The sequence below is a fragment of the Saccostrea echinata genome, unplaced genomic scaffold (assembly GCF_033153115.1).
Source record: "Saccostrea echinata isolate AGI-Se365-2 ecotype Australia unplaced genomic scaffold, CSIRO_AGI_Sech_v1 ptg000006l, whole genome shotgun sequence".
Classification (NCBI taxonomy): domain Eukaryota; kingdom Metazoa; phylum Mollusca; class Bivalvia; order Ostreida; family Ostreidae; genus Saccostrea; species Saccostrea echinata.
The window spans coordinates 8543379-8615467 of record NW_026889755.1 but is presented as its reverse complement, the minus strand read 5'-3'; the positions used below and the strand labels follow the sequence as shown (position 1 = coordinate 8615467).

General features: G+C 34.2%; 1 protein-coding gene, 1 long non-coding RNA gene and 1 pseudogene across 2 annotated transcripts; 2 read left to right on the top strand and 1 right to left on the bottom strand.

Moving 5' to 3' along the window:
* The first annotated feature begins 15048 nt into the window (after positions 1–15048).
* On the top strand, positions 15049–19488 carry LOC133180333 (uncharacterized; annotated as a pseudogene).
* A 3594-nt stretch (positions 19489–23082) lies between these two features.
* LOC133180332 (uncharacterized) lies at positions 23083–43661 on the top strand. Its single transcript, XM_061314879.1, has 5 exons — positions 23083–23167; positions 38498–38628; positions 40626–40688; positions 41015–41071; positions 42496–43661. Exons 1-5 carry the CDS (start codon positions 23083–23085, stop codon positions 43630–43632), a joined length of 1473 nt encoding a protein of 490 aa, XP_061170863.1. The 3' UTR covers positions 43633–43661.
* Positions 43662–69775: 26114 nt separating this feature from the next.
* LOC133180500 (uncharacterized) lies at positions 69776–71431 on the bottom strand. Its single transcript, XR_009720339.1, has 3 exons — positions 71027–71431; positions 70237–70345; positions 69776–69992 (listed from the first exon to the last, which is right to left on the bottom strand). It is a non-coding gene; the product is annotated as an uncharacterized LOC133180500 (long non-coding RNA).
* Positions 71432–72089: the final 658 nt, after the last annotated feature.

Genomic DNA, 72089 nt, shown 5'->3' with positions numbered 1-72089 from the left:
TTCTTCTAACAGTTTAAAACTGTATCGTATGATAACGAAACAAATACGGTTAACTTAATGTTCACCGTAAGGTTAAAATATGGTTTATTCCATACGTAGTTAATTCGTACCAACTGAGTACGTTTGATTGTGTTAGGATTTTCCTAAAACAGGTTATTTCGCTTTCCCCAGACTCTCGCTCTCTGAGCCTTGGCACGAGCGAGAGTCTGGTCCGATTCCTATTTTTTTTTCTAACGAGTAGAGGTCGCAAAACACGAGAGAATTTGCTTTTCAAACAAAGATTTATGCGTTTTTTGTTCGTTAAAAACAGAGAACTATATACTATCTTATATATACTTAATATATAGGTCCCTGGTTAAAAAGCAAACAGAGACATTTTGTAAAATCGGCCCAGCTTTTGATTTAGCCGTGCACTTCTATCAGAAATATATTAGCATCGAAGAGAAAAGGAACCTTCGACTGCATATCCTGTTATAAAATGCTGTAGATGATTAAAGATACTGATCATTCATGGAAACCAAGCACCTAGGACACCAAAATAAGGATTTTGTGTATCACATGCAACAATGAATGCAGAGTTAATCATAGCTAAAGCACAGAATGAGAATCTTATGAAGACTTATCAGAGCAGTTTGAAAGACTTTATAGCACGTAACAGGACCAGCTATGTTGAAGTGATTGAAGCCGAACATACATATGCAACTGTTAGTGTTGAAAAGATATCTGCAAGTAGAATACTGTGTACAATGCAGAACCTCAGAGAGACGATGCACCTCTAGGTTACAATAGGCCATGTTGCTCTACCACCAGGGACACCAGGAAGTTAAATACCGCCTCGAAGGTTTTCTATTTCTTGCTGGGGTAAATGTCTTACTAATTCCTAGACAAAGACACCAAGTCTTCAGCAACAGATTTATCAATCTACAGAGTGGGAAAGGCCACAACATAAAAGGTGATTATGTAATGGAACTTTTGAATCGCCATGCTAAATCTCGAATAAAGTTACTAGCCTCAGGGCAAAATCACACCGAGTCCTGTGCCGAGTGTAGAGGCAAAACAATGACGTTTTGTCATGATATACATGACAAACCGGAAAAGCAAATTAATGTTGTATCTTTATCCATGGAACATACTCCTCAAAGTTTACAACGTGACAGAAATTCCGTCATTCAGCAGTTGCCCATCTCGCGTGTTTTTCAAGTCATTCCAAGCAGATCACATGAAATTTTCACAATGGAAAATGTTGAACATCTTAAGCAGTGTAGATGTACACAAATTGCATAAAAAGATAAATGAAAAGAAAAGAGAGTATTCATTTGGAAAATATGCTTTTTAATGTAAGAAAAATGTGTACAAAATCTTTAGATATACTTTATTAAGTACACACTAGTTTAGGAGACTTAACACAGAATTAAAACTACATTTGAGTGTAAAGAAAGATCCACACAAAATCGGAAATCCGTACCTGAAGATTCCCAAAACAACAAGAAAGACCTTTTTTTATAAATAGAGGTACGGAGAGCACTGACCTCACAAAATGATATCCAAGCTCTCATATGAGTATAATGGCAAAGTGCATTTCTTGGCAGTATGTAAACGAGATTCTGTAAGGTTTAATAAGCTCTGAACATAATAAAACTAGACATATGTCCACTAAACATGAATGTCCTGCCCAGGGTTCATTAGTAATGGAACATGAAAAGAAATGTACCTTAATTCACTCTTTGTTTAAGATTAGGGTATTGAGGAATAGTAAGGTCAAGGTCACAGGGAAGGTTAAAATTTGAAACACAGTTGAATAGCTCTCACCAATTTGTATTACATGTAGTACAAAGTTTGATGAATATACATGTACATTGAATAGTTTTTTTGAAGCTGAGTTTTATACACGATAAATAGTAAAGTCAAAGGTTATAGGGAAGGTCAAAGTAAAAAAAAAAAGAGGTGCATGGACCACAATGCTCACCTGTTCTTCATCAACAGATTTTCCCTTCTACATGTATATTCATATGTACACTTTGATCGTCCATTGTGGGCCCTCCCTATCCCCGGGGGCCATTTGTACAAACTACACTACCCGACGATGCTTCCATGTCAATATGACTAATCATGACTTTACTGTTCTTGAGAAGATTTTAAAATATGTTCCCTATTTATTTTTATGTAAAACTTTAATTGTCCATCGTGGCTCCTCCCTCCCCCTGGGGGTCATGGTTTTAACAAACTTGAACCTACACTACCTGAGGATACTTCTATATAAATCACTAAACATGCCTTTGCTGTTCTAGGAGGATTTTGAAAGATTTTTTCCAATATATTCCTAAGTCAAAATTTGATTTTTCATTGTGACCCCTCCCTAGTAGCAGGGGTTATGATTTGAACAAACTTGAATCTACACTAAGAAAGCTTTCACCCAAGTTTCAGCTTTTCTGACCCAGTGGTTCTTGAAAAGAAAATTATTAAATTACCCCACCCAATTGTCACTATTTCTTATTTATCTCCCCTTGGAAGAAGGTTTGGCCATTCATTTGAACAATATGAATCCCCTTTACCCAAGGATGCTTTGTGGCAAGTTTGGTTGAAATTGGCCTCATGATTCTTGACAAGAAGTCTAATTGTGAAAAGTTCACAGACGGACAAGGGACAAAATGCTCATTCGAGCTTTCAGTTCAGTTGAGCTAAAAAGCTCAATTAAACCTCTGGCTCAGATTAACTAAAACAATCTCTTATCTTAAATAAAAGTCAACATCTCTTACTCTCAATTTTCTTCAGGAATCTGTCTAGGTTGTAAACAACTCTTTCTTATAGACCCCTTTTAACATGATCTGATGAATACCGAGATGAATAAAATTTCATCAGATCCTCAACTAATGGGAGATCTGAGAGGACCAAAAAAGAAACAGCTTCATCGAGTACTAAAGGTTTCAAAAAGACCTTGTGAGTGGAGACCTGAAAAAAATATATTATTGTAAAACGAAATCTATCAAACATAACCAAAATATCATCATGGCATTTTGTTTATACCTACTAATTTTAATTGTCATTCTATCTTTACCCACACTCAAAAAACACAAGCAAATTATTCCATTTTCAACACTAAGGATAAAAACTAGAGCTTTCCTAATGTGACAGCATGCATCAGTCAATGCATCCATAGATGAACCATATGTTCTCGACTGGTTTGGATATCATTTGGGATTTATAGCCGAACAGAGACATGAATGCTGACCTAAAGAGGTCAAATGGAAAGTCTAAGTTGTTAAGATGCAACATCCCGTACATGTATCACATTATCAGGTGATGTGTGTCATGTATCACGCGTATCAAAAAATTGGCATAGGTGCACCATATCTTCAAGCTTGGTTTAGATACCCCTTGAGATAAGCCAGAAAAAATGACCTTAATACTGAGCTTATCTTTAATCTTATCTTATACATCACGCGTAGCTTCACAAGTTCTGCAGGGTGTAACAACACCCTCTTTGAACACCCCCCCCCCCAAAAAAAAAATTGCTGCAGGAGTCTCACCCATAGCGTAGTACAACACACCACAGTATCTTTTCTGTTGGCCCATGATAATAAAATCTTTTCCATTGAAAAGTTCTGTTAAACTTTCAATGAAATTCTCCGAAAGTTTGTCTATACCAAAACTTTCTGACGTGTTTTGATGAATGCAACGGCAAGGAGTTGTGTAGCTTGAAGTTTGAAACAGGTTTCTGGAGGAAGATTGAGCAAATTCCAGTAAATGATTGAGGAATAACTACTTCGAACAGGGTTGGGGTCAATTACTTTGAAATGTAATTAAATACTTTCAAATACATTAATAATTTTGTCAGTTACTTGCAATTACAATTACATTGATTTTTTTCAAATGCAATTAATTACTATTACTTTCAATTTACTTTGACAAATGTAATTAACTACATTTCAGTTTTATTTTCAACTATCTTGAAGAACATACATGTATAAACAGGCATTATATGTACTGAAATGTTTCTACAGTTTTGAGTTCATTTTAATCATCATTAAATTTTCAAACACAGCATCACTCAAACAACATCTTTCAGGTCTGAAGATTTTTAAATTCATCTAGTACCCTTAAATTCATTTTTGGTTCTGAACAAGATTTTTTCTATAGTGAACTTTTATTCAGTATTTGTTTCTGGGTATGGGAAGGGTTCACACCTGAACAAAATTAGACCTTTACCGATTGCTCTGGGCAGCGTATCATGCTGTATAAACAAATTAAATATTATTAGACATTTAATTTTTGCACTATCAAAAGCCCATGCCAACAAGGTATGCAAACTATGCATCATAAAAAGACACCTTTTTAAACCTTTAACTTGAAAAAAATAATTGAAATGTAATTGAAAAGTAATTTAAAATACATGACCTTTTTGGAATGTATTTAAATACATTCAATTACTTGTATTTGAAAGCAGACTCAATTACAAATTATTTCCGATTACTTTGAAAAAAGTAATTAATTACACTCAATTACAATTACTTTTTTCAATTACCCCATTCCTGACTTCTAAATCATCGACAAGTAAAACATCTTGATGGGTTTGAATGTATTCTTTCTGAAAATAAATACCATCAAATACATCATTAAATTCAAGTACCCATTTCTTTGATTTTGAAAGTAAAGCTATTCTTGGGACTTTTTAGTAATTCATTCAACTGATCAAAAGAGTAATTAAATAAAGGTTTAACTAGCTCATTCACACTATGTAGCTAAAACTAATGATTCTACCGGACCTGTAAATATGTATCATGTACTTATTAGTAGTGGAGGTTATAGTTTTGAGTACTCGTAATTACCTTTAATACGTTGCAGTCGCCCGTGTGGCGCAGTGGTAGAGCGTCTTCTCTAGAGTCGCGGAGTATGGAGTTAACCTTTACGTCGCGGGTTCGAATCCCACTGTGGGACGTGGGGTCCAGTCCTTCGGATGAGACCGTATAAACCGAGGTCCCGTGTCGCAGTAGATGCTGGCACGAAAAAGATCCCTCACTGCTCAATGGCCCTGAGTGCCGAGTATAGGTCAAAATTTACAGCTCTCCACCGACAAGTGTGGCGTCTCCATATGAGTGAAAAATTCAAGAAAGGGACGTTAAGCAAACAAATCAATACTTTGCTACTTTCCTCGCTGATACCATTTGATAATAGCTATTTATGGACGTCTTCAACAGAACTGCGTTCAGTTATCTCCATTATATGCTATTAAAAGGTGTGAAGAAGATGTTTCAATACATAATTATACATTTTAAAGTTCGTCGTTTTTAACATATAATTTCGAAAACCCGGAACCCGAATTTATACAATTTTAAGAAATGTCCTCGTGTAGCACTGGTAAAAATTCTTTCAAACCTGTCATCAATACTGATGGACCGTTCACTTGTACACTTCTCTCAATATATAGCATACTGTTCACGGTCGCTCTGCCGGTAGAGCGCTCGCTCCGTGATCGGGAGGTCGTAAGTTCGAAACTCGGCCGCGACTGACCCAAGTCTATAAAAAAAAATGGGTAGCAACTGTCCCATCGCCACGCACTCTGCACTTTTAAGTGAAAGTTGCGGGTTCTTCGGATGAGACCTTAAAAACCGAAGCCCCGTGTCGCGGTAGGTTCCCTCATTGCTCAATGGCCCTGAGTGCCGAGTGAATAAAGGTCAAAATTTGAAGTCCTTCACCGGTATATGGTGACGTCTCTATATAAGTGAAAAATTCTCCAATGGGACGTAAAACAACATACAATCAATCAATCAATCCATCATGATAATTTTAAACACAGATATACCGATGAAATTCAGTATACAAATATGAGGATCTACTAATGTATATTTTCCATATTTAAATGGGGAACATATATTAATATATCTTAGAGAGAGAGAGAGACTTTGATTATTATGTTCCCCAAACGAAGTTTGGGAACATATTGTTTTTACTCGGTTTCTTCTTCTTCTTCTTATTATTATTAAGGTCTTCCGTTTCCAACGGAAGACCTTCCACTGATTCTGATGGTTAAGATTATTATTCTTTTTTTTTCTTCTTTTTCCTAGACGCCAACTTTGAGACCTCATATCTCGCTCATTTCTCAACGGATTTTGCTCAAATTTGCAGAGTTTATAGACGTTACCAAACTCTATCAGAATGCTGTCAAACAGTTCAAAAAGTCACGTCCGCTTTTGAGTTATTGCCCTTTAAATGAAAATTTATTAGGCTTCATTTCCAGACAAAGGCTCCGAGACTGCAAAAGCTGGAGCAGAAATTCTACCGAATTTAGATAATAGAAGGATTGAAGTTGTGCACATCGGTTTTTGTTTTTCGATTTCTGTATTCAAAATGGCGCTAATTAGGGGTCAAAATTTAGAACGCCTAAAAGAGCGAAAATTTAGACATATTTTCCTTTGTATCTTTAAAACTAAAAATATTTTGATAAGACATGTAGAATAAAAGTTGTGCACAATTTCAAGGCCTTTCATTTGACACCACTAAAATGGGGCTGGCCCCTCAAATTAGGGATCTGGAGCCCTTTAAAGTTTTTGCTTTATAACTCAAAAACGGTAAATTTTTCGAAATGGCTGTCGTTAAAAAACTTGTTCTTTAACATCTTATTGATTTCATGAAAATATTATTTTGTTCGAATCTTGTGTTTTAAATGCGCCAGAAGCTTGACCCATTTACAGGTAACTGTTTTCATTCAGCAAGTAAACGAGAGCTCTTCATGCGTGTAACTAAAATAAACTTACTATAAATAATAAATCTGGCTACATTAGATGCTAATATTCTTTAGAATAAGGTTCTTGAAGTGTTTTGTGCTTTATTTCCAAGTTATTTTTTGACAACTTTTCGTTTTATTTCATTTTTTTCAAAGTCGAATAAACCAGTCTAATAAAAAAAGGGGAAAAAAGATAACCTTTTCTTCTTATCATATAAAAACAAACAATATACTGAGAAAATAAAACATAACTTTGAAGCATAGACTATTTACAGCCATTAAGTGCACGACTTTTACATTCACCTTGTGTGTTTGCAATTATGTAACACCTCCCTCGATAGCGCGTAGCAAAGGAGGTCACCGGGGATCGATCGGCGTGTGTGATCCAGCGACCTAGTCATACAAAAAACAAATCATAGAATGGCCATTCCAAATTCATTTTGTAAACTAAGTCATGAGTGGATAAATATGTTGAATTTTTCAGATTATTTCATAATATCTTTGATAAAATCGCTAATGTATTTTATTTAATATTTTATTCGCTGAATTACAGGAAAGTTGCATAGTTATTTTTATAAACAATTTATTTCTCGATATCGAGTTAATTGTCTGTTTTATTCATAATAAAATTCAAAATATGTAACCTTAATTAATTCCTACTAGTAATGGAACTTTTGAAACTTAAATGTACATGTATGTAATCTAATATACGTTCTTTTGTCGACGCCCTTAAAATGTACAACTGTATATATACAAAGCGCCCCAAATATATGCATATCGAGCGTATGGAAATACAAAATCCCACATTCACACGCGCCTCCAAAATATGTAGAATGAGACATACATGTGTAACTGTATTTGAATATTACAAATTTATTAGACACCTAACCTTGGACAAATTATTTTTTTCTACTAAACTTGTTATTGTATGCGAACAAAATGAAAAACATGTAATTATTTATAGGTTCCCATTATTTTTTCTGAAAATCAGAACACATTTATCAGCTCTCTTAGGTTTTACGGATACATACAATGTACACGCATGCAAGTACAGAACATGCACGTTTTATAAGTGCATATGCAAGAGCGCCCCAAATATATGCATATCGAGCGTTTGAAATTCAGAAAAATTCTAAATCCCAAGTCTTTTTTTCCCATTATCTTTGCAATAAAATATCAGTTAAACTGAAATGATTTTATTGATTTACAGCATATATTAAAGTCAATTATAGGTCCGCTGAGTTGATCATGAGTTGTTTTCATAACGGGTAGTCCTTCTGGCCAGTCATCGTCACGGTTTGTAACATCGTAATTACACAGGTAAATACTAAGATGTTCCATAAGAAATGAATTACCGGGAGATGTCTCGTTTTCTCTGATCATATATTAATTGACAGCGTTTATGAACAGCTGTTAAATCACAGGCCTTTGTAAACCGGTAAATCACAAAAAAGAAAAATCCGAGACAAAAAACAGAAAATATAAATGTCTCTGGAAATAACATTGCCTTTAGATAACTAAAATAAATTAATGTCCGCCGATTTTTGAATTAATCTGAACATTCATTGATGTGTACCTGTACAAGCAGTGTGTATATTTTTATGAAGCCTTCGTCCAAACGAACAATATCATAAATCTTGAATGAATTAACTAACCCCTCAGTACACACACATTCGCCTACACCTGAAATCTAATCAAAATCGGATCTTTTTTACGGCCCGAAATTCTGATAGTCGCTGTATTTCTAATCTGATTGACTATACATGTACGTACAACGCGGATCCCGTATTTCCTGCGCCCCGTCGCGGTATAAACACAACGCTGGATTTGGCCAGGTGAGACTGGTAAACCGCGTTCCCTCCGCGGGAAATTCATCACCTACCTGTCCCCGCCGCGGTTAAATCATCGATCAACTAGTATCGTAAACAAACGGGAGTTATCTCCCCGAACAGGAATTTTGCGAAATTCCCTCTTTAAAAAAAAAACAAAATAAAATCCCGCAGTGTATGTATATTTATGAAAGTATTTTCTTGTATTTCGAAAAAGGTGAAAATAATGAATGAACCCAAAAAAAAAAATGTAAAGCAGAATATATTTAATCGTTTTTTTTTTTTTTAAATTTTATTTATTATTATTAATTTTGTTAAGTTATATATCAATACTAAAGCGACATCTTTTTTAAAATAGTATCAAGAAAACTATTTATAAGCTGAGTCATTTGAGAGTTTAACGTGACAAATTTTAATGTCGGAAATATAAGTTCTAATAACTTCTCTTTTCAAATTATATGCGAACTGCAATGTTACATACACGTGCTAAACAATAGTCAGTGCGAGTTCCGATTAACAGTTTTTTTCAGCATTCCTATGAGGAAGAAAATATATCTATATACTGTTCATGTTTTTTTTTTACCAAATTTAGAACAATATAATTCATTTAAATAATTTCACTTAACTGTATTAATGTGCAAGCATTTCCCTGAAATTGTCGAATGACCGGAAAGCTGTAATATTCGATGGTGAGCGTTTGCATTGAGTAGGCGCGTGAACGTTATAAAAGATATCAATAAAATATAACAATTTTTTCCCTCGATATTTACTTCTTTTGTAAACAGTGGTTTTTAATTTAAACATTTCTCCAATTACAGAAGATGGAATGTGCATGGTGATGAACTTCACAAAACAATTAAAACGGGGGGGGGGGGGGGATATCACTAAAACTTATTATTCTCAATAATACTCAAGAAAAAAATCAATGCCAAGTTTACTTGAATATATTCTGTTTCTTTGTGTATTAAGTATTAGTCGCGATCATTTCCTGTGTATAGGGATTAGCAGAGCAAGAGCAGGAAACGGCATGCCCTAGGGGTTTCACACCTGTCCTAGAGTACCTGTGGTAAATTTCTCTGCATGTGCAAGGCGTTGTCTAGCCATACAACACACCAGTCCCTTCAACGTTTCATTATTTCATTATTTCTTCATTTTCAAATGTAACTACAACCATGAAAGTTACGCGAGTCAATATATACTTTTTTTCTTTACCCTGAGTGTATGTTAAAAGGAAAAAGATCAATCATACTTTTAAAACAAATTAATAGAGTTTAAATGAAATAAAATAGATCAAATCAAATTATGTTTTATTACTTTTTTTTAAATGCCGACGGGCTTGGTATTTATGTTTCTGTTTAATATATATGTACATGTACATGTGCATATATTATGCAAGTAGAGTGTAAAATAAAAAAAAAACGTACAGAATGTTACGGCACGTGCAACGTTTTTCCTTCGGTCAGTTTATTGATTTATCGAGTCCATCGATTAAAACAAAATATTCATGATAGAATTTCAATGAAATGAATTGCTTCTGGATTATTTTTTTCAAGTTTCAATATGTCGTTTCTGTGAACAGATAATATACTGTAGCCGATTTATCAGTTTATTGTCCAGTTGTGGACTTTGACTAATTCTACGATCAAGTTTCTGAAAAACACCGAAATAGTGACAGCTACAGACACTATTTAAGGTCTTCCGTATAAATAGCACGATTAAAGACAAAAAATATCTACCGAAACAAGATCATCGTCGCAAGCCACGGGTTTTGTGTCCATTCTATTTCCACAAAATTGTGGAAATAGAATGGACACAAAACCCGTGGCTTGCGACGATGAAACAAGATATAATAACATATTTTGGTGACATGTGGTAGGTACATGTATATGATATTTTAGGCCTGATATCCAAGAGGGGTCCAGTGTTAACAAATGGAAGTGACTTACCTTCTCTATTTCATAATACCGCGGGTATGGTTTTTGTAATAAAACGTTAATTCTACGTTATTTTTATGGATTTTTCATATGGAGTACATTGTAAATGTGTACTAGAAGATTAATTTATGGAAAAAGACGAATAAAAATATTCTTGGACCCCGGGGTGTATATGGGGGGGGGGGGGGTCCTGTCCACAAGCACCTGTGTAGCATTCAAGCTTAAAAGACCATTCAAACAATACAAATCAGGAACAGTGCAAATCTTTTGAAATCAGAGGTAGAATCAAGTGCCATGGATCTGTTATGTTGTAAATTTTGAACTTACCGGTTGTCAGTGTTTACTGCCACCCGGTAAATTCAAAATTTATAGCATGAGAGATCCTTTTCACGCTAGCACTTACCCCGACACGAGACCTTATACGGTCTCATCCAAAGGACCGATCTCCACGTTTTACTACTTATCCAAACTGGGCATAAAACATTCTCAATGAATTTTTTAATCATTATGTTGAACCTAACAAATTATTCCGACTCGCTGTATGATCTGAAAAAACATGGCTGAACTTATCCATTCAGAAACTCACAGACTAAGATTGCTTTTAACCAGTGTGTGTTATGGCCTTGATGCAAGGTCATTTGGTCGAGTCAATGTCACTGACAGAGAAACTGTAATTTCGCTACCGTATTTGTACTAGTGAAACATTGCTGGTATCATGCAGAGTGTGACATGGCCTTGACTCAAGTTCAAGGTCACTAAGGATAAGATGTTTTGACTGTATGTATGGACTAAAAGAACATGACGTGTCACTGTGAACTTTTCAAGTCGGTAACACACAGATTGGGTTTTATGACGAGAGTGTGTCATGGTTTGACACAAGGCATTTGGAATGTTCAAGGTCACGTACATTCCTTTACAGTTTTTCCTAGCGAAATATTGTAAGTTGCTTCCCCTTACAAGATTGCTTACATGTATAACTTTAGAATGTGGCATGACCTTGACTCAAGGTCACTTCTTCCTTCCGCAGCTCCAACGGAAGACCTATTCGTTGCTTTGCAACGAGCTCGCTCTAGTTATTATTCTTTTTTATTCTTATTTCTTCTCCGGTACTTTTTTGTCCGCAAGTGTTCTCGGAAACTGCACATCCAATTGAGTTAAAACCTTTTTAGGGTTACTAGGTATGTTATGTAGATTTGCGGAACGAAGGTCATTTTGCGCGCACGTGCACGCACGTGCATGCGCGTGCAATGCGTAAAATGACCAATATACTTGATATAGCTGTAACTTTTATATTTTTTGATGAAATGCTTTGATACTCAGAATATAAGGATATATTAAAAGTGTAGACAAGATGACATGGTCAACATGCACGCACGTGCGTGCACGCGCAAATCGTAAAATGACCAATTTACTTGATATAGTCGTAACTTTTATATTTTTTGACGAAATGATTTGATACTCAAAATATTTATATATATTAAAAGTGTAGACAAGATGACATGGTCATCATGCACATGCATGTATATGCATGCACGTGCGCGCGCGTGCAATGTGTTAAATGACCAATATATTTAATATAGTCGTAATTTTTATATTTTTTAATGAAAAGCTTTGATATTAAGAATATACAGATATATTAAAAGTGTAGACAAGATGATGTGGACATTATGCACATGCATGCACATGCGCGCGCGTGCAATGTGTTAAATGACCAATATACTTAATATAGCCGTAACTTTTATATCTTTTGATGAAAAGCTTTGATACTAAGAATAAACAGACATATTATAAGTGTAGACAAGATGGCATGGTCTTTATGAACATGCATGCAGGTGCGCGTGCGCGCAATGCTAAGATGACCAGTATACTTGTTATAGCCGGAACTTAAATATTTTTGATAAAATGTTTTGATACTGAGAATATAAAGATACATTAATAGTATAGACGGGATGACATGGTCATACTGCACATGCATGCAAGTGCGCACGCGCGAAATGCAAAAAAAGACAAATATACTTCATTGCCTTATTTAATGAAGCTTACAGGAAATAAGACACCAAAAGGGAGTTGGGGAGCGTTTGGGGAACATCTGTAACGGTCCCCGTTACAATTATAACTAGTTACAATCTTGCAATTTAATGAAGATTCAGATTGCATTCCCAAATCCTTTATATCCTGAAAAAATGACAATAATTTTTAAAAATCTATTTCATTTTTTGACATCTCAACATTCCTTCTAGGGATGTAAATTTAATCAATAATTCATATCCGAATATCGAATATATTCGAATAATCGATAAAATAAATAAAATCTGTTTTATTTTAAGTATGCATCATGTTAAGGTATACTTATATTGGAAGTAAAATTGTAAGAAGACTTTTGTAGGTGTACAATAAGAAATTTCATTTGATATTTGTCAATGTGTGAAATAAATAATTGATTTAAAAGTAGAAAAGTATAATTTTAACAAATGAAACGTGTATTTATAGTATCTCATTCAGAGGAACCAGTCGTCTTACTAAAGGCAACGGTATACTGTTCATATTTCAATACGTGTAATGAATTACAATTATCTGCCTTATAAAAGATATGTTTATAATCTTTGATACAATGTAAACAAATATTTCCATAGACAATTTTCCTAGGTAATTAACTAATTTCCCGATAATGAATAAAAAATTCAGGATTATGTACAGCCCGAGATAATCAAGTAATTTACACATTTATTCTGAAATTAAGCCCTTTACAATATTAATTACAGACTAATTCTATCGGACATCCATTCAATGATCAAATAATTTATACTCTTCACGCCATTTAGACATTCTAAGATTTCATTTTGTTGTCCTTGATTCTAGATCCGATCATGTCCAACTAAAAAAAAGTATGAAAGTACGTTTTGTATCATACCTAAAGCATTATTGTACAATTCTTTAACACCTTACACAAAACAAAATACATGTAATTTAGTAAATCTGTAAGATAAGTAGTGAAAGAAATCAGGCGATCGAAATTGATATCGCTAGTAAATTAAACAGGGATAATTCCAGCACTGTTCTAATCAAAATTTATCAATTACAGTACTTCTTTCTATGAAATCTGAAAAAAACCCCGAATATTCGAATCTTAAATTCATATTCGAATATCAATTCATCGAATGAATATTCGAATATTCGTTGCCATCCCTAATTCCTTCACTTAACTGAATGCAAAGCAGTAATTATGTACTGCACTGGATAACAAGCAACAAACACAAATTATTTATTATTTATATAGGAAATTTATAAAAGTTGATTGTCAGATTCCGGATTGTTATAGCTACTTGTTATTAATTTTCTATTTAGCTGTTTAGACTTACCTATTTATAAGCTAGTACAGTTTATTGCTTTTTAATTATAGTGATTAGTTGATCACAGGTGGTCACTGATTAATGTTATGTACTGCCTCCCCACTTAGAAGAGGTAGAGTTTTCACTCCCCACATTGTGGAGGCTAGGTATACTACATTGTATATAAGTGAGCGAATTTGATCATTTGTGTAGTTGTAGTTGAGTTGCAGTTGTGTAGTGAATTGTTGTAATACTAGTTTTAAATATCAGACAGAATGGATTTAGACAGGATTGCGGGAGTTTAGGATTTCATATATTTCACTTGGATTATTTTATTATTATTTCTAATGTGACGTGTGGACTATATGTGTAAATATTGTGTGCAGAGATGTAATAATAAATTAGTGAACTTTTATGCTGACTTCATAGTTATTCAGCACAATACTCAGGGAAGATGAGAATTAAAGTAAAAACCACTCGGACAGAAAATGTTTATAAACTCAGCAGTTTAAGCTGACTCCCCCGCAGCTCGACCTGCGCTACATATATCAGGTCCAGTACAATCTCTTTATTTAGCTATATAGCTTTAAAAAGCTATATAGCTTTATAAAGCTATTACAAATAGCTTTATTTAGCTATTTTATTAGTATAAAATTAAATAAAAATTATCAAAAACAAAAAATCGCATTCTGAGTTGTTGTCATGTTATACATGGGCATGTGAGAAATGCTCACAAACACAAATCAAAGTATAAAAGCGCGTCTCCCGTGGAGCTCAGTAAAGAGAATATCTGGAACTTGACGAGGAAGGTCTTGGAATCGTCATTGTAAACCCTATTAAAGTTGTAAAGAAGAAAAATTACCTGCATCTGCACGCCTTGTAATGGCTGTTCTTAACGCATCAACACCGGAAGTGATGTTATGCAGGTAGTTGCAGAGGAAAACCATATAACGGTAATTTATCCGTTTTCGTAGTTGATAGTATGGCGACCTACTTTTGCAAGTAATATATAATAATACGAAAGCATACAATGTGCTACACTTGTATTGTAATGCTGCCATTAAATAAAAAGAGAGTATTATGTGCATTAATTTAAACGTAAAAATATAATTTTAAAAATAATATGGAATTTGTGAAGGATGTAAATTGAAAATACATCATTTATAAAAAGGGGGGTGGTGGTTATGATTGGTTCCTAGTATGTTTGTATTCATTACTTTTTTGTTAAGTAAATCATGCCAACTTGCAGCTGCAAAGACCATCTGCAATTCAGCAATGGTAGGACATTAAAAGTGCATAGAATTTCGAATAAGAAAATAAAAACATCAATTATAAACTATATGATAGAACAGGGCCATCTTACGAAAAGTTGTGTTTTTTGTGTACTGCGTGTGCTGACTATGTATCTAACATACTAGATCAGAGTGTACCAAGTGTTGAAGATCAACTGGTAAAGCAGATTGTGGATATTATTAAAACAAATAACATTTCAGATGAAAATGTTCAAAAAATTGTTGAAGCCATTGGCACCAGAGAGAATTTGAAAGTTAAAAGTGACTATTCAGTTAATATTTGTAACCAGTACAAAGATGTCAATTTTCTTAAAAACAGTGATATTGACAAATGGGTCCTTGACAGAAACAATGTCATAACTTCATTTATTTGTTCTTTGAGCAACAAAAATTATGCGTCCATGTCACCCGCAGAAAAAACTAAGGTTCTTTTTGCTATAGAACATATGTACAATGTTATAGGAAACAACATTATTATGCCATTTTCCTTTAGCGTCAATTTATTGACATACTACGTTTGCACAAGTAGAGTTGTATGTGATCTGTACTCCAGCGCACATCCTGCTGGAAGTTATACAACATTGCAAAACTGGATTGGACAGCAAGGAGCAGCCCCTATCAGTGTTAGAAAAAATGATAATATTATCACATACTTTGATAACAATCAAGTATTGGCCAGAAATTGGAGAGTAAGATACGACGCCAAGGCAATTCTGAGCTACATTACAACAGTCGTTCATTTTTTCCCTACTCCGTTTACTCATCTACAGACAATTCCTGCTCTCTCTCCACGACATTGGTTGTTTAACATCAATATTAGTGAATTATCTTCATCTCTTTTTAATTATATTGATGAGTCAGAAGTTTTACTTAGATCTTTGCGTGAACATTTTATTGAAAAACGTTTACAGGCAATTTTTTATCAACAGCGCCCTGGACTTACAGAGGCAGAGGATGTCATCTCTACACTTTTAAAAAACCAGAAAAAAACCAAATATACTGAAAATTCTAGATGTAAGATAGACATGTATTCTTTCTTACCGCATTCTAACGATAATACCCCAGAAATAAAAATGGGCAATCCTATATCTGTGAACCCATGTTCTTTGAATGCTGTTAAGTGTGTTTTAGAAAAAATCAAAGATGAAGTAGACATTCCAAATAGCAGAAAGTGGTCAATTGTGGGGTGCGATGGATTGCCATATCTGCTATCCCTTAAGACCATTAATGAAAATCCAGAGTTACAAGACCTCTTCATCCAGCCCGGACTTGGTCATTTTGAAATAAACATGTCAAAAGGTGATACCTGTATATTGTATATTTAATACTCGAAGAATTTACGCATTTAATAATTTCTAAAAGAAAATCAACTTTTTTATTTAATTTATTCTTGATAATTATATTAATATTTCACACTAAATGGCCATTTTTATATTCTTATATATGTAATACAGCTGTGATAAAGATCATATGGGAAGTTATTGGCACGGATCTTGCCAAACTTCTGGGCTGTCGATCCCCCAAAGCAATGCAAGCTAATGACCATCATAAGGCCATGCAGTTTATAGAAATTCTGCTTTTTGGCACAGGTTAGTTTGAAATTGTATAAATTATTCACGGGCAGTTATATGCATTATTGGAATTTATGCATTCTTAATGGTGAAATTTTATTCTTCTAATTCTACCGAAATTAAGTAATAATTAAATTTCACAAATATAGGGGACGAGTTACTTCATCCGTATGTCAAGGAATGCTACGAAAGAAATTTGAAACCGTCAGCCACCGATTATTTTAAATGGTGCCAGAGTATAAAGGATCCTAATTACAAGTATATAGTTTATCATTGTGTATCAAATTATTAATAAAATTAAAAATAACAAGATGTGTCCGTGAAACACTGATGCCCCCGTATGGCAGCTTATGGCGAAGGTTAAAGTTTCTTCAAATGCAAGTCAAGATCCAGGCCCAAAGATAAAAAATGTTGATACCCAAAAAAAGGTCTTGTCTCAAGGAATACACCTGTGAAATTTGAAAGACCTAGATACAACTGTTCAAAAGTTATGGCCAAGGTTAAAGTTTTTTTAAATAAAAGTCAAACGTCAAGGTCAAGGTCAAAGTGGTTGGTATCCAAAGAAAGATCTTGTCACAAGGATTACATATGTGAAGTATGAAAGCCCTAGCACCAACCATTCAAAAGTTATGGCCAAGGTTAAAGTTTTTCAAAAGTAGGTCAAACTCCTAGGTCAAGGTCAAAAGGTCAAAGTGGTGGTTGGTATCCAAAGGAAAGTCTTGTCGCAAGGATTACATATGTGAAGTATGAAAGCCCTAGCTCAAACCATTCAAAAGTTATGGCCAAGGTTAAAGTTTTTCAAAAGTAGGTCAAACTCCTAGGTCAAGGTCTAAGGGTCAAAGTGGTTGATATCCAGAGGAAGGTCTTGTCACAAGGAATACACATGTGAAGTTTGAAACCCTAAGCACCAGCTGTTCAAAAGTTATGACCAAGGTTAAAGTTTTTCAAATGTAGGTCAAACTCCTAGGTCAAGGTCAAAAGGTCAAAGTGGTTGGTATCCAAAGGAAGGTCTTGTCACAAGGATTACATATGTGAAGTATGAAAGCCCTAGCACCAACCATTCAAAAGTTATGGCAAAGGTTAAAGTTTTTCAAAAGTAGGTCAACCTCCTAGGTCAAGGTCAAAGTGGTTGATATCCAGAGGAAGGTCTTGTCACAAGGAATACACATGTGAAGTTTGAAACCCTAAGCACCAGCTGTTCAAAAGTTATGGCCAAGGTGAAAGTTTTTCAAAAGTAGGTCAAACTCCTAGGTCAAGGTCAAAGTGGTTGGTATCCAAAGGAAGGTCTTGTCACAAGGATTACATATGTGAAGTATGAAAGCCCTAGCACCAACCATTCAAAAGTTATGGCCAAGGTTAAAGTTTTTCAAAAGGAGGTCAACCTCCTAGGTCAAGGTCAAAGGGTCAAAGTGGTTGATATACAGAGGAAGGTCTTGTCACAAGGAATACACATGTGAAGTTTGAAACCCTAAGCACCAGCTGTTCAAAAGTTATGGCCAAGGTGAAAGTTTTTCAAAAGTAGGTCAAACTCCTAGGTCAAGGTCAAAGTGGTTGGTATCCAAAGGAAGGTCTTGTCACAAGGATTACATATGTGAAGTATGAAAGCCCTAGCACCAACCATTCAAAAGTTATGGCCAAGGTTAAAGTTTTTCAAAAGGAGGTCAACCTCCTAGGTCAAGGTCAAAGGGTCAAAGTGGTTGATATACAGAGGAAGGTCTTGTCACAAGGAATACACATGTGAAGTTTGAAACCCTAAGCACCAGCTGTTCAAAAGTTATGGCCAAGGTTAAAGTTTTTCAAAAGTAGGTCAAACTCCAAGGTCAAGGTCAAAGTTGTTGGTATGCAAAGGAAGGCCTTGTCACAAAGAATACACATGTGAAGTTTGAAACCCCAAGCTCCCACTGTTCACAAGTTATGGCCAAGGTTAAAGTCTCATAAAATTTTGCAAAAGTGGGTCAAACTCAAAGGTCAAGGTCATAAAGTCAAATATGATGGTACCCAAAGAAAGGTCTTGTCACAGGGAATACACATGTGAAATATGAAAGCCAGAGCTCCAACCAATCAAAAGTTATGGGCAAGGTTAAAGTTGACAACAGACAGACAGACAAACAAACAGACAGACACGACAAAAACAATATACCCCCGGGATCTTTCGATCCGGGGGCATAAAAATATTCATGATGATACTTATGACTATTTTCACAATTATACAGGTTTCTCTTGGAAGCCTTTTTAACTTATACCCTAGCGGTGTACTTGTTCCGTGCTGGCATCAGACGGAACAACAGCGATGTTATACGAGCTTCCAGGGTGAAGTTTTCACCAATTTACTTTGGTATATCAAAAAGTAATTACCAAAAAATCGAGATAATGGACACCATAAGTAGACTGTGTGCTCCACCAGAATTAAAAAGATTACATTCAGCAGCATGAATCTTTTTCTCGTAAGGTATTATTTCATGAGCACTTTAAATAATAATAAGCACTGCACTCAGTAATTAAAATTATACATAGCATATATTTCTTTCCCATAGTATTTCTATATTTACATTTCTAAGTAATTTTTCTTAAGATTCTTTGCAAGAATATCTCCATTGTGACTCATAATACCATAAATGACTTCAAAGCTATAGTGCAAACGTTGGATGACATAAACAAATGCAAACTTATCATGAAGCGCTTTAAAAAAGACAAAGATACTACTGGAGAAATAGGTGCAGAGGAAATGGTTGAAGACGGGGGATGTAAAGATTCTGAGTTAGATTTATGCACATTCAGTCTGCTCTTTTGCAGCACACCTGTCAAAGCCTGAAATTATTTTGAACATTAACATATTTTACAATATTTGTATAATAAAGCATGTGCACCTTAACTCAATTTCATGATTTATTCATTATCAATTACCTCTTCAAAAGAAGGAGTTGAGAAAGTCGACATCTTTCCTGATGGACTTTTGATTATTATCAATAATTCACAGTTCGTGAGATCTTGCAATTCCTTTGCCTGATATTGAATAAAATATAATTTTTTTTTATTTTATTTACATGTCATTGAAAATATATATATATATATATATATATATATATATATATATATATATATATATATATATATACAAGTATAATTTATTTATTTTTATTTATTGATTTACTTAAACTATTATTTATTTATTCTTTAATTTTTTTTTGTATCAATTTATTCAGTTATTTTTTGTAGATTAAAACAAATATCAAAAAACAGCTGAACATCAAAGATGAAGCTGGTGATATATATCACACAGAGCTCCACAACGAAATTTTTCAGTGGCGAGCTGAATTAAGACAATCTGATTATCTACAGTCTCCTTTCGAGGACAGAGAACACACAAACTTAGGAAATAAAACGCTAGACAAAGACCTTATAAATTTTTCAGAAAAATGCAAGAACAACAGAACTTTTTATTTACAAGAGGCTTTAAAGAAAAATTCGCTAAATTTCCCTTCGGTTTCATTAGAACCAATATTTTTCACACCAGCTGAAAGAAGTACGTTTCACTCCATTGAAAACAAAACAAAAAGTGAAATATCTGTAAAAGTACAAGCCGTACTTGATGAATTAATGGATTTGGATTTTGAAGTTGGTAAATATGATGCAAACATTATAGTAAAATAAATAATATTCATTAATACTAAATACATTAAATAGCTTTTATATATGAAATTGAAATTACATTTTTTATTATTGTTATAATAAGGACAAGAAAAGAAAATGAAATGGAGGAAGCAAATACGGTGTGGGACTAAGTCTCTTTACATACAATTTTATAAAGAAATTGTTGAAATACCAGACACTTTACAGGACGTAAGGAATGTTGAAGGTGAATATTTACACGTTATCTTAAAAGCATGTTAAATTTATAATTACTTTCTTCAGTATCGTGTTTTTCCTCTTATATACCACATCTGCCCTTCCCTGCTCGTCTTCAATGAAAACTTGGTTAATTTTTCCACTTCTTGGTCGTCCTCTTTTTTTCTGACCTTTTGTATTTTTATCCGGGTAATACTTTTTCCATCCTATGTATTATATAAGAAATTATTATAATATACTTTTTTTAATTTCAAAACAAGAGTATTTATATAAATAATATAAAATAAATCTTAAATAAATAATACGTGTTATGTTTTATGTACTAAAGACTACGAAATGTTATTTAAAAATGTAATATAATTTTTGTATTTTTGACAAATTTGTTCCTCCGTAGATTTTGGCCTGAAAGATGACGATTCGCCTGTATCCGCATCAGATATTTAGTTTTTTACCACAACTTCCGGTAATTTTCATGGAGGGAACATCGCTAATCTTGTGCTTCAACTGGTAAGTGTTGTCATCTTATATTTCTTATTTTTTCTTTATTAATAACAGTGTAAATAATTATGTATATCATCAAAAAAAGATTTAGAAAATTCATTGTAAATCTAATATAGTATTTACAAGGGTTTGCGATTAATATCCATACATGTGCATAGACAGATTATTACATTCTTACCATGTTCCTTTAGCCTTCTTTTTTCTCTTCTTGTATCGTAATCTTCAAGTGCTCGTAAGAAATCAAAAAATTATGAAGAAACTTCTCCACGGGAGACGCGCTTTTATACTTTGATTTGTGTTTGTGAGTATTTCTCACATGCCAATGTGTAACATGACAACAAATCAGAATGCGATTTTTTGTTTTTGATTTTTAATAATTTTTATTTAATTTTATACTAATAAAATAGCTAAATAAAGCTATTTGTAATAGCTTTATAAAGCTATATAGCTTTTTAAAGCTATATAGCTAAATAAAGAGATCGGCTGGACCTGTATGTAATCTAAGGAAGAAAAGTTTAAATATAAGTATGTGTAGGAATCACGATCTTTTGTTGTGCCATTTTAAAGTTTATTATTGCAAAAGCAGTCTGTAATTAACGTAAGAAGGAACATTACTTTACTACGTATTATTAAATATATAGTCTGGGTTAAGCACTGGTTTTCTGTCCTTCCTTTCAATAGCTGCCGCTTGAATTTTCACAGCGCTTGCGCCCGACGTTAAAATACCTGTCTCAGTGGGGTTTTTTTGTTAGCTGAATAAGTCATTGAGAACCTTTATGTACAAAAGTCTATAAATTCACTGGACTATAATGTAAAGCCAAACTTGTTATAGTTCAAGACTGTATCATATGTAAACGAACCAAATACGGTTAACTTAATGATTACCGTAAGGTTAAAATATGGTTTCATCATACGTAGTAAATTCTTACCAACTAGGTGCGTGTTAGCCGTTAGGATTTTTTTAAGGAATCACTGTCTAGTTAGTAGAGTACGCCAGAGCATCAACGATAGTTGGAAAGGTGGGGTAATTTGCATAATGGGCAATTTCTTTGTGAAATAAAATTGTAAGTTAAGATTTCAAAAATGTAGACTAATAGATTTTAAATTACACGAGGCCTCGCATGTCAATTTTAATAGTCCTCGCCCACTGACGTCAAACACAAAGACAGCAGTACGAGAATTACATGCAGATTAGGCCTTCTTAGCTCCTGTCCTTTAGCTTGGCGAAATTTAGAATGATCAAGAAATCAACTCAACTAACTTTGAAAGAGTTATCACAGAGAAAACAAACAGAAATGGAAATATTTGAAAAAGGAAGTCTCGCTTTCCCCAGACTCGCGCTCTCGAGACCTTGCACGAGCGAGAGTCTGGTCTGATTCCCATTTTATTTTTTCTTGTTTGTTTGTATGTTGTTTAACGTCCCTCTCGAGAATTTTTCCCTCATATGGAGACGCCACCACTTGCCGGTGGAGAGCTGCAAATTTTGTCCTATACTCGGCACTTGCGGCCATTAAGCAGTGAGGGATCTTTTTCGTGCCAGCACCTACTGCGACACGGGACCTCGGTTTATACGGTCTCATCCGAAGGACCGGTCTCCACGTCTCACAGTGGGATTCGAACCTGCGACGTAAGAATTAACTCCTTACTTCGCGACTCTAGGGCAGACGCTCTCACCACTGCGCCACGCAGGCGACCTTTATTTATTTATTTTTTTATGTAAACAAATCGCTAAACCAAGATGGCGACTCCCGTGAAAATACACCAGAGAATTTATTTTCAAACAAAGATTTATGCGTTTTTTTTGTTCGTTAACAAGCAAACATAGATATTATATTGTGAAAACAGATAAAAGGCCCAGCAGAAAACGGGAACCTTCGCCTTCATATCCTGTTTTAAAATGCTACAGGGGATTAAAGATATTGACGTCAGGCGCACACAGTTACATGACAAATGGTCAACCTCTCAAACGTTTAAAGTCGTAAGCGTGAATAAGCGCAATATTCATGGAAACCAAGCACCTAGAACGTCAAAATTAGGATTTTGTGTATCACATGCAACAATGAATGCAAAGTTACACATAGCGAAAGCACAGAATGAGAATCTTATGAAGACTTATCAGAGCAGTCTGGAAGACTTGATAGTAGGTATGTGTTGAAGTGATTGAAGCCCAGCACACATATGCTTCTGTTAGCGTTGAAAAGATATCTGCAAGTAAAATGCAGTGTACAATGCAGAATCTCAGAGAGACAAAACACCTCTAGGTTTAGCTGCAGAACTGTAGCTCTCTGCTTGAGAAAATTCGGGCAGTAAAAGCAGAGAGTTACAGATCCAAGCGTTGTAAAAACCTTCGATTTACGCCGCCGCTTTTTTGTCGCTCGCTTCGGGTATTATTTCTTGTATCTAATGCTTTCCCCTACTTTAAAAGTGGTATCCAATAATTATCCATATATTTTACTCCTATTCCTGATACTTTATTTAATTTTCAACGGTCTCAAACAGCCCTTTATGGTTTTGAAATATCAGTTTAAAAAATTCCCATTCCGACGTCCATGTTATTGGGGGTTGTGCGAAAAGAAGTAATTCAAAGTCTGAAAGAACATATACTTGTCAAGAAAATGTTAAAAAAATTTCAGGAGGTTTAAATGTCATGTATATTGCCTATAAATATTAGAATACAACATGTATGTAAAAAAGAAATGAGATAAATAAAACTCGGGCGTGTTGTTTCAGGATGACACCAACGTCGACGTCGGAATGCATTTTTTAAACTGATATTACGGCCGTCTGAAACTGTTGAAAGGTAAATAAAAAGTTTCAGAAATAGGAGTAAAATATATGGATAATTATTGGATACCACTTTTAAAGCAGGGGAAAGCATTAAATACAAGAAATAATACCCGAAGCGAGCGACAAAAAAGCGGCGGCGTAAATCGAAGGTTTTTATAACGCTTGGATCTGTAGCTCTCTGCTTTATCTGTCCGAATTTTCTCAAGCAGAGAGCTACAGTTCTGCAGCTACTCTAGGTTATAGTTGGGCCACTGGTAATATGCCATGTTGCTCTACCACCAGGGACACAAAGTTAAATACCGCCTTGAAGGTTTTCCATTTCTTGCTGGAGTGAATGCCTTAGTACAGTACCCGCAACGTTATTCTTGACATGATACACGATAGGATAGGATACACGCACGATACGATAGGATAAACGCAAAACCTGATAAACGCAGAACACGATAAACGCAGAACCTGACAAACGCAAAACCTGATAAACGCAAAACACGATAGACCTGATAAACGCAAAACCTGATAAACGGTCTTCGCGATAAACCTGATAAACGCAAAACCTGATAAACGATCTTCACGATAAACGCATTTCCTGATAGGAATGTTAAAAATAAAGAATAAATTAAAACAAAACGATATTAAACTTATCTCATTTCAAGGTATATTTAATGCTAATTTATTATGATGTTGAAGCTACATGTATGTAACGATTAATTAAGTTTGATGGTAAATAATGTGTGCTGTAATAAAAGGACTAAATTAGCACACGGTGAAAATCATTTTTTTATATACATAATTAGCGTTTATTTTATAAATTGATTTGATTACTGTCTTAACAATGTTTTTATTGGCAAAAAAAAAAAAAAAAAAAAAAAACACTAGCTTTGAAGACAACTTCAAAAGATCTCTGAATCCATGTATGGTAAATTTGTCTTTCGTGTACAAAGTCGGTCAAAAGTAATTTTGAGCAGTTTAATTGCTGTATAATTATCGGTAAAATTAATGATCCCGACAGTACTTGATCTACAGAGAAGAATGAAATCATTTACACCACAGACTGAAGAACGAGCAACTTAACGTGGCTAATTTACGTAAGTATTCTTTTTTCCATTTTACATATAATAGTATATGTATTTACGTTTTAAGTTCTTGAACGTTTTAACAAACTTTTTTTTGAGAAACCCTTCTCTGAGAGCACACGTATTGGGGTCATGTCCGTGTGTCGGATCCAGGATATGTCGCGTGTATTTGGTGTACACCTATACAAGTATGTACCTGTTTTGACAGGTGTGGTATAGACACTTGCAAATCTCCCCTACACATTAAAAAGGGTTTCAAACGAGGTCTATCTGTATACACGCATCATTAGGTAATAAAAAATCGCATGCATATTCAGAGTTGAAAGCTGCTTCGAAGAGCATTGAAGTTGTACAGTGTAAGTAGTTTTACTGCATCACTTTAAAGTAGTTAGAGATTAAGTTAAGCATGACAGAAGAAACCACACGTAATTTGAACCTCGATTGAACAGTACATTTTCCCCTTTATTATCGTCACTTCATATATGTTGCAAGTTTTATTAAATTTGATTTATAGTGCTTTATATACCTGTTTGTGCCATACCTATTACATAAAAATACTTGGTGCGTTACGTTAAGCAAACTACAGAAATAGGATAAATATTTACAAAAAAGAAGAAAAAAAATGTGGACAGCATATCAATCTCCCTCATTCAAAATATATATATATATATATATATATATATATATATATATATATATATATATATATATATATATATATATATATATATATATAATTACATGACAATATTGAAAACTTAAATTATTTGAAAATTGAACATGAGAGGAAACAAATATTAATTATAACATTTTAGAGTTTCAAAGTTTACAATTCAAAGTTTATGTGTAAAAAAAAAAAAAAAAACAAACAAACAAACAAAAAAACCTCTATATGGTCGTAACCTGACATGCAGTCATCCAAAACTTCTTGATCATCCTAAGGACTCCTTTATAATTTCTTTGAAAATTGGAAATTTTATTGACTATCATTGTAATCACAAAATGTGTCACTGCCATAAATCAGTACTGAAGACGTATTACAGTGTATTTATAACTCACTTCAAACCTGCATGATTATTTTCATCCGTATTCATGGTATTAGGTTTCTCTTAATTGAAAGGGGGGGGGGGTGCCCAAAGTGTAAATAAAACTAATTATCGGACTGTTGCAGTGTTGTATTAATTGACGACTGCATGTAGTGTGGGATTTGCATACCCCCCCCCCCTTCCCCGATCGGTAATTTTCTTCTTTTTTGGTTGTAATCTTTTTTCCATGACTATTTTAGGTTTTGGGGTATTCCTTGCAATTCATCCTTCTTATTTTATTTTAGAATATGTATATGATTATCGCGTGAGCTATCTCAGAGAAAATTTCTTACGAAATAACAAAGTTTAGCTTGTTAAAGTTGCACACCTTTACTTTCACTTTCTCTTTTAAACTGTGTGTGTGCACAGAAGAGATTTTTTAGTCAGACATCGATTGCAAATCATTTGTGTTCTGCCCTTTTCATTACGCTGTCCATAAGTTTAGGACCCGAAAGACTGATTGCAGAATGAATAAGGAAAGAGAGACAGAGAAGAAAAGAATGAAAAATATTCAATTTAAGATGTCCCTGATGTACGTACTTCTTGTGTTTTTATGTACAGGTGCTGAAAGTAGCAGGTTACTTTTTTTTGTGATCAGAAATGTATAAAATGTCGAGTGCTTTCCTAAATTAGTGTGACATGGCTATGACTGCTGAAACTAAATTTTTCAAAATATTAACAAGGTAAAAAAAAGACAAGAGATTAAAGTCTCCCAGGCAGATATTTTACATGTTTATGATAGAACAATGTATAATTATATGATAATGAGAGCGTAACACTGGCATTATACTGCACAGATCTACATCTTGGCTCAAATGTGTAATCCTCAATGGTCACATAATGAGGGAGAAAATTTAATCAGAATTTATCTTGTACATGTATAATCCATACATGTATGTGTTTCATATATGGAGAGAACTTGGACTGTCTTACTAGTGAGATGTGATAGAGTTATAGTATATCATTGAGGGAGTCCAGTTCCCCTCGAGTAAGTTTATTTCCCTCCACTTTACCTCGGGAAATAGGCTTGCTCATGGGGAACTTGAATCTTGCTGACTCCCTAAATGATGTACTTAAACTGTTTTTTTAATAAAAATAAGACTAATTGACTCGTAAAGTTTTGCAATTCATTTTATGCACAGTTCAATTATCAGATGTGCAATGGACATATGGTCGGATTACCCAGTGTCTTAGTGTAGATAAAGTTAATGAATAAATTCAACAGAAAAGAATGAATCTGCAACATTAGTCTGTTTATTAAACCTCAATGCCTCTTAATATGTAATTTTAATTGAGCAGTGTTATGAATATTCATGATTTCTATGTTCCCTAATACATAAAGATAACATGTTCTATATTTCTCACAATTTTGTAAATCTTCAATGTTAAATCATTAACATGATTAAGTTATCATACGCAGACAGTCTTAATCTGATAATTGATTCAAAGAAGCATGGTGTTGGCCCAAGCAAATTAAATAAGGAAGGACAAACTTGCTGCTAATCCCTAAAAAATTTTTGTTTTGGCCTATAAATTTAAAAAATATTATCGTAAATATTATGCATCGTCTATTATAAATCCGTAATAATATACTAGATATATATAGGATCTCCCATGATTTGTAGTTGGATATGATTTTTATCAAACGAGTTGTGTGTTTTTTATCCCCGAGCCTTGGCGAGGGGATAAAAACACACAACGAGTTGGATAAAAGTCATATCCAACTACAAATCATGGGAGATTCTTTTTATCCCATGTTTAATACTTCACAACCAATGTTTTACACTGTTTTATATAGGACTCCACTTTGTTTTACTTCATCACGCTTACGCAAAAACCATTGTGACGTCACAACTGCACTTAACTGTGGATTATGAAAAATTTATCCAATGAGTCATATCCACGGGATAAAGGGGTAAACATGGGATAAATTGTTGTACACATGTATTATGAAACATGGCAGATGCTTTATTTTCCTGTCAATATATCCTTCAAAGGAAACGAAAAAGGTAGAAAAATTAAGTACAGGATATGATTTAAAATTATGAACTATTTACAATTAATTCTGATAGTCCCTTTACTTAGTTGACCAGATGGTTACATGTTTGTATGTACAGGGTGTAACCATGTTTAAATCAAAGTACTGAAAGTACTGAAAGCCGGGCTTTAATATGTTCGAGTGTATTATCTTATCCTAATTTAGTACATATTTGAAAATCTTTCTTTCTGACCATTGATATTTAACAGGTAGAGTTTGTATGATTATGATTAACAATAACCCATCTACCAATAATTAAAATTAACGGTCCAGAACCCAACGTTAAGACCCCAGGATAGGACTTGGTGATATTTTTAATGAAAATACATTTATACCTTTCTAATTATTAAGCTCACCATGGTTATGCATGGTAACAGTGCACTTTGAGTGGTTTTGCTGATTCATACAGGCATATAGTATCGGAGGAGCTAGGGGTGTCACCATTTTTCAAACATAAACTTTTACAATGGACAATGTACATTGAAAGGTTGATTGACTCTTCGCAATCAAATTTTGAATTGGAACTTTCAACTCACTCTTCGTAATATAAACCAGGTGTTTACCACGAGCGACGAACAGATTTACTAAAAGCAAAATGGATAGTCTAATTTTAATTAGATTGTACCCATCATTTTATTGCAGCATATTAAAATTACGGTAATTTGGTAATGAATTAATGAAATTCGAAATGTGAAAGTAAGTTGTAGCCCACCCCTACTCCTTCTCCAACGGAATAGGATTTTCGGGTTTCGACAATTCTCCTTTTTTCTCCTTTAAAAATGATACTACATGCCTGTATTAATCAGAAAAAAAATTCTTTATTTTTGGTCCTCTAGGAAACCAGCTGCACGAAAATTATAATTATCTAATCTTTATGACATGAATATGAGTCTAGTTCTAGTTCCAGGTTCGGCCAAAATGGTCATTGCCTGAGAAAATCATGATATATTCAGGTCTTTATGGCTCGTACATAGATGGCTCTTCATTCTGAACAGGACATTTTGAAGCAAAGACTAACCAACTTTTTCTGAAAAATTATAATGTGTTGTACTTAGATAAAGACTAATGAACATTTTTATATGTTGTTTTCTTTTAATTATATATTAAAGGTGCTTGGACACAGATTTGAAGTTAATATTTTCTCAAATTTTCTGTATAATTTCATGACTTATATGTTGCTATAGCATTTCATACTAAAATAAAATAAAAATCTTATTTCATCTCGAAGTTATTGAAACTTCAAATTTCTGGACGCGTTTGATTGACACATCCTTGCACTTTCACAAATTTTAATTTTATTCTTAATACTTAAGAAAAGTGGCAATTTTGTTGTGTATTAATGAAAAATATTAGAACTAGAATCCAGAAAATTCAGAGTAGAAATGTTCGAAAGCAAAACCGACTCACAATATTGTCAGTCCGTGCTCAGTGGTGTGTGCAGACTTTAACAATTGAACACACCCGGTGAATCGTATACATTAACAATAACAGAGCTCGTGCCCTGTGTACAAAAACAGTTTACGTTTCACGGGTGTATTCAATTTGTTAAACTCTGTACACAGCACTGAGCACGGGCTAACGATATTAGTGAGAGGGTTTGCTTTCGCACATTTCTACTCTGAATTTTCTGAATTATAGATGTAATGTTTTCCGTTAATACACAACAAAATCGCTTCTTTTCTTAAATATTAAGGATAAAGATAAAATTTGTGAAAGTGCAATGATGTGTTAATCAAACGCGTCTAGGAATTCGTAGTTCCAATAATTTCTAGATAACATAAGTTTTTAATTATATTTTCGTGCAAAATGCTATTGCAATATATAAGTCGTGATATTATACAGAAAATTTGAGAAAATATTAACTTCAAATCTGTGTCTAAGCACCTTTAATATAAACGATTTTTATTTCCCAGCACCCTTGAGAGCTTGCATGTATTTTAAGACTAATTTTTTTGGAATGCGCGCGCACGCTCAATATACTGTAAAGCGCTTTGGGAGCACATACGAAATGAATCCAAGGTGAGAAGTCTCGAACAAAATTTTCACATTCAAAACAGTATACCATTGACTTTTCACTAAAAATTTGATCTGAATTTGTAAACATAAAAATTTTCGACGCTAAATTGATTGTTCAATGGGTATAAATAATTTATATATTATACATAAACATATTCACATGAAATTTCTATCTTAAAGTTTACATTTTTATTTATTTATATTCCATGCTTCACAGAACATAAATCTTTATCCCAGTCATCTAAATTAAAACTATTAAATTAAAATATTAACCAAATGGAATCACATTGTTTATTTCATATTATGAAAGAAAATAAATAGTTTTGAACTTCATTTACATCACCTTTACACAAGATCTTAGTCGCCCGCGTGGCGCAGTGGTAAGAGCGTCTGCTCTAGAGTCGCGAAGTAAGGAGTTTATCCTTACGTCGCGGGTTCGAGACCGGTCCTTCCGTTGACACGTATAAACCGAGGTCCCGTGTCGCAACAGGTGCTGGCACGAAAAAGATCCCTCACTGCTCAATGGCCGTAAGTGCCGAGCTCGAGTAAAGGACAAAATTTGGAGCTCTCCACCGGCAAGTGGTAGTGTCTCCATATGAGTGAAAAATTCTGTAGAGGGACGTTAAACAACATGCAAACAAACAAACACAAGATCTTATCCATCATAAGGATTTGTTCGAAATTATTTATTAGAAAGGAGAAAGTTATTTTAATTGCATTCAGGGTTATCGAAGTAATACCGTATTTTCAAACCCTTTTCTTTAAACGCATTCAAATTTTAACTTTTTTATTTGAGTAGTAATATATTGAAAACATTTCAGCATTACCAGTATTACAAATGTAAGATTAATCTTCATGAATATTTACATACATACATCATTAGGCTAAAAAAAATTTGTTTGTTTCCGGTTATAACCGACTGACCTCCTACACATTTTTTTTTTCAGAAAATTACGAGTTTCCGAAACTGTCTCTTTGTTTTACGAATTCGTAATGGCGGCGCACTTGTTTGCTGCAAGTAGTCGGTGTTCGCTGTATTTTATGCCGTTAATATAATCATAAAATCATCCTTTTCAAATTATTTTGAAAGGAAAAATTTAATAAATTGTCTCCTGTTAAGCCGGTTTCACAAGATCAACCCTGAAAATATCAAAAGGAATTAACACGGTATCGTACCAAATTACATCTGATAAATGAAAACCGATATTTTTAAAATTCATTATTACATTAAATTTCTTGCAATTCAAGACACCTTAATGCTATACTGATCTGAAAAACACTTACAGATATCACGACATTGTCACTGAGCTTACTGTTTATACAAGCATTACGGACGTAAATAAATATAGGTCAGACTAATTATACTATAATATCAGTAAACAAACAAAAAATGTCATACAATTTTTCTTAATTCTACCAATAACATATGGCCAGTGAGGGGAATATATAAGTCATTTGTTTTATTTAATGTCACTAATTTAAACATTTAAGGTCACTAATTTTAACTTTTAAGAAAACAATTAATTTTTTTACAAAAAATATTTGTCTGTCAATTGCCAAACTTTTTTAAAAAGAATGTTGAACCATATGGTTTGCTGATTTTTCTTTAGATAGATTTGAATTAGAATTTAATTTAAAAAAATTAAATTCATATCGGTTTAATAATATAATTCATAGTTAAAGAAATGCACATATTTTGAGAGATATTCTTAAAGTTTCAAACAAACAGTACTTTTATCGCCGACTAGATACACCAGATACACCATGTACAATTGTCAGGCGACTTAATTCAGGCATAACGCACATTAATTAATTCTTTAAACTCCAATTTACTTAATCTATTTATTTGCTGAAAGACAAAACAGAGAATATAACCACTCACATAACATCGACGAAAACGATATGAAATTCTTTAACAATTCAATATAGGCAACCTGTCGAAAAACCCGCGCTTATTGAAAATAGTTCGCTTAATTACAATATGCATTCAGTAGCGTATGTGCACAAATTGTTATATCACGACTACCCTAATAAAGTAAATATCTAATTCCTCTTTTAATTTAATTCTCAAACAAAAATATTGATCAATTGACAATTCCGTAGATTGAGATGTAAAAAATATTTGTTTAAGTATCGTTCAATGTGACTGTTTTGTTTATCGGAAGCGTCTGCTTTGACGCTGTTAGGCTTTTTGTTTACTTTTCTGAACATGTGCTATTTATAGTAAGGCAGTCGATCACGATGCCTACAGCCAGGACTTTGCTTTCAGCAAAGCCCGGCTAAAAAAACATTCATCTTACATGTATGTGAAAATTTGCTTTAGACAATTTTTAACTCTTCTGAGCCAAAGGCTCAAAGAGCTAATGCTATGGCCATTTGTGTGGTGTACGTAAACTTTTTAGAATATGGGTCATAACTCAAGAACCCCTTGGCCAATTATTGTCAAATTTATCACAGGGTATCCTTGGCTCATGGGCTCCCGTTTAGTCTAAAACTAGGGTTGTGACTCTTAAACAAGGGGAGATAATTAGGAAAATAGAAACAAAAGTACTGGTTGGTAAAAAATCTTCTCAAGAACCACTGGGCAGATTATCATCAAACTTACACAAAAGGATGAGGATATGTTGTAGATTAAAATTTGCATGGGAAATCGCCCTGGGGCAAAGGACGTAGTCTCAAGGTCACTTCAAAGTTGACCAAAAATTACATTTTATTAAAGTGTCGATATTTTGTTTACTATAAGGACTAGGATCATCAAATCTTGTCAGTTGATGCATCTAAGGACCTCATATCATGTTGACTCAAAAGTAGGTCACGGAGGCCTATTATTTAAATTTTTTGGCCATTCTTTTTCAAAATGATTTAAAGGCATTTTTTGAACAATTTAAAGCCTATGATCATCAAACTTTGTCAGTTGATGTATCTTGGGTCCTCGGAGTACATTGACTAAAAAGTAGGTCATCTTAGCCTACTTTTTGAATTTTATGTCTAATCTTTCAGAAAACAATTAAGGTCATTTATAAATTTGAATACTGAGAGGTTTAGAATCATTAAATCTTGTAAGATGATGCATCTTGGGGCCATAAAACATATTTTTTAAAAAGTAGGTCACAGTGACCTACTTTTTGAACCTCGCAGGCATTTGATTTCAAAGCATTTTAGAGGAATAATTTGAACATTTTAAGGTCTATAATCATGAAACTTTGTCAGTTGATGCATCTTGGGTCCTCAAAAAATATAAACTGAAAAGTAGGTCACCGTGACCTACTTTTGAAAATTTATGGCTTTAATTAAATATTTCAGGTACTAATTGGCTTAGAATTATCAAACTTTGTCAGTTGATGCATTTTGGGTCTGCAGAGTTAGTCGACTAAAAAAAAGGTCACTGTTACCTTTTTTAAAAATTTTCTGGCTTTATTTAAATATATCAGGTAATTATTGGCTGGAATCATCAAACTTTGTCAGTTGATGCATCTTGGGTCTGCAGAGGAGGTCACTGTGACCTATTTTTGAATTTTTATGGTTTTATTTAAATATGTCAGGTAATTATTGACTTAGAATCATCAAACTTTGTCAGTTGATACATCTTGGGTCCAATAATTTGCAGTTTCCGTTCATTTTCTTTGTAAAGGTTGCATACTGAAATGAAATGTGGTATACAGATTTATCATAAGAATATCTAGGTCAAGTTCTGTTTTCATTACGATCGATCAATTTTTGACAGAGTTATGCCCCTTGGACTTACGTGTTTCACAAACATCTCTTGTTTTTGTTTTGTTTTACATCTGAAGGCAATTCCAAGTTTTTTTTCTGCTTAGCATCCACGCATCTGTCAAAAACCTACCTAACTACATGTATTTGCACAAAAAAAAACACACAAGCTAAAAAATAAAACTCCAACTTTATAGTCATAAAAATAACATCATTCAAAAGAATTGATATCATTACATGTAACCTATCTTTCTCGTAGAGAGATCTATTCTTCAGCAAATGCTAACAATAAAGTTATATGCCTTTGACATATTGTAGGCAAATATTTCAAGAAATTAACAGAATTTAAAGATTTTGACCAGTTTAATTAATTATAGGACTCATGATTTTGTTTGGGTTTTTTTGAGCCCACTTGAGCTGAAAGCTCAAGTGAGCTATTTTGATCACCTGTTGTCTGTCTAACTGTCTGTCTGTCCATCTGTTAACTTTTCACATTTTCAACTTCTTCTCAAGAACCACTGGGCCAATTTTAAGAAAAGTTGGCACAAAGCATCCTTGGGTGAAGGGGAGTTTAAATTGTAAAAATGAAGAGCCTATCCCCCTTCACAAGGAGAGATAATCTACAAAAGACAAAAATAGAGTGGGGTCATTAAAAATCTTCTTCTCAAGAACCACTGGGTCAGAAAAGCTAAAACTTATACAGAAGCATCCTGGGGTAGTGTAGATTATAAATTGTTCAAATAATGACCCCGGGGGTAGGATGGGGCCAGAATAGGGAATCCAATTTTTACATTAAAATATTTAGGAAAAAAATTTTTAAAATCTTCTCATCAAGACCCACTTGGCCAGAAAAATAGGGGTATACAAGAATCATGGCCGCAACTGACCTAAGTCAATAAAAAATAGGTAGCAACTGTTCCTTTGCCAAGCGCTAGGCACTTTGAAGTGAAAGTTGTGGTTTCTTCCCATGTCATAAAACAACATACAATCCATCATTCATTAAACCTTGACACAAGGCCAATCTGGCAAGTTCAAGATCACTGGAAGAAAAGTATAACATTCCTGTCTGGGCTAAAACTTTTAAACCTTAATCCGGGATGGGGTCAATTACATAGGAAAGTAATTAATTAAATTACAATTACTTGCCCAAAACCTTCAATTAAATTACCATTACCATTACAAGGATTTTGAAATGTTATTAATTAAATTACAATTACTTTGCAAATGTAATTAATTAAATTACAAATTACATTAAGAAAAAACATAGAAAAATAAACAATGATAAGGCCAAAATAAAAAATACTTTTGTTTCCCCTAACGCGACCGACCCAATTAAAACGCGCCGACTGGAAAGTTTTTTTCCCCTAAGATTATTCAAAAACTTTTTTTATGTTTATCAACTTCTATAAAATAAAATTCCATCAAATCTGTTTTTAATCAGATCGAATGATTTTGTTCTGTGATTTTCAAGCGTTTATTGGAAACAAAATAGCGCCTACAACATATGGTCACGGAGGGTTAGTTCGTGTTTTAAAAGAAAGGCAACGCATCAACCATATGCCTTTAGCATATTAGAATCCTGCACTCTTGAAACTTTTTGTTTATAAAATATAATATCCAATGACTAATTGAAAGTGTTTGGGTTGTACTAGCATGTCTTAAAATTAAGGTAAGTAGAGATCATGCTTAGGAACATAGGCCCTCTTCATGATACCCCTCATGAGCAGACAAGGGGCCCACCTTGTGAAAACACCAGTTTCATTGCATTTTATTTAATTTGAGTTTTGATCTTATACACAGTTCATCAATATTCCAATGTTTACTATATGGGATCATAGGAGTTGTAAATAAGTCTGCATATTTCATCCTAATGAATAGAATTCAAATGTCCTTTATTCCTGCCTTCTAATCATGGGTTAAACTTCGTAACTTTGACATTGTGTATGACATGTTATCATTTTTAGATATTGTTTGCCTCAATTAAATATTGTTAACATGCTTTTTCCAAATAGATTTGAAATTATGATACAAGCTTCCTGAGACGTCCGTGTATTTTTCTTTAATAAGGCCCTGGAAGATTGGTTGTTTCTTTGATTTGAATCTCTTTGATAATTGTTGGGACAACAACATTTATTTAAACATTTTTCTGGTGAAGGACTCCAAATTTAGACGTGTACGCGGCACTTAAGGCCATGAGCAGGGAGGATTGTTTTTTCCCGTGCCAGTATCTAATGTGTAACTGGACCTACGTTTTTACTGTGCCATTCGAAGAACTGGTCCCAACGTCCCGCATTGGGATTTGAACCTGCAACTTAGAAATACTCCTTACTTCGAGACTCTAAAACGAAATGCTCTAGAAGCACTGCACAATTCGAAGCCCTTGAAAAAGTACAAAGCAATGGAAGCTGATAGTACCTATAAAAAATACTCTGGTGTCCAGTCTTTGCGTACCCGAGAATCTTTTAAACAGATTTTTTCGATTTTTACTCTTTACTCTGGTATGAGGTGGTTCGATTGAATAATAGTTGTGAATTAATTTACCATAAATATTGAGTTTAAACTGCATTTGTATGGTATTCTAGCTGTTTACATATCACTTTCTTTTGTACTAAACTTATTTATAAAGATATCATTCCATTAAATTTTAAGAATGTATTTTCAAAGCTGCTGTCAAAAAAAAAAAATTATTAGCCTACCTACCTACCCAACTTGAGATTTTAGGGTCGGGTTAGGGGAAACAAAGATATTTTAATGATGGCCTAAGCAGTCATGAACGTTCATTTATATTCCATTGGACTAGATATTTTAAGTGTCAATTCATAAACATCTTAATTGAAATTATTAATTTTATTTAATATATTTATATACAAGGAGATAAATAATATTAGAAAGTTTTGAAGAAAATGCATTTTAAGGAGGAAACAGCAATTCACTAAATAAAGATGATATAATTTTTTAATATATTATAGAACATTTTGTCCTAAAAATCAGTTAACCTTTCATGAATAAAGTGTTCGGGATTTGAAAAAAAAAGGGGGGGGGGGCTATTTCCCATTTATTAACCACAAGTGTAATTGAATGTAATTGAAAAGTAATTGTGAATTACATGCTTTTCTCAAAAGTAATTAATTAATTAAATTACAATTTAATTGAAAATTGGGCCAATTACACATTACTTTCAATTACATCGAAATTTGTAATTAATTACTGTCAATTATCATTACACATTACCATTACCCCATCCCTGATGTACACTGTAGCCTAATTAGTTGATTGAATATCTTAATTATCTATTATAAACAGGATCAACGTAGAATACTGTAAGCCATGTTTGCACTTGTGCTTTTCGACTTGGATGGCTGCACAGCTATAATTGATGCCAAGAAATGTCAAGTCCCTGACATTAAAGCCTTAGTGAAAGGACAGCTTGTTGATGTTCAAATATCATAAGGAGACATTCAAAGTTGAAATCCTGGAGTTATCTGGTAAGATTTCAGTTATCATGATTATGTGAAAACATCACTTTATTTAGTTTGTTAGAAAATTCATTTGGTAAATGTTAATTGATTTTATTTGGAACACCAGTAAATAAATTGTGGAATTCAGGATTCTGGTGTTAGTGCAGGGCTATATCTATCATGGATTGAAAATGTATTAATTATAAATTTGTGAAAATCTTCTCTGTTCTTGTACACGTGTACTAAGTGCATGATTATGAAAAAAAACTTAAGATGACCAAGGGTGCCTCTTTTGAAATTCATTGCCCATGAGTGGGTCAGGGGTCCTGACAGGTGTACGATAGGGCAAGCTAATTAAAATTAGATGTTCTGAATCCGCTACCACTTCAGAACATCTAATTTTAATTAGATTGAGGGTAGGGCCACAAACGGCAATCAAGCCAGCATATATTTATTAAGGCTTCGCAATAATAACTATATTCCAGTATATAGCGATTAAGTTAGCAAAAAATATCTTTTGTGATGTGTTTTTATACGCCCGTCTTTAGACGGGACGTATTATGTTATGGCAAATAAACTTTGTTTAAATTTTTGAAAATATCAACTAATTCAGAGCATCATGTCTCACAAATCTGAAAGCTTGAAGGGGGGGGGGGGGTCTGCAGATGGGCATTTGTCAAGCTCTAACACAACCAGTTGAGGATCTATAATGTAATATTTGTTGTAATTAATGCCTACACCACAGGAGATGTATAAATAAATGTTATAAGGAATGGAAAAATCCTTATATCAAGGTTGACATGATTTTCTTGCACTCTAAACTGTTTGTGACAATTGAGCAATATTTGACGGGGGTATCATGCTGTGGCGGAGCACTTTATTCAGTACGGATATACTGGCAAACTGTTTGGGCTTTAGATTTCCTCAGTAAAATATGAATTCAATAGGTCAGGAACGTTTCCAATCATACCAAACAGTACCAAGTTGTAAAGTAGCTGTTGTATGGTTGCATTTTGTTCAAAAACTGTAGTGAAGTCAACAAGACCTTTTTTGTAACACACTCTGCTTGTAAATGAAGGTTAATAAAATGAGAAAAAGAGCATTATAACTGTCATTTAAAATATTGCAATACACATCGCAATACAGTTAAAAACATTACAATATATCGCAATACAACATTCCCAGCTGATACCCAGCCCTAATATTTATCATGAAGTGCAATTGTGCTATGAGAAATATGCCAGCCTGAAGTGTTCTTGTTCCTTTCTTCAAAAAAAGGAATATAAATAACTTTATTTATTTTCAGAGTCCAGAGCTGTTCTGAACCAGTATGAGGATGATTGGTCCTCCAGCCATAGGTCACTGGCCCTAGATAAAGAAAAGAAAAAGAGAAGAAACAAAAGAAATGGATATCTAGCTGTTAGGCCACATGATCAGGTAGGTTATAGTTTCATTTATTGTGGGGTCTACTGAATAGCATACACAGAGTCAATTTATCTTAGGCTGGTGGTAGGATGGGGCACTGTAGGGGATAAAAGATTTTATACATGGAAATGTATTTAACAACTGGATGTGTTTGTGAAACACTGATGCCCAGTATGGCTGCTCATGTCAAAGGATAAAATTTCTCAAATGCAAGTCAAACTCCAAGGTCAAGGTCAAAAGTGTCAAAATTATTGGTACTCAAAGCGAGTTCTTGTCACAAAGAAAAAATAACTTTAATATGAAAATCCTAGCTCCAACCATTCAAAACTTATGACTAAGGTGTAATTTTTTTCCAAAGAAGATCAAATGCAAAGGTCAAAAGGTCAAAAAATTGTGTCTGAGGCCAAAATAAAAAATACCTTTGTTTCCCCTAACGCGACCGACCCACTTAAATCGTGCCGACTGAAAAGTTTTTTTAATAAGATTATTCAAATATTTTTTTATTGTTTATCAAATTTATAAAATACAATTTCATCGAATTCCTTTTTTTATCAGAACAGCGGCTTTTGCCACAACTTGTGGCACAGAGGGTTAGTTTTTGTTATAAAACAACGGCGAGTATCAATCTTATTATATATATTTAACTTATTAGAATCATACACTCTTGAGACATTTCTTGAATTAAATGTATCATGACTAAGGAGTGTAAAGATGGTATTTACAAATTATTTACAAGAAATTCTAAAATTAATACGTGGTAAGCATGGCAAAGCCTGCCTCATGAGCAGATGAGGGGTATACATATCAATAAATTTCACTGCATTTCATTCGTTTCGATGTATTGTATGATTCTATTTTTACTATATAGGACCATAGTTGTAAATTTGTCTTTGAATAATTATTTCATCTTAATAAATATAATTCAGATGTCGTTTCTTCATTCCTTTTATCTATGGGATATTAACTTCGTGGCTATAACAATAGATATATAAAACTTCAATCATTTTAGATATGGTTTAATTAATTAAATATTGTTTATACATGTACACTATTTCCTAATAGTGTTGAAATCTTTAAAATTGGTTTATGGTATGGCTTCCTGAGACGTCCAGTGTATTTTTCTTTAGTTAGGCCCTTGAAATAGATTGTTTCTTTGATTTAAAATCCTTTAGAAATTTGTTGGGCCGGTGGAGGGCTCCTAATTTAGACTTTTACTCGGCACTTATGGCCACTGATCAGTAAGGGATCTTTTTCGTGCCAACATCTACATGTATACTGCGACACTGGACCTGCGTTTTTTATGGTCTCATTCGACTGACCAGTCTCCACATCCCTCATCGGGACCTGTGACTTAGAGTAAGCTCCTGAATTACGTCGTGACTCCAAAACGAAACATTAGAATCACTGCGCCACGCGAGGCCATTGACATTTTGTCTGTGTAAGTACCCTAAGGTGATAGTAGGTTTGAAAAATATACTCGGATGTCCAATGGTTGAGTATTTGCAAATCTTGTCTTTTTGTAAGTATTCGATTTCAAAAAATTTACGCTGGCCTGAGATATTTCACAAGTTCAAATGAATAATATTTGTAAATTAATTTACCATACATGTTGCTTCATTTGTATGATATTCGGTTTAAAAATCGGTTTCTTTTGTTCTTTCTTATTTATAAAGATATTCAATTTTTCAAAATGTATTTTCAAAACTGCTGTCAGAGAAAAAAAAATAATTTACCTACCTACCTACCCAACTTGAGATTTTAGAGTCGGGTTAGGGGAAACAAAGATATTTTTAATGATGGCCTGAGGAAATGTCTTATCATTAGGAATACACATTTAAAGTATTAAAGTCCTAGAACTAACTGTTCAAAAAATCAACAATAATGCCAAATTATTTTACCATGCATTTCTTAAACACATCAAGAAGTATTTATAAACAGAATCTTTCCAGTTAAGCAAATATATTATCTGATATACAAGCATTTATAATACCCATAACTTAATTTTGTAGGAAGACATAATTCCCTCAACATCTGACATCAACCAGAACAGGGAGGAGGAGCCTGAAGAACCAGTATGTAAATTTTATCAAGATTCTTAGGGATTCTCAGCCAAATTGTATTGCTCATCAGTTTGCTCCTAATTTGCATAAAACATTACCAATTATATTAAATGGTGAATGAAGTTTCAAGAGTTATCTCCTCACTGTGGTGTACATCTTTACCCAATTTTTGTCGTCAAGTTAGAAAACTTGATTGATAAAAAGTATAAAACAAATAAGAGTTATAAACAACCATCCATAATATCACAAAAATCTTTAAAATGACTTGGTAATCTTCATTTATGATTTGAAGTTGTTTTGATAAAAAAAACCCTTAAATCTTATTTTGATGATTGTAGAGTGAAGAAGTTAATCTGCCTAAGGAACCAGAAAGAAACAATGCCAAAGAACGAAAGGTAAGGCATAATCAACATGATCAATGCAATTTACAAAATGCAGATTCGAATTTGCTCAAACTTCCTTATTAAAATTCTCAATTTTCATGTACCAGTAGGAAAATATATATTAACATTTAATATATTTAATATATTAAAAGTCTTAATGATAAAACAAAACTGTAGATTCTGAAATTGATGTGTTAGCATTTCTAAGTGGTATTAGGGTTATTCTACTAAAAATTATTGGAGGGGGCTAGAACACCACTGATTTTTATCCCCATCTAGAAGTAACAATTCTAAATCATATATAAACTACACTTTTATTAGTTCAACTGATATGCAAGCACCCCATGTAGTGTAGATAGAGTTGACTGATTTTGCAGTTTCAGTATACACAACCAAACTTTTGCAACTGTGTGGGAGGTGGGTACTGCCAAGCTAAATTTCCTTGACAAGCAAAATAAAAATCAGAACATTATTATAGAAGGGGTACAAGCATAAGGTAGCTTATGTTTTTTTTAGTATCCTATTTATATATTCACTAAATTCTTTATAAAAGGGGGGGAGGGGTAGAGCCAAACAGAAATCCTTAACAAGCAGAAGAAAGAAAAAAAATGTCATCAGAGGTTTTAAGCAAATGTAGTTTTTCCTATGGTATTCTATACATGTACATTGGCAAAATTTTTTTGGAAGTTCAACAATAGTTGTTCAAATTTTTACATGGAGTTAATGGAAAAAAATCTGGGGAAGGGGGGATATGACTATAAAGAGTGATCACAGTTTTAAAATTGGAATACTTAGGGAAGATCTTTAAAACTCTTCTTCTCAAGAACAGCAAGTCTTTGAAAAGTCATATTTATATGGAAAATTCCTTATGTAGTGTACATTCAAGTTTGTTAAAATCATGACACCTAGAGAAGAGTGGGGCTGCATTGTGTGATTTTAATGATGTTTCCGAAACAAAATCTGATTGGCTTTTACTTATATGGCTGTATCTCTTATAGTTTTCAACGAAAATGTTTGAGATTTCTTACATAAGTATTTATTGTGAATCTCTTTATGAGGAATATGTGAAATATTTAGAAACCATGGGCATGAACTTGCTCTGAAATCTGATTGGATAACACTCAAAAACTATACCAGCATTGTTTTTCTATTAAATACTTTTGATAATAAAGTGTAGATTTATTACACAAAAGAACTGCCTAATTTAATGAAACCTGTAGGAAATGGGACCCACAAGGGAGTGGTTGAGTGTTTGTGGAACATCTATAACAGTTCCCGATACAACTGGGACTAGTTTACATGTAACATAGGAATATATCAAAAAAAATCTGATAGAGAACGGAAGGGCCAAAGTGAGAAATGTAAGCATTATGGCCCATGGGCCTCTTGTTAATTTCTCTGATGATGATATTAACAATGTATAAAACTTGTTTTAGGGCTCCAATGGGAGAAAGATTACCATTCTGTATGAAGGATCTGCTGAGAATCAGTCAAACAATTCCAGTCCACAGCGTGCTCCATGCTATCTTCAGGAATTAAGTACAGATGAGGCTGAAGTTGTTGAACTCCAAATGAACTATTTCAAACAGAACAAAATCTGCACCTCATCTCAAACAGAAAAAGTTGTGGTGATCCAAGATGAGCAAGAAATTGTAGACCTTCTTTCCAGCAACAAAAAGTGTCATCACAAAGCCACCCAAATGGATAATTACTCTAGAGACATGAACCAAGTCAGAGAAATTTCTACCCAAACTGATAACAACATGCAAACAGAGGCCCAGGATTTGACTGCTGTGAACCTTAAGCTTGACGAGATTTTGAGCCTTCTACATGGAGCAATAGACAATTCTATGAGAGTCAACAACGTTAGTGAAATTGTACGATGGGTGACAGCAAACACCTCGACACCTCAACCAGGCATGCCAACAGTAACAATTGTTCCAGTTGAGGAGTCTTCAATCCTGGAGTTGCCTATAAGGGAAGAAAACAAAACATCACCAGTATTTTCCACTGAAGCAGTAATGAGGGAAGAAGAGTATGATCACTGTGATTCTTCTCCTCCAGCAAAAAAGGCCTTATTTGAAGTAAATGAAGATGTCGAGACAGAAGAGGAGCAACCTAGAGAAACTGGAGAACAACCCAGTGCTCCAGATAGCGAAGTTCGTGCTCCACTGATGAACGTCACCCACAGAGTCAGCAACAGAAAGCATGTTAGTGAAGACAAGGTTCTTACCCTGGAAAACAAGCCATTGGAACCAATTATTGAAATCAAAGATGTTAGTGAAGTTGTGCCAGGGGAAGTCCAGTTTAGAATGAGACGGGATATCCTTGCCGATGTCCAAACTAGTGCTTGTTCAGATGGAAATTTTCTGTGGCTTTTGACCAGGAAGCTGTTTCATGACCATGAGTTGCGAGGGAAGAATTTCTTTGGACGCAAAGGACGACCCCCAATTTCACCTCGGCGTAGCAAATGCCTCAAGCACGCATACATTGAATGCTGTGGAACAAGCTACAAGGAATTTACGAAAGCTGTGAGCAGCATCAACAATGGAATTCGCTCACTTAGCCGTTAACTTCAAAAGTGAAACTTGGGAGTGTTTGAAATCTTACAATGACCTCAATCTTAGTCCCAGGGACTTGTATTATCTTGTATATTGTACAACAGAGTAGAACTTAAAAAAATGGACTCTATGCTATATCTCATGCTGTCAAACTGTATTTATTAATCATATTTTATTTGTTATTTAATGAATAAATTTCCTAATTCACTTTTCATGCATGCATTTTTTTTTCTGCATAAAAGTTCTCTATTCATGAATTGAATTTGAAACAATTTCATTTCGTTTTATGCAATGTAGTTACTTGTACACAACAAATTCATTCATATCAGTTTCTGTGATTGCAGATGCTGGATTTTTTCTGCTAGCTTTGTTTATAATTAATTACAGTGTCTTACACTGTATAGTAGGATATTGCATTTGAACTAAATAAAAAAAAAAGATCATAAAAATAATTGATACATGTACCAAGGTAATAAATTTTATATTCCTGTTGCTATAGTCCCTACTACCATATTTAACTTTGCATCTAAGATGAATTAAAATTGTACACAAGTACAACTTCTGCTTGACCTCCTAAGGTTTTATGTCTCTCCTTTTTGACCAACTTGACAATTTGCATTCTGATGAAGACCATCTCTGATAGAAACAGGACAACAATATAAATCTACTTCAAAATGTGTTGGTGATCTGATGACTTTTTAGCTAACCTGAGCTGAAAACTCGATTGAGTTTTTCTGATTATATTTTGTCTGGCGTCTGTCTGTAAACTTTTCACATTATTGACTTCTTCTCAAGAACCAATGGGCTGATTTTAACCAAAGTTGATACAAAGCATCTCTTGGCTAAGGGGATTCAAGGTAATTCAAATAAAGGGTAACACCGCCTTTCAAGGGGAGGTAATAACGAATTAGTGAAAATTTTGTGTCATCTTTCAAAAATCTTCTACAGAACCATTAGGCCAGAAATGTTTAAACTTACGTGAAACCTTCATTACATAGTGTAGATTCAAATTTGTACAAATCATGACCCCGGGGGTAGGGTGGGGATCAAAATTTTACATAGGAAAATTTGAAATCTTCTTCTCAAGTACAACAAAGCTGTGATCAGTCATATTGATATGGAAGCATCATCAGCTAGTGTAGATTCAAGTTTGTTTAATTGATGACCCCCAGGGATAGATGGGTCCACAATGGGGGATCCCCCCCCCCCCCGATAACTCTTCAATACTGAACTGAGTTGTGATTTTTCCTAGCCAATGTGCTCCGGTAAGCAATGTGGCCCATGGGCCTCTTGTTTATTATAACTTAAGATCCAGAGGCTCTATTGAATACCATGTGGTACTTGTTCCTGAGAATCTTCTGAAATTTTAACCCCAAGGTATTGGTTTCCACTTCATATTGAAAGTTTTGTGCCAATTAAATTACTGTTTCCATCTAAATAATCTTGGTATTAAAACAGAGACATTCTTAAAATCAATCAAGAAGGAATATTTAGCCATATTAAATCCTGAGAAGAGGACCCATGGAGCACAATGAATATGTGCTAGTTTACCATGTTTACAGTAGAAAATACATAACTAAGTAGAATTTTTCAACATTTATGTATAAATATTGTGTCTATATACAGTACAATCTAAATTGTATCAAAGACATCAGCTAAGATAAAAAATATGTTTCAAACACCAAACAACTGTAATTCTAGAGAATATTTTAATAACCGTTTTGATGACTCGGTGTTAAAGGGAGTAAGATGAAATTTATGGTAAACAAAAAACTGAATTTTAAAAATAAATCATTACTAAAAATTTAATAAATTGGAAGTGTTTTTCAAAAGTATGGAGTACTCAAACCAAACATGAATGGAAAATCAATGTTATCTTGAACAAAAACATGAAATGAAAAATGCTTACAAGAGTTCTGACTTTTGTAAACTACAGTAATTGACAATACATTGAATACAATGATGATCTGAAAATATAATATATCACATTAACAAAATTCAACAAAGTAAGACACAAAACATTTAGTCACAATTACGGTAGTCAATGAAAATGTCAAAATCCCAAGGCTTCACCATCATTGAGGACAACTGGCTTTGTCACTGTTTGCAGGTGATACTTCATAGAAGCCCACACATTCTCGATGGGGTTTAAGTCTGGCGAAGAGGCTGGAGTCTTCATTACTTTATCCAACATTCCTTTTTCTGCCATCCATTCCTTAGTTGACTTCGATGTGTGTTTGCTGTCATTATCCTATGATAACAAAGGTATTCAAATTTAAGTGCAAATCATAGCATACTGGACATCTACTACGTCTATATACTGTTAGCCTTTATTACATGAAAAACATCCAATTCATGCTATAAACATAACAAATTCTTTAATACTACAAAATAAATCACAATTAAAATACAAGGTTTATTTTCTATAGTTGCATTGTTAAAGTAACATACTTGAAATGATAAGTAAACTCTCACCTGGTACAATCGATACTTATTAGGAAATCTGTCTTCAACAAAAGGCAGGAAATTCTGTTGCAATATCCCCTGGTAAATCAGAGAGTCCATGACTCCATTAAAAATACAGATGTTTGTTCGTCCATGGTAGGAAATGCCTGCCCATACATGGACCTAAAATACATGTCATTATATATGAATTTGAAATGTTCCTATTTCCCTTTTCTTGGAAAATACATTGATGTAATATGTAAATTACAGAATGGGAAAGGAGTATTTGATTGGACATTTAATTTTAAAGAAATAATATATATTTTTAGTGTAAAATATGATTTATTTATCAGATTATCACACCTTATAAGCATGTTTGGGTTTGGGTTTTCTGGAACATTTCTTTTGGATTTTCGAGCCCTCCTGATGAAAGAAAAGCCTCCCATTTGCAGACATTTCAACAGTGCTCTCATCAACAAAAATCACATCTCTAAAGTCGTCCTTACGATTAAGTGCATATAAGCACCACTGAAGCCGAATCTAAAAAAAAAATGAATTATTCAAAAACATATTACGGCAAGTACAGAGTATGTGAAATTTCTTACAGTAAATTTCATTTTGATTTACAAAGTTACAGGGACCTGGGTATTCTTGAGCAACAACCATAACATTAATTTAACTAATATTTATATATATATATATATATATAGAGAGAGAGAGAGAGAGACAAGAAACAAATGCACATGCATTATTATATTCCAATCAACTATCATCTTTTTATATTATAACTTATACATGTCATATGTGCATTAATCTACAGTAACATGTCTAAAGATCTATATTTTCCGTTCTTTAGCAGCTGTTTTGTAGACAACATATTCCTTACATTCTAAAGCTGACTGAATATTTCAATGTCCAAATAAGTAACGTTGCCAAAAGCACATTATAAAAAATTACAGAAAAGCATTTATAATAATAATACATACCAGTTTGTTCTTGTTGCTGATGAGCTGGCATGTCTTGGACACTACTGTCTTCCATCCGAGCTCCTGCCGTCTTTTTCTGATAAGGCTGCAAGACACTTTCAAGCCAAAGACCTCAAATAGTTTTCTTTTTAGTGTTTGGGTTGTAAGTTCATTGTTTTTAGAAATCCAACTGTCCATGAACTTCAAATGCAGAGGTTTCAATTTCACGGAATTAGCACCGACAGTCCTTGTTTTCCTTACAAAACCTCGGCCACATTTCCAGCGTTCTAAGAAATCATATATTCCCTGGCGACTTATCATGCAGTTGTGGTTAACACGTAGTCTTTCTCTAATTTTCTGGATAGGCATATTAGCTGCGTGGTATCGGACGATCGCTAATTTTTCTCCAGTTGACATTCTACCTCCTTTCGACTTCGGCGCCATTGTTCTGAATGATTCCGAAATATGATTTTTTTAACAAAACGAAAGAAAACCTGATAAACGGAGAAAACGATAAACGGAAAACCTGATAAACGCAAAACACGATAAACGCAAAACCTGATAGACGCAGAATACGATAAACGCAAAACACGATAAACGCAAAACCTGATAAACGCACAACACGATAGGATTACTGATAAACGCAAAACACGATAGGAAAACCGGAAAACCTGATAGGATACACGCACGATACGATAGGATACACGCACGATACGATAGGATACACGCACGATAGGACACGATAGAATTGTCAAGAATAACGTTGCGGGTACTGTAACTCCTAGACAAAGACACCAAGTCATCAGCAACAGATTTATCAATCTACAGAGTGGGGAAGGCCACAACCTTAAAGGTGATTATGTAATTGAATTTCATTTAAATCGGCATGCTAAATCTCGAATAAAGTTACTAAGAACACTGTGCCGGATAAATCTGCCACTTCCAAAGTGGCAAATCGGCGCCCGCCAAACTCTTACTTATCATGATGGTAGATGGACATCTCGACCCGTCACGTTTGACACCTCGGCCCTGACAGGTCGGCCCAAGATAATTGACACGATACAAATCTTACATTAAAAATTTACGTTCATTTCCTGCACTCTCTCTATCAGCCTGTAGAACTGTATTATTTGTTTCCATCGTATTGTCTGTTGTTTCATGATGTTCCGTTTCACATTCTTCACTCGGGAAATTAAAAAGAGTAGTCTTGCTAGATGTGGCCATCGCGATCAGTGTCATACATACACATTATTGTACACATTGAAAACCCTAATTTTAAGCGCTCACACGACTGAAATACTTTTAACCATTCACCGTGCGTGTTGCAAATTTATTTTGTACTAAACAGCGAACGATAACTGTGTAAGGCTTTAAAACATGTTAAAGTGAGCTAGGGCCGATGGTATGGTAGACTGTGCGTCATTTTCGTTTTAACTGCGCCAGTTTTACCCTGACATTTTGTTAAAATTCGTCATTTGAAAATCGCGATGGCGCGGTTCAGATCAATCCCTGTGAGACTTCAGGCATTTTCAGTAATTCATTCAACTGATCATAGAAAGGCAGATAAAATCCATAGTTTCCTTCAATACAACGATATTTGTTTTTTCCCCCATTTTCCTGAACATACATTTCACTAAATTTTACAGTTTGTGGTTTAATGTATCCAAGATGTTCAAAGAAACACTTTTCCTGTAAAAATTCAGTTTCTAATCCTTAAAATTTACTGTCATGCAAAATGTCATCTAAATTAATTGTTGAGACAACTTGTTGAGAAACACTTCGTATGATTTTCTTTTAACAATTCTAAGCAATCAGAGATGAGCCCCTTTATAGTTTTCATAATTTCATCAGTGGATACTTGAGTTAAGTTGTGCTGAGCTTTCAGTTTCAAAACATATTGGGCTTCTGATATTTTTCGGTGAATACCACATTCGTCCAATGTAGAGTCCTGCAAATCATCAATGCTGTCAACATCTTCTTTACAGTTGAAATTATTTAATTCCATGTTGCCGTGTTTTCGGTGATAAAGTCCACTTAATTTTTTAAATGATGCTCAACATCCAGCTGAGTTACGATGTACTGTGAAATTTGGTGCATTTTTGTGCCTTTTGGCCAAGTGATATAAAGTCTAACACTACTACTAATACTACTACTGTAGTATGAAGACACACTGCAGTTATATGTGTTTTGTTCCATGCTTTCTTTTCAGGTGATATACTTCGCTTACTTACGACATGCTGCAAACTGAAAACAAACAAAATATAGCAATAACAAGAATTCTGTGAGCCAATGCAATACCCCCGCTTTGATGTGAATATACACTCTGATGTGAATGTACACAAGTTCAATTATGGACAGACACAGGGATGAACAGGAAGTTGTACGAATCCCACCATATGGCATGCCTAAACAAAGAGTGTGCTAAAATTTCCAGCATCTGCAATGAGTAGATGCTGAGAAAACTGAGACGCAAATTTGTTATGTATAGTACGGATAAACAGGAAGTTGACATTGGATTCGCACAAAAATGAATCCCACCATATGGCATGCCTACATAAAGTTTGTGCTAAAATTTCAAGCATCTGTGATGAGTAGTTGCTGAGAAAACTGTGACGAAAAATGTGTTACGGACAGACAGACACACAAGGGTAAAACAGGATGCTAAAATTTCAAGCATCTGTGATGAGTAGTTGCTGAGAAAACTGTGACGAAAAATGTGTTACGGACAGACAGACACACAAGGGTAAAACAGGATACCTCCCTCTCCTTCGGAGCGGGGGTATAATAATTAAAGATGTGCAAATACAGCTTTCGCTGATCATTCTACATGCAAAATACATGCAATATATATATATCACTAATACTAGTAGTTGAACTGTCACAAAGGTTAGATATAATATATCAGGCCCAGAACAATCACTAGATTTAGATTTGTAGAATGAATTACCTACACAGCTCAATCTTATATAGCCCAAAAATGTGTGGAACTTTGACTGCAAATGCTGTGAGGGAGACACAATGCATATTTTTTGTGCGTTGTTTTTCCCTCGGCACCTAATTGGGTATAGGAAATTGCAGTCAAACTTCACCTTCCAGGTAAGTCTCGTTTAACTTTAAAATTTCTTCCCCCCAATTGGGGCCTCTGTATCAAGTGAGACTTCAGAGATAAAATCCAGATTTTTGGAATAAAGTTCCAATAATGAAACAGAAATGATAATCTCATTGAAAGATTTATCTAGAAATCATGTAAAAGTAATTATATATACAATCATGTGCTAAAGATATACGGTCGCTTGTAATTTTCTAACAATGTTTCACTAATGTCAGCATTTAGAGTAATGTCTTTGTTATAAAACATTCTGAATGTTGACTCTTTTCACCAGCCCACTGTTCGCATAATTGTATCAAAAGGGATTCTTTGTGCATGTGCGGCGCTCGCGGAAGCCACTCTGGTGCTGTGAGGTTTGAATATAGAACTATCAATTCCTGCCATCTTTAGAACAGACTTCAGCCACCTGCCAATTGTGTCTCTGGACACCGACTTGTGTGGTCGTTGTGATGTAATAAACAAGAGTGTAACGGCACCACGCAGAGTTTCCATGTTTTTTAAATAATTAGTGAAAGTGTTCACCACACACAAATCTTTATCGACTTCGTAGCTACATGTAGTTGGCTCAATTTCACCCAAGTGTCTTTGTATTTGAAGTTTTGAAATGATCACCTATAACAATTTTTACACCACTCTCTTGAAAATGAACATTTCTAATATCAATCAATGAAGTGTTTGTCCCCTTTGCCCTGAAAGGAGATGGGCGAACATAGCGTGCTGAAAGCCTATAGCTTCAGATATATAAACATCATGTTCAATTTGTGAGTTCAGTATTTAGACTAAAGTTCTCAATATTGAAATTTATGAAATTATGATAAACAAAACTTTTCTGAGGAAAATTTTCTCGGCAAAATTTATTCTTTTATTTACAAAATAATGTGGAATTCATGGGGTTCGAACCCTAGCAATAAAGACCCTGAGTATCTTTTCTTTCGAGACTAGCACGCTAACCACTAGACTACACAAGTCCTGATAAATAGTGGCATTTAAATCATGTTTGTGATATGACCCTTGACTTAATGGTCTTCAAGTATTTCTCGAAAAGATGCGAATATGTCATAAAAGCGCATTTTTAAGTATAGTAGGTCTTTGCTTCATATTTAAGGAAACCAAAAATGTATATTTTTATGCAAACTTCGAGGATTAACTTTCTAAAAAATGGAGCGAAGACCCACTCATATCGAAAAATTGTGTTATAGCATGAGAAAATGACTCTTTTTGCCCTCTTTAGTATGTGTACAATATTTCATAAGTAAATAATTTAAATTTTTGCGAGATATTTGCAAATTGTAGAGATTTTACAAAAAGTATATTTTAATGTCAGATGAAATATCATGGAAAATTTTGATATAATTGAGATTTAATTTTTCACCTTCATGTTTGCCACACTTTAGGCTTTTCACTCGTCATGTTCACTCATCTGTAAGGCAAGTAACATAACCAGTTTCCGAGATGTTTGTAACATTGATAATGATGATGATAAAGGAGACAATGATTTCAAATATTTTAACACAATATTTACATCCCAGGTAAGATTGTATCTTGGAATAGCAGGTTTAAGTACAAATACCCCTCTCATAAACCGACGTATTAAAGGATGATTTTTATACGCCCGTCGTTAGATGGGACGTATTATGTTATGGCGTTCATGTCCGTCCGTCTGTTAGCTTTTTTCATGTCCGGCTCATAACTTTAATACTATTAGGCCTAGGATTATCACATTTTGTCAGCTGATACAGAAGAAGTGGCAGACGCAATCGTGAAAAAAACCATAGATATTATTTAATTTTAACTTATTTTATTGAAACAAAGTATTTTCTAAGAGGGTTTCAAATTTTATGCTTAAAAAAGATGCAAAGAATCTAAAACGTCTCAAGACGTATTACTTTCAAAACACGCATCGTATTTATTCAGGAAGGGGAAAACAACAGACCCAAAGTTAATCTTAAAGCAATACCAAGAACTCTTCCTGCAAGGAAGGCCTCTGGACGTTATTACTGAAGAAGATGTCATCGAGGGAGAAACGTCAGCAGTTTACGTTAGCAGGCATTCCCTCCTCACTGACTTGCTTGAGGAAATCCAGTATATGGAGAATATTAGATTTCCAATAGAGGTTGTTTTTCATGGAGAGGCTGCGCAGGACTTAGGAGGTCCAAGACGAGAGCTTCTTTACGCAGCAAACCATCAGCTGAAAGAAAGATTCTTTAAAGAAGCCAAAGGAAACCTTATCCTCTTTAAGAATGAGGAGGATCTGGCCTATCGCCGATACTACTTTGGTGGAATTTTAATTGGTAAATGTACTAACTATTACTATTTGAACCATATACTGCAATAATAAGTAAGGAAAAACATAGGTATTTTTAAATCAAAGAATTACGGTTCCAGATATTTTTTTTTAAGATAAGAGGTGTGTGTCTATATCTAACAGGAAAAAAAATCTTAGTCAAACAAAAAGAGGATATGGATGGATCAACTTAAATATGTTTTAGGGTTAATAGGAATGTTGTGTAGATGTGCAGAACGAAGGTCATTTTTCATGCACTGCATGCAGAAGCGTACGCGTGCAATTATAAGTAAAATGTGTGCATAATTGAAATAGCTGTAATGTTATTGTACGGGATTTTTTCAATACGTGCATACACGTGTGTTGCAATTAAGTTGATTGAAACTTTATACATGTGTATGGCTATAACGGTCCCAGTTTTTAATGAAACAGGATGAAATTTAGAATATTTTTAAGGTTGAATGTTGCTGCCTTGCATTTCAATGAAAATACATTGTAGCAGTAGATAACAGGCAACAACAAAGATTGGTGAGCTGCAATATGCAGTATCTTATCCATAGGCTAAAAAAGGACTGGGAGCAGTTGAAAAATCTAAGAAAATCCCTGCAACATTTAGTGAGTAGAAAACTATTTTACTTGAACACACTACTTGTAAATATTGTGTTATTTTGAAGTTTCTTTTCAATTTCGTTATTTTTAATTTTTTTCAGATTATGTGACCTTGATTAAGCAGGCTGTCCAAGAACGGAGAAGTGTTGAATGTCCTTCTTACCGCTGACGATAGTACAGAACTAAATCAAGATGTACCGCTGCCCCTTACTCAAACTTTGAAAAGGATGCTTTGATACGTAGACATTCTTCAAGATTTATTCGAACATGATATCTCAAGTGTACTGGGATAGGTCAAAAAAGTAAAGACAGAGCAATCATTTTGTTTACAAATTAAAAAAAAACAAGATTTACAAGATACATGTAATATTTATTGTTTAAGGAAGCTCTAAACACTACATACTAAAGAGTACTATTTGTAGGGTAGTTTTATTGAGTTAGAGTGATCTGCCCTTAGAAGAAAAATAGAATAAATGGGAACCTACAGTTAATGACAAAATTGTTATGAATTAAAGTATTCTTAATGTTATGTTAGACTAAGATTAAGTAATTAAATACATCATTTACATTAATCTTTCCGATGTAAGTAATCAATACCGATTTCTGTTCACAGTTCATTGTCTTTGAACATTTTTCCTACAGAAATAGGGCAGGTACCCTATGTTGAAAATGAACTAGATACACTGAATATGTGCACCTTTATATAATATATTTTCATCAAAGTCCAAAAAGCATGTTTGATTAGTGTTTAGAGCTTCCTTAATGTACTTTCTTCATACTTGTATTTATCTTGCATTTCAGTACAATATTATGTATCTAATTTTGTGCAATGATTAGAAATTTCACAAGGCATATTTGAACGCATAATAATATTCTGAGGGAATGTAAACCTATAGGGTTTAGAACGGACATTTGATTTGAACATTTTAAACTTGGACTATATTCATATCATAATCATTTTAGTTATTAATCGTTAACTTAGTAGTGACGGTAAAATAAAATAAAAGTTTATTAAACAAGGATGTATATTATCAGTGTACCACATACAGTGACTTAATAATTGGGAAAGGGACTTTATGTTCATGAACTATAATTATCTTGTTAGAACAAATTGGATTTTGTTGTTGGTACAATGAACTATAATTTTGTAAATCATTTTGTAATGGAATTGATCAGAATAGACCGATCAAGCCCATCGATACTAAGTAATAAAATTTGATCGGAAATGTAAGTTACTATTACGATTCTTGATTAAGAGTAATAAAATTGGGAACTTTGAAGCAGATAAGTAAAAGAGCTTAGGGCTAGAACTCCTGTGGTGCAGAGATGGAGACCGTGTCCATAAATATTATTAATGAAGGTATACCTGTATTGGAGGGTGGTATCATATTGGGATTCATAGGTCAACGGACAGACCTACGGACAAAGCGTAGGTGAAATGGCAATGTTAAGTCAGCCAATGAAAAGTACTTCTATATTCCGGACCATGAATACCCTCTGAGCACAATATACCCTGTTTTGCCGAAAATGTCTCTCTCTCTTTTCTTTGACTCTTTTGGAATACTTTTTGGACCCTAATTTTTTGGACCTCACCTTAATTATTACTGTTGGAGTCTAAGTTCTATGCTTTTCTTAAATATTTGGGACTAATCTTTAAAATTTGCTACATTGTACAACCAGCGTATTGGTCTATTCTGGCGAGATTTCAGAAACTTGCATATAAAGTCTATACGATCACGGTGGTTTAATAAACTTTTGAAAAAGACACGAAGTGTTATCATTGGCTTACAGGAAATGTTTCTCATATCTTTGTAACCACACTTGCAGGCAAACTTTTTCTATTTTTTCCCCAAGGAAATGTCATATCCGTCTTACAAATCGTTTGTATGCAAGAAACCTGTAGATTCTGAAGTAAGAAAAAGTTACACTTTACAAGAAATACTTGTTGATTGCAGAAAAGTTAATTGAATTTAATATAGATATTTCAATCACAGGCACTTGTTTCGTATACGGGGCACCCCTTACTTATTTTTCCCACAAGGTACCTAACTCAATTTCAGGCATCCCCTTTCAAGCAAGTATTTTGTTAATAAATCAATCATTAACCTACTTTAAAATGACATCTTTCGCTTCGAGAGACTTTTTACTTGTCAATTAAATCGTTCCAGACTCATTGGTCGAGCCTCTTTATTGTAAACCACTCATTTATTCCTCGAAAATGACCTTGATTCAAAATAAGCTTTTGGATGGGATACAAAAGCTTCCGGTTGTATAAATGTTTTAAGTTCCACAATGTAAAAAATATCCCAATGCCATGTAACCTTTATGTCATATCTGCATGTTGACCTAAAATTAATTAATCTTCAAGTACGGTGAAAAGTAATTAAGATATAAAAAAGTATAAAATTGGTTACATTTGTTTTGTTTTTTTTTAGACATAACATATCTTAGTACAATATTTTTCACAGGTCTCAATGCACTCACTCCCTGTAAGTGTGTGTGTGCTCTGTCTCTGTACACTTACCCCCTGGAAGTGTATTGGGGAGGGGGGGTATTCCACCAGTCCTCTCCTCAGGAACCTAATATTAAAAATTACATCTCAAAGCTAAATCACATAACAAAAATACATTGTATGTATAAAGTGAAGTCTTAATAAAACATATGAAATAATTATCATTTATTTTTTCCACTTCTGAGGTTGTAACCCATCTCTGACAATTCTTCTTCTTCAATACCCACGCAAGCGTCTTGACGTTCACCTCTATATGTTCTCCTACCCCGCGCCTGGTCTCCACATCTGATGACCGTATTGGGGTCTAGCGTCTCAAGTTGAACCTCTTTAGTAATACACGCGTGACCCATGCCACGAATGCCAAGGCGATGAGTTCCAAACTAGCCACTCCCAAACTGAAGGCATCACGTACTGAGAATGATAAATAGGCATATTATTTTAAAAGTATCAAATAATTTATTAAATTCATCAGAGGATTTAAAAATGAATTGAATAGTTAATACTTACTTTATTATACCTTAGTATTAATGTAGCATGCTTAAAAAGATGTCAATGCGTAATAATGAAAAGGAAAACATGCAAGAAAGAAAGATACATTTTTATTTAATGGAATACACTTATATCTAGACATGTTGAATTTGTTGTAAAAGGTTAAATGGCTAAAAGCGATTTGTGTTAGTAAACAAAAATCCTCAAGTTTTTCAGGTAGTCATTTTATCAGCTGTCCGGTGTGTTTTTCCGTTGAATTCCTCATCACTATCATCGTTCACAATATCCTCATAATTTAATGGGGATAACACAAGATGCTATTTCTTTTCTTACATTTGTGATGGCAAAAGCATGGAAGAATAAACATGGGAATGACTAATAAAATGAAAAAATAATAACCATAAGAGTATATATTTTCACCATCTGTGGTCAGAATTGGGTCAGTCGCGGTGACGTGAGCTACTAGTTTCAATGGAAGTTGTGAATGCGTGCTTGTGGGAACTATTAGTGACAGTCTGTGAGCGAGTGGTGTCAATGGGAGTAGTAACATTGTGTTGAAAATATTGATGAAGTTGCATTTTTGACGGAAAAAAATATTTGTAGTTTCATAACCATTGTGAAAGCCGTAACAACAGAAGAACTCCAAGACAGAAGTAATTTTTATTTTTCTGATCATCTGTACAGAAATTCGCTGATTAACTAATCATTTCCTCACTCATGGGTCAAAGGCAAACAAACAAGAAAATTATTTTGGGTCTTTAGTAGATTTAAAGTCGATCAGAGGTCGATTTTGGGTTAAGGGAAATATTCTTATGCTGAATATTTTCATTCTGGGTGAGGCGCGCGCGTGTGTGTCTAGGTATTTGTGGAGGGGTTTAAGTTTTTTGTTTGTTTGTTGTTTAACGTCCCTTTCGAGAATTTTTTCGTGCCAGCACCTACTGCGACACGGGACCTCGGTTTATACGATCTCAACCGAAGGACCGGTCTCCACGTCCCACAGTGGATTCGAACCCGCGACGTAAGGATCAACTCCTTACTCCGCGGTTCTAGAGCGAACGCTCTAACCACTGCGCCACGCGGGCGACCGGGGGGGGGGTGTGTTATTGATTGATTGATTGAATATTGTTTTACGTCCCATTCGAGAATCTTTCACTCATATAGAGACGTCACCATATACCGGTGAAGGGCTTCAAATTTTGACCTTTACTCGGCACTCAGGGCCATTGAGCAGTGAGGGATCTTTATCGTGCCAACGCCTGCCGTGACACGGGGCCTCGGTTTTTAAGGTCTCATCCGAAGAACCCGCAACTTTCACTTCAAAGTGCCGCATGGCGAAGGAACAGTTGCTACCTATTTTTTATCGACTTAGGTCTGTCGCGGCCGAGATTCGAACTCACGACCTCCCGATCACGGAGCGAGCGCTCTACCGACTGAGCTACCGTGAACGGTGCGGGGGGGGGGGGGGGGGGGGTAAGTAAAAATGTACAATTACTTTCTTTAATTTACATTTATTATGTAATATAATTTTATTTGAAAACTATATGTGAAAATTACGGAAGCCGGTAGGTGCCAGGCAGAAAAATATTTTATCTGGCGGGCGCCAGAAAAGTATTTGGCGGCCGTCAGATAATTATTTGGCGGCCGCCAGATAAAATATTTTTTCTACCTTGCACCAACCGGCTTCCGTAGAAAATAAACCTTTGATCATCAAAAATATTATCAAAGAAAGAAAAACTTTTCAAAAACTTTTTTTATTTGTTTAGAAAGAAAAGTATTCCGGTGTTCTATATATACAACCGAAACATTTTTCTATAAACTTCTTGCAATGGCATCAAGAAAGTATTTTGTCCTTTCCACCTTCTTCAAAGGTTTAGCTTGCACAAGAAACACATTTCGTATTAACTCAGTGCTTTTGCAGTTCTGTCGAATATAAATGAAAATAAAAGTGAATATTTTATAGTGTTTAACAGGTTATAAATAAACAAATGGTCTTTTTTCCTCAAAGAAATTAATTCTGCACTCGTAATAAATATGTATTACCATAGCACAGTTACTAAAACTTGACAACTTTGATATAGATAATAAACATAACGTGAATTATTTATAGATTGATAAAAAAAAATCAGAAATAGACATATGTTCAACGTTTTTGGCCATTCGTACTAAGAACCTGCAAATATTTGTATTAAGTCTGTAGATAGACTTGTAGCTCTATAAATCTCATACAGAATTTTTCAATAAGAAAAATGTCGGAGGAAAAAGTGAGAAAATGATTTTTTAAAAGAAACTTCTGATAGCATACAATGGTCACGTGACCGCGATTTTTCTTAAATCATTTATTCCTAACCTGGCTTCAGGGACAAACTTTGAAAAAATACAATATTCTATGCACAACTAGGGTTAGTGATTTTTATTTCTGAAAAGTATCAAAGATTTTGAAAGCCATCTTCGAGAAAACTCGAGTTCATAACTATGATTAATAAAATACGACTTTGTTCCGGTGGCTGAAGCGATAGACCTACTGCAATCGAATCCAATTTTTGCGGAAACCACTTTGATACAGTTGAAGGAATGAATCTTTAAAGTTTCCAAACGATTGCTTGCGTAGTTACTCTGAAAAAAAAAGAAATTAAAGAATTTGCACTTTTCGTCCGTTTCCATGCTAACGGTAGGAATCTAGAAAAATGAATGTTGACTGCACACCTAGAGATTCTATTCATAATTTCTGTAAAGTTTCATCAAGATTGTCCAAGCCAACGCTGAGAACATATGTGCACATCTTTCCCTTTTTTCTGTTTCGTTTCAGAGGCAACTGTGTGCGACCAATTCCAGATTTTTTGAAAATAGAAATCACTTTGACACGTTGCAAAGAATTATCCTTAAAAGATTCAAAAGGATTGCTTGAGCAGTTACTGAGAAAATTGAAGTTAAAGAATTATCACTTTTCATCTGTTTCCATGGAAACAATCCCTAACAAAAACAAGAGGCCCACGAGCCTTATAGGTCACCTGAGTATCATGTATCAACTTTACCCCCAGCCCTGCCCTAACACCAGACCCCTACCCTAACACCAGAACCCTGAGCCAAGGGACATGAAATTCACAATTTTGGAAGAGGCACCCTTACTAATCATAACTATGCATTCAGTTTGTTTAATACCCCAGATCAAAGAAGAAGATTTTTAAAGAAATAATGCATTTTCACTATATATTTAATAATTTAACAGAGCCCTGCCCTTACACCAGAACCCCTGGCCCTGGGTCCATGAATTTCACAATATTTGAAGAGGCACCTTTCCTCATCATAATTATGCATATTGTTTGTTTGCTTAATACCCAGGAGCAGAGGAGGAGATTTTTTAAAAGAAATAATGCATTTTCATGAAGAAAGTCCAATGAATCAGCGAGAACACTTCCGGACAAAATTCTTCACTTTTCGTACGTTTCCATGGCAACGGTAGCCATTTTGAAACTGAAAGTGTTCACTGCACAAGTAAAACAAGTGGTCGTCTTTTGCTGAAAGTTTCAGCAAGTTGTCCAAGCCATCTGCGAGAACATCCCCGGACAAAGTTTTCATGCGTACAATTGCAATATGTCGCCCTACTTCGTTCGGGGCGACATAATGAAAAAACACCTGTAAAATGCAGAAAAATTATCCAATCATTATAAAAATACCAGGTGCACACCTTCATATGACAAATCTAATCAATACCTGATAGAAGATAATGGTTTTTAAAGGGGGAGGGGGTAAAATATTTTCATACTTTGGGCCTATAAATTGAATGTAATGCTTTATACAATGTATCAGTGTTGATGGTGTGTGATTTCATAAAGAGGAGATACTGAGTTTAGTTGTCTGAAGTTTAAAGAGGAGAACTCCTTTCATTTTTGAATTTGTAATATAATCAGGCAACTTAACCATTTAAAAGTCATTCAAATATTATTTATGTAAAAAAAAATTGTGCAAGTTGAAACTGTTGATTAAATTTGATTATTTTAAATGCATGTGAAGATAGTTTTAAAACCAAATTTTTTTTTAACAGGTTAAAATAGCAAGAGCACTGTTCCAGAAATATGCATGGTTCAGTGTAGCAAGTGTCCCTTCTTCACTGGAGTAAGAAATGGATTTATCAAACACCTTTTACACAGACACAGAAATGCAACGAATTATTTTGTTCATCTAATGGATGTGGGGCTTCCTTGAAATCATATAATGCATTTAAAGTTCATTGCAGACGGAAACATGTTGATGTTGAAATTGAGGAAGATATTAACATGCAGTCAGAAGAGGAAGAAGATGAGTACTCTTTTGTTTATTGTTTAACGTTCCTCACGAGAATTTTTCACTTATATGGAGACACCACTACTTGCTTGTGGAGAGCTGCAAATTTTGCCACGGAATTCGAACCAGGTGAATGGGTTTGGAGATGCTATTTACCAGCAATGTCAAATAAATTATGTCAGGGTTGGACGGGTCCATATCTCATTATTCAAAACATTTCAGATGTTACCTATGAAATACAGTTAAACTCAGAAAGTACCCCTATAACTGTCCGTGTGGATCAATTGAAACCATTTCAAGGGAGACAACCTCCAGTAAATTGGTTAAAAGATCATGAAAATCAAACTTCTGATGGAACCTTGAGCGAAACAGCAGAACCACTTCCAAATAATCCTTTGGTGCAACCTGGTCAACAATCTCCTGTAACTAGAGCTGGGAGAACAATTAAGCCCAGAGAGATCTACTTACCATAACTTTATTCAGATTTATTTCAGATAAGTGATTTTTTAAAAATTATCTGTTATTTGAAAGTAACATCAGTCATCTTTTTCGAAATATTAGATTTAGATATTAGATTTTTAATTTCAAAATTTATGTAATTTATATTTGAAAATGTTTCTATTACTTTATGGTAACATAAAAGAGTTGGAATTTTTTTAAAAACAGTTGGACTACTGGGCCCTATTCCTATACTTTGGGGGTATACAAGCCCGAATTCCTTCATTATTCAACCAATTTAAACTTATCATACTGGGCAATTGCGTGAAGATAACACAATTTTTCTTATGAATTTTTGTTAACACTAGCTTCCGAAAGTTTCCGAATGTATAATAAACGATCTTAATCAATCCAAGTTATCGTTATTTTCAAACTCCGTAAAATTCAATCCTATCGCATATTCTTATATAAATATTGCATGTAGTTGAGTGTAACACTGAACATTTTCACCCCAAGAAAACCAGCCTCGGTTGACAATGATTTTTGGGGGGTGAATATTTTCAGTGTTACACTCAACTACATGCAATATACATTACTGTAAATTCCTTATTTTACGCGAGTACTTAATATCGCGAAATGACCCAAGGGCGTCAAATCGCGGGAACAATAATTCGCAAATCGGTGATTTATCTAGAAATTTTACATACATTAAAGCACCATAAAAATAAAAGCGAGTAATTTTATTTCGCGAATGGTGCTTCTCGCGTAATTACGCGATAATTCATTCCTCGCGTATATTTAGGAATCTACAGTATATTATACTGAATGTTTTATACATTTTACATTGAACCTTAATCGCATGAATTCTGTGCAGTCAATATTTTGTAATAGGAGTAAACCTTAGAACACTATTTTCATTATTGGTTCTGGAATATTTTTGAACACTCTCCATTATTTTCATGTTTATTATTTCCCAGTTTTTTTTTTTGTTTTTTTTTTGATTTGAGACTCTGCTTGGTCTTATTTCCAGGCTTATTTGTACTTTATTTCAACACCTCATGTCAATTGTAATGAAAATGTTGGTAAACAGGTTTGGTTAGGCATAGTAGATTTTTCGTGCAGGGGTGGGTCACTTCTCTTCAGACTTGGTATTGGGTTGGACGGGTTCTGGAATGTTTACATCTGTTAGATAGGCACTATTTTTTATTGAGGCCCATTAGTAAGATAGGTCGTTAGTACATCAGTTTTGTTGTAAATATATAAATATAAATATTTTGTACTATATTGATTAGTAAGCACTTGGAATAAAACGCTAAGTACTATTATTGATAAAGAAAATGTGTGTCATTTAAGGAGTCAATTTTGAGAATAATAGAGGTATTTTCCTACGATCATTTTAGTTACACTGGTATCGTGTAATTTTCTAATTGCATAGGTACCGTGTAACGAAGTCGTGAGTGGAAGCTATGACGGACAGTAAAACCAAATCCTGTTACATTGGTGCCGTGACCAGGATTTGGTATTACTGTCGGATATTTAGAGCAGGGATATGGTTTTGTTCGAGAAGATTATGTAGTATATTTTTTCACGAACACCTTGGTTAAGATTTTCTCAGGTTTAGACATATTTTTGAGAGACTTAGTTGTGTGAAGCCTAATGCTTATTTTGTTTTTGAATCTGAGATTCTTTTCTTTGGTTGTTTAATGAGTCAGTCTTTAAACGAAGCAGGGGCAGAATATCCCTTAGGTCCGCCACTAGAAGATCTTTGGTGTTACATATCGCCTTGGGTTTATTCCCAACTGCGGGGCCCGGTGATCATACATTAGCGACCTTAACGCCTCAAAATTTAGATAAATGTGCAAAATCTGGGAGAAAAATTAAACCACCTGTAAAATATTCTCCATGATTTTAACGAATTATTTATGTTTGACTTAAGGTACGCTGTCACGCTGAAAAGGAATTCAGACGTTAACTTAAATTTATGCAATTTAAAAGTTGTTAACATTTTAACTTTTTATGTCTCCCCTAAGTAGATGTAATTTATTTTATTGCATATAGTTTGGCTTAACATCAGTCACGCTTACTGCCTGTTGCAGCAAAGGATATTCTCGTTTGTTAACCCGAGTATATGTAGTACTTTGGCACAACGATTACTTTGAATTTGTTGTAGTAAAAGTAAACTTTCAGTCTTTGCTGATTTCTTTAATAACTCAGAAAGCACCGACTACTTTATATGTTTTATTTTTAGCGACAGTCTCTAGTAAAGTATGTTTTAAGGAAATTTATAATTTGAATTTAGCGCCATTAAATTCATTCTGGAAGGATGTTTATTTGTTTTCATTGTTTAACGTCCCTCTCTAGAATTTTTCACTCATATGGAGAGGCCACCACTTGCCGGTGGAGAGCTACAAATTTTGACCTATACTCGGCACTTAGGGCCATTGAGCAGTGAGGGATCTTTTTCGTGCCAGCACCTACTGCAACGCGGGACCTCGGTTTATACGGTGTCATCCGAAGGACCGGTCCCCACGTCCCACAGTGGGATTCGAACCCGCGACGTAAGGATCAACTTACGCCGCGACTCTAGAGCGAACGCTCTAACCACTGCGCCACGTACGCGGGCGACCGCAAGGAGGTGAAAATGTTATTTGTTTATGTTGAAAAGCGCTGGAAAAAGTAAAATGACTTTAGAGTTAAAATTATAAGTACACAAGCTTTTGATTGTCATAATTACCTTCATATTTAAATAGTTTTAGTTCAGACAAGTTGCAGTTTAAATTTGTTTTGATCAAAGTTGAAAGAAAAGTGTAAAAAAAAAATTTGTTTTCTTTCAAAATTTTCTCTGCTTATGAATTAGTAATATGGGACTGTCCGCTGTAAAATGTGTAAAGTGTAGATTTATTTAGTATCAATGTTGTTTTAGATTTTCATTTCACAGAGGGATTTTTCTTAAATTGTTTAACCCTCTGTACAATCACCAGGTTTAACTTTAAAACGTATTTTTATAATGTTCTGAATTATTTTTTGTAACTGGTGACTGTTTGTTTATAAAAAAAAATATTACCACTTCTATCAAAGACTTCAGTTAATAAACTTCATAAATAAAACATATTATTCCTTTATCCTTTGGATATTTACAGCCACCGTAGAGGACAATCCAAACCTGGAAGTTGCCCACGTGTAGAGGTATTCAAATATGGAATAGAGAAATCATTACCTAAATCAAAAGAGTTATTCTCTAAATCAAAATATATCAGACAAGTTCACGTATAGCTCTAAAGATCAACGTGACACTACGTTCCGGAATCCATGCACTTTAACACTCTTGCTACATACCGAAAGCACTGGCGGAAGTACCATTCACAATACGTTCTACTCTTTAACTGCCCTTACTGTAAACTCCAGGAACTTGAATAACGTAACGTCATTCATCATCTGAAGAGAAAACACAGGAATTTGCCGACATCCGACATCACCAGTACAAAATCTATGAATAAGTGTTATGTCAACCCTGGAGATGTCCTTCCGACTAAAGAAAGCCAAGCAAAGTGATTAGAAAATATGTTTAAGGGAGAATGCGGTAGTGTTCCTAGGAATGTGACTCGACTCAGGAATTCCTAGAGGACGGCTAAACAAAATTCAGTGTTGTGTAAATCATATTCTGAATGTGATCGAGTGAAATCATGGTGCAATTTACAGTGAAATTTGTGTTCTACATATTTATTTATCTATTATTCTACAAAATATCAAATCATCTGTGGAAAATTATTAATGTTCCTATTTTGGAAAAAAAAATCACAATCCTTATCCTACCGTGTTGTGTTTCCCGCCGCCATATTGCTGCTTCCTGCCTTGTGAAAAAAGAATAACAGTGTAACATTTAATAATTATTAACTGTATAATAAAAATATTGAATGAAGTTTTGTTAATATTAAAGTTATCCCAACGTAAAAAATATAAATATCAATATTCCATTGAACATGTACTAACATTTTTTTTTTAAATTTTCTCTCGACCCACATTTTTTTTTACCCTCAAACAGTTTTCAAGATATTTTGATTCTGAGGGGGGGGGGGGGGGAATAGGATTGAATTTTACGGAGTTTGAAAATAACGATAACTTGGATTGGTTAAGATCGTTTATTATACATTCGGAAACTTTCTAGTTTTATACAATGATTTGGGAAACGTCCTTGTCTGGGTTGGAATGTCAGACACCTCGGCCCAACGACACCTCGGCCCAATTGACACCTCGGCTCAGACAGATCGGCCCAAGATATATTATATTTCCAAATAGCGACTTAAATAAAATATTGATTGAAAAAATTAATCGAATATGAGATCATTTTGTATTAGATTATAAAAAACCTTCCAAGAGCATTTTGACTATAATCAAGGAATGAGAAGACATAATTAAGGTGCTAACTGATAAACAAACAAAATGCCGTGGTGCATTCTTTGGAGTCTCAAGTGCGTGTCATACTGGTGACAATTAATCTGTTAAGGAGGGGTTAATTACGAGCAGGCTGTTGCCCGCGTGGCGCGGTGGTAGAGCGTCTGCTATAAGAGTCGCGGAGTAAGGAGTTGATCCTTAGTCGCGGGTTCGAATCCCACTGTGGGGACCGGTCCTTCGGATGAGACCGTATAAACCGAGGTCCCGTGTCGCAGTAGGTGCTGGCACGAATAAGATGCCTCACTGCTCAATGGTCCCGAGTGCCGAGCATAGGTCAAAATTTGCAGCTCTCCACCGGCAAGTGGTGGCGTCTCCATATAAGTGAAAAATTCTCGAGAGGGACGTTAAACAACAAACAAAAAACGAGCAGACTTTATTGTGAGACATTACATTTATATCTATTGAATATTTTCTATTTTATTTCCTAAGAAAATACTCATGGAAGTTCACATTTTATTAAACAGTTAACAGAACTTTTAAAAGACCCTTGTACATTTACAAATTCAGTTATATCGCTAAACTATCTCAAGTCCGTTTTTCCCTACGCTTCCTCTATCAATGTGTGCTTTTCAGCCAATGAAACATAAAATTTTTATGTACGATTAATGGTTTCAACCATATTGTAGAAAAAACAAGAGGCCCACGGGCCTTATAGGTCACTTGAGTATCATGTAACAATTTTCCAACCATTAAATTTGGTTCGTATTTTAAACCAGAGTCCATGAAAGAGGCACCATTGCTCATCGTAACTATACAGTTAGCATGCTTACTTTGATTACTTAATACCCAGAGGCAGAGAAGAGGAACAGAAAAAAAATGCATTTCCACTATATAATCAGTAGTGTCCCACCCCACAGGAACCCCCGACCCTGGGGGCACAGATTTCACAATTTTGGAAAAGGCACCCTTGCTCATCATAAATGTTTGATTAATATTAAAGAGCAGATTTCAAAGCATTCATTCATTTTCACTATATACTCATTAGTGCTCCCCCCCCCCCTTCACGGTACCCCTGACCCAGGGTCAATGAAATTCAAAATTTGGGAAGAGGCACCCTTCCTCGTCATAACTATGTACTTAGATCATTGGCATAATACCCAGGAGCAGAGGAGAAGATTTTCAAAGAATTGATGCATTTTCACTATATAATCAATAGCGCAACACCCTAACACCAGAACCCCTGACCCAGGGGCCATGAAATTGAAAATTTTGGAAGAGGCACCCTTCCTCATCATAACTATCTATATAATTGATTGGTTTAATACCCAGGAGCAGAGGAGAAGATTTTCAAAGAATTGATGCATTTTCACTATATAATCAATAGCGCAACACCCTAACACCAGAACCCCTGACCCAGGGGCCATGAAATTCAAAATTTTGGAAGAGGCACCCTTCCTCATCATAACTATCTATATAGTTGATTGGTTTAATACCCAGGAGCAGAGGAGAAGATTTTCAAAGAATTGATGCATTTTCACTATATTATCAATAGTGCAACACCCTAACACCAGAACCCCTGACCCAGGGGTCATGAAATTCAAAATTTTGGAAGAGGCACCCTTCCTCATCATAACTATCTATAGTTGATTGGTTTAATACCCAGGAGCAGAGGAGGAGATTTTTAAAAAATTAATGCATTTTCACTACATAATCAATAGAACCCCACCCAACACCAGAACCCCTGACCCTGGGGCCATGAAATTCACAATTTTGGAAGAAGCATTCTTCTTCTTCATAACTATCTACATAGTTCACTGTTTCAATACCCAGGAGCAGAGGAGAAGATTTTCAAATTTCAATCATGCCAACAGTTTGACTGCTTGATGTCCAGGAGTAAAGAAGAAGATTGATAAAGATTGCATTAATTTTAGTGGTTTTTGCACCACCTCTCAGGCCCCAGGGGGGCAGGGTCTATGAATTTTACAATTTTTGTACCCCTTCACCCATAGATGCTATATGCCAAAATTGGTTGAAATTGGTTGAGCGGTTTCAGAGAAGCTAAAATGTTCAAATGTTAAAGCACGAAGGACGACGCACGCCGACGGACGAAAACAGATAGCAATAGGTCACCTGAGTTAACTCAGGTGACGTAAAAATCACAAAGGGTGCATCTGTTTATTCTCGCATTAACCTCCCACCCCCCCCCCCAAAAAAAAAAAGTTTAAATGTAATACATTTCTTTTCACAAATTATTGACTATATTAAATCGTCAGAGAAACAATGCAAATAATACGATAACATACGATTCTTATAATAGAAATATATAAAATCGTAAGAAAAAATATTGCTAGTATGTTGAAATCTAGTATTAGAAAGCATATATATTGCGCATTTTCCACAAGAGAGAGACTTGTATGATTTTAGTTCTTTAGTTATAAATAGAAATGAATCAATTATCTATCATAGACCCCCCCCCCTTTCCCAATTCGATTTATATGAAGAAAATCATTTAATCCTCAGAAAGAATAATTATACCCCCCGCAAACGAAGTTTAGGGGGGGGTATATTGGAATCAGCTTGTCCGTCTGTCTGTAGACGAGATTTTGTCCGGACCATTTCTTGGAAACTGTTGCAAGGATTTGTCTGAAAATTTGTACACTTATTCTTCACCATATGAAGGTGTGCACCTGGTATTTTCATTATGATTGGATAATTATTTTGCATTTTACAGGTGTTTTTTTCATTTTTATTATGTGGTTTTGTCCGGATCTGTTCCCAGAGACTATTGCATAGATTTGTATGAAAATTTGTACACTTATTATTTACCATATGAAGATGTGCACCTGGTATTTTCAACATTATTTGATAATTTTTCTGCATTTTACAGGATTTTTTTTTTCATTTTTATTGACTTGGTCATTTCAGGTTCATGTCTAAGGTTTGAGACATAGAATCTACAACATCTGTACAAAAATGTGAACTACAGCTTAAAACTCTCATTAGAACTAAAAAAAATCACAAAGTATTAAAAACGGTTTTTACATTACACAGCAGATAGTGTAAATCCATTCCCTTGGGAGTAATGAGTGGACATGCATCCAGTTAAAGATTAATTAATGAGTTCAGTGTGGGATGCTGTTAGGACATCTCTGATCTACCGTATATCTCCTGGGATTTGGGCAGAAAGAAATAAAGATCTCTGTTGTCTAAGTCTCTTAATTGTAATTTATGTCTGTCAAAATACATAGTTACTGGAACCAGCCTTTTATTTTTAAAATGAGTTCGATATAAAGGTATTAAGATCAATTTGATTTTGTATAATTAATTATGATTTTTTTTTTTCAGCAATCAATTTGCTGAGTGTCATGTCTCACAAAGATGACAGATAGTTGCAAACTATTTTTTCAATGTAATAAAAAACACTGTAATAACTAGTATTGATGTTTTATTAGGCTGCACCTTAGTTTCATTCATTAAAAAAATATAATGAGTAATTAAATTTTCACTCTAAATGTTTAAGCAAATTGTGAACACCTCTCACATCTAGAAAACATTAGTGATTTGGTCCCTTCTCTGAAAAACCCAGCGGGGGGTATTTGTCCCTTTTGGACAGTTCTAGTTGTAACTACAATAATATCAATTCAGACACTGGATTAATTATTTCTATTACAAAATTTTGCTTGGGCCGAGAAGTCTTTATACTGGCCGACGCGCCAATTATTTTGGGCCGACCTGTCAAGGTCGAAGTGTCGTTGGGCCGAGATGTCTGTCTACCCTGGGTTATACATAGAAGGTACGTTTTGAATTGGATAAGAGACACACCTTCAAATCGCGTTGTATTTAAAGTCCAGCGTTTCACGTGTAGATCAGTTGGTTTGATTGATTGATTAATGTTTTACGCCGAATCGGCACTATTTCAGCCATATATCGGCGATAAAAAGTTATATCATGTGGCCAGTTTTATTGGAACCTTCTCAAAGGTTCGTGCCAGCTCACCTTTTATTTATAATAGGGGTGGATCCCGGTCTCCGTCTCTGTATCGTTCAAGTTGCCCTTTTGTTTCCTTCATTTACACGTCCACTTTAGTTATAATTTCCAGTTCCTTTTTTCTATTTTTGGTAAACCGGTTAGGTTAGGCATAGTTAGATTTTTCGTGCAAGGGTGGGTCCCCAGCAGGCATTTCAACGTTGATTCAACGTTGAATTTTGGTTGCATATGAAAATTGAGGCAACGTTGAGACATCAACGTTGTTTCAACGTCAATTTTCAACGTTGAATAGACGTTGAAAATGGGTTGAACTTTGGTTGATTTATAGTTGAATTTTGGTTGCAAATGAAAGTTGAGGCAAGGTTGAAATTTCAACGTTGTTTCAACGTTAATTATCAACATTGAAAAACGGTTGAACATTGGTTGAAATTAGGTTGACGTTTGGTTGAAATTTTTTGGTTGTACAAATGTTGATATTTGGTTGAAGTCATACTGAGTTTTGCTTTATAAACAAATACATTTCACATTCTAATAAAAGTTTTTATTCAAGTTGCCAAATACGTAAGTTGTAATTCAGTATTAAGATTCTGAGTAAGATTATTTTAAACTGTTTTTTAAAAACAAGGATAAATCCAGGATCCAATCACCGAATCTCATAAATCACTGTTTAACAAAATTTATCTTCCTAGTGAAAAGGGGGTCACAGTAATCATATCCAGGTTCATCATATCACGCATCTGTCTAAAACTAAGTTCCACAAAGTGGCGGATCCATTGATAGTTACATGTACCGGTAAGTCCCACAAAATGACTCGTCAGTCGGAAAGAAATGAACAGAAAGCTCCATCCTCTAATGCAAAACCTATTACCAAAAGAAATAATGATATGAAAGTCATTTATTTGATAACTTGTTATTTCAAATGATAAAAATATACATGAATAATAATAATAAAAAACAACAACAACAGACAAAAGTACATGTTCTTATACTTGGAATTAATGAAAAGAATTATATTTGTCCTCATGTTAGAATTCATAACTGTAACAGTATGATTATAAATAATTATTACTGAAGAAAAATGTTAAAAACATGGAGATGTACACACACAATGTTGCATTCCTTTGTAATTTTCACGTGCGATGGATCTCATCCAATCAGGGCATCAATTACGTCTCAAAGCCGGCAGTGGTTGATGGAACCTTAATTACGGCCAACTGCAATTAAATTGTATACTATATTTTAATTTCATGTGCAAATATATATCAACCAAACACAAAAATACACGAACTAAGGATGTGCATTTCACGCAAATTAATTTAAACAATATAAGGTTGGACAACAGGCACTGCCTGTATAAGTCCTCTCCATAATACAAGGTCAATGTCATACATTTACAAGTAAATATTAGTTACATATCATTGAAAAAATAAATATATACATGTGTATATTCAAAAGAAATTTATAAAAACAAGACAAAATAAATGGTAGAAAATTAATTATAAGTGAGCTGATGATACAATATGTTTGCAGTTTAACATATATGACTAACAAAAATAATACAGGTATAAATGTGAAAGTTAATAAGAACACATTAATAGATGCTGGTTCTGTGGTTTGACAATTTAAAAAAAAAAGAAGAGAAACAATATCATGCAGATCTCTTTGTAGATGTAATTAATTCATGAACAAGTTTAAATACTGCAATATTTTGGCTGTAAGTAAGGTTACTGTCTCCATTCAAAATAAGTTGTAAGGATAAAGCCATTAGTAATTGCGAAGTATTAAAGTTTTGCATGCAGATTACAAATATGCTAATAAAACAAGAATAAAATGATGTATGGGTACTAGAAAATCTTAAATTTCTTCTAAATCCATGAAAAGGAAATTATACTTACTGAGCAGAAGTTGATAATCCAGCCTTAATCCTTGTGCATGCCGTGTAAAATACATAATATGTGAACAGCAAGAAGACGCGCACTTCTTGTCCATCAGTTGAATTCAAATGTTGACCTAGATAAGCTGCAAACAACTTCTCTGTATCGCTGCCCAGTAAGAAAATTGCATAACAAGGTTATCATGACACTGAAACTGACCAGCTAAGCTAGAACCACTCCTTATCTGATGCATTGAAGATAAATTTGGGGAGTGGATCTAAGTGATGTAAACTGACCGGGGTTAATTGTACGTTAGTGTGAAAACTGTTAAACCTTTTTTAACGTGTTTATTTTAATGTTTTTATATTTTGTGATAAGAAAGATTAAAGTAATATATCTAATACAGTTTACTTTTTTCCTTTCATATAAATGCAACAAAAGCACAATCAAATTAAAATCAGACTTCTTAGTTCCGCTCCGTATACATCCTGCGCAGAGTATACGGCGCGGATCTAAGAAGTCTAATTTTAATTAGATTACATTAATTTGGAATAAATTATTATTTTTATTAATTCTATAGTAACATGGAATTACAGTGAAGTATTGGATAAAGATGTCATTATTTATAAAAAGCTTATCTTAAGCACAAAATGTTTCTCTTTTTCATTTATGCATAAACACTGCATTCAGAATTAATTTACAAATTAACTTTTTTGAAACGTGCAATTACAGTGGAGAGTTGAATATAGATGTCATACTTCATATTAACTCATATCAAATTAAATTAAATTAATTCATAATACATTTCATTTATTGTGAATAATCATGATATTTTCTAACAATGCATATATAGCAAAAAATTACACTGATTTAGCGTTCAATAACCCTTACTATTTTGACCTTGAAAAATAAGGCGCTCATTACCCGTCGTTTCAACATTAACTTTTCCTCACTTTTTCAACGTTGAAAATATGTTGCATCCTCGATGTTGTTTCAACGTAAAAATATTAACGAACATTCCAAGTTGAAAATATGCTGCATTTTTAACATCGCTTCAACCATTAAACAACAGGAAATATTTAAC

Excerpts from the sequence above, each read along its gene's own strand:
- LOC133180332 (XM_061314879.1), top strand. The coding sequence starts at position 23,083 with ATGAATGCAAAGTTACACATAGCGAAAGCACAGAATGAGAATCTTATG. Across the intron at positions 38,629-40,625 it reads CTGTTAGGCCACATGATCAG|GAAGACATAATTCCCTCAAC; the intron begins GTAGGTTATAGT and ends TTAATTTTGTAG. Across the intron at positions 41,072-42,495 it reads ACAATGCCAAAGAACGAAAG|GGCTCCAATGGGAGAAAGAT; the intron begins GTAAGGCATAAT and ends AACTTGTTTTAG.